Consider the following 72,089-nt stretch of genomic DNA (forward strand, 5'->3'; position numbering starts at 1 on the left):
TCTCTCCCTGTACATTTAATTTGAGACAGCTTCAATTCTGCTTTCCAAAATAGAAGAGCTTAGAAAAATGTTCACTGACCACTGAAGAACAAATAAAATTGATTCGCTCCCCATAGAGCCATAACAGCAAGTTACTGGGCTCTTACTCTTCTGGCCTTCCATAAGTAACCTTATCTAAGACTTGAATCATCCATTTGGGAGGGGGGAACAATAGCTGTTCTACCTGAAAAGCATCAGTCGGATTAAGAAAGCCAACCTGTGACACAAGCTGCAGGTGCAGGAGGCACCTGCTGCACGGCAAATGGAGTGGTTCTTAATTTGAATCAGGCTCCACAACACATGGAAGGGGATGAAGTGCTCTCTCAGGGGCACTCGTCACCAACCGCACTTGCTGTGGCACTTTCCAGATGTTCTTATGGGATGCTAAGTTCTCCTTGCTGTTTCATTTTGAAACAAGGTCTTGCTATCGATCGAGTCTAAGTCAGTCTCAAAGTGTCCTCCAGCCTCATGCTCCCCAGCGGGATTACAGGCGAGCAACCACACTCGGCGAAAGTCCTAAAAGAGTGAACTACTTTGGGCAAGGCAGGGTCGCACACAGTTACGAGGTTTGTTCTTTCGGGAAGAACTCATCCAAGTCTGCTAGCACCCTCTTTCTTCCACAGGGCGCAGAGCAGACACAGTGAATTCCAAAATTCCACCCAAGGTTTCTTAGTTTCAGGCACAGATGGAGCCCATTTCCAGGACATAAGTGAGACCCACATCAAAAAGCTAACAGTAGCACTCCCTAGGGTCCATACATCCTGTACCCAGCGTTGACTGAATGTGGGAATTATAAATTTGCAAAGAATTCTTCTCTGTTTCCAAGAGCAACAAAAGCTATGACAAATTTCTAGCCTCTGCTTCTCACTGCAAACCAATTTACTCCATCACCTAATTTCATAAAGTGTTTTAAAATGTTAAAAGAAACAAAACGACCTTCAGTTCTCCCGAAACTCAACAAGTAACTGTCACCCTGGAATGAATAAGCAAATAATTTTTAGCTCTTCACTAAAATCATAATCATTCATATAATGTAACTTGCCCTGAGCAAGCTCCTAACATCAAATTCACTAGACCAAGATGGCATTCTGGCGCCCTTCCTGCCTTCAAAACTGTCATGGGTGCTGTGAGTGGAAGAAAGGGATCCAGTCAATTCTTTATCTCAAAGTCTTCCACTCATAATTAGGCAAATATTATGAGGTGGTCTCCCCACCCCACAAAAGGATATGTACACATTTGGAGAAGCCAAATTCATGCCACATTCATAAAACACAATAGACAAACCAGGACTAAGCGTGGCAATTAAAATAACTGCTAAAAATTACCATCTATTGCCACAAGATGGCAGTCTTTCAAAGATTAAAACTTTAAGCTAAGTTAAATTGGACACCCACTTTCTCAAATTAGTGAACACAGGTCCTTTTATCTTGATACTGAGGAGTTGGAGTGATAAATATTATTCATCATTTTTTGAAAGAACTACAAAGTTTTCTGATGTGATATGATGCAAATTCCTGACTCAAAAACTATTTAAAGATAGATGAACTTGTTTTCATAATCACATGAAAAATTGGCCCAATAGTCTCATTTACTTCTTGGTAAATAAAAAATATACTATTTTTAGCCAGGCAGTGGTGGCACATACCTTTAATCCCAGCACTCAGGAGGCAGAGGCAGGCAGATTGTTGTGAGTTTGAGGCCAGTCTGGTCTATAAAGTGAGTCCAGGACAGCCAAGGCTACACAGAGAAACCTTGTCTTGAAAAACAAAACAAAAACAAAAACAAAAAACAAACAGAAAATATGCTATTTTTGGTGAAGAGAAACTTGTCAAGGCAATGTTGCTTTTGTTTTCAAGAGCTTAATATTTTCTAGGGTGAATCAGGTCAATGATTTTGTTAATCATTTCATAATACAATAAATGAATAAATAAGTATTAGATAAATTATACATAATTTAAAGTACTTTTACCAAAACAACATATAATCAGTTAACTTTATCTTATCCTACTATATAGTGGGTTATTTTTTTATCTTAAATTTAAAAAAACTTGCACAAAAAATTTCTGGTTTTTGTTTTTGTTTTTTGATTAAAAGCACTGGTATGTCAGTATAAGTGTGTATATATGTAAACAACACATATGCTTGTTCCAGGAGAATATACTTTTAAATATTTAAGGCTTCCCTGTCCAATCAGGTGTAACAGTAAAGGTCACAACAAATCAAGCTTCGGAAGTACACCAAGGCCTTATGGCCAGAAGAGGGTTTTAAACGAAAACCAGAGGAGATTGAAAAGCAATACACAAAGACAATGGCTACTGAGGCAGACAGAGGACAGAGGTGGCACCAATCACAGGTGAATCAACAAAGATGCCAGAGGGACATAACTCCTGGCCCTCCCCAACCTACCCAGTCCCATAAACACAAAGCAGAAGGTGAAAGAGTACTGTTGGCATTTTGTTTGTTTCGTTTAACTGGGTGTTATTTTTGCACGTTTTTGTATTGCTTGGTGGTGGTGGGATTTAACTAGGGGCTTTGCTCAAATGTCAAGAAGCTGGGAGACTGGGCACCTGTTATCAGAAATGCAGACTGTGTGGCTAATTCCAGGCAGTATTTGTAGAAACCATTAAAAAGAATTTGAAGCTGGGAGTGGTGGCACACGCCTTTAATCCCAGCACTCGGAAGGCAGAGGCAGGTGGATCACCGTGAGTTCGAGGCCAACCTGGTCGACAAAGTGAGTCCAGGACAGCCAAAGCTACACAGAGAAACCCTGTCTCGAAAAGCAAAACAAACCAAACAAATAATTTGGTTTCTGATATTTAGGGAGACAGGATTTTCAGATTTCTTCATTTAAATAATATTTTACTAACAGTTATTCTATTTCTTAATCTTCTCGTGCAAGAAGTTTCTAGAAAGCCTGACACCTGCTGAGATCTAGGAGGCAGACTGGATTTACATGCACTAAATATGAAGCAAGGAGGCACCACCAAACCGCCCCTACATTAGCTGGTTATCAGTGAGGTGTGCTTGTCCTGTGTAGTAAACTCACAAGTGTAAATTAACACACTTCATCAACACTTATCCATTAAACATACTACCTATTCAAATTTATCATAGGCACAATAGAATTAATAGAGTTCTAAAAGTAAACAAAATGCCAGACTTTTGTGTTTTCAGTAATCCCAATAACACCGCATGTCACCCAGGAAGATTCACATCAATTTATATTGCAGAGTATGTAATACCCAAAAGTGAGACAATAATTTAAAGAGTATACATGTGATTTTCACAGTGCAGTAACGGAAAGACAGAAACCAGTGGGAGATTATCAACGAGCCAACGTAGTGATCAGACTGGCACACATTTCAAAAAAATCCATGGTGTGACTGCCCAGGCGGGGAGGAGCTGAAGATAAAGAGCTTCCAGTCAAAGAGCCGGTGAGAGAACCCGAAAGTGAATGGTTCTCGGCTGTGGTAGAATCAAAACTTGACCTTGGTCTGTGCAGGCCAGCAGCAGAGCAGGATCGCTGAGGTGTTGAAGAACCAGACCTCTGTTCCACCACCTCATCTGAAACGACCAAAGAACAGTGACTGTGGCGAGTGTCCCAGCGTGTGTCATCCCAGGGAAGCTGCTGCGTGGGCACTGTGAGGGAAACTCGCTCTGAGCGAGGAGCTGGCTAAGAACTGTGACGTTGGTGGTTTAGGAGCAGCGGGGCTGTCTCACCCTTTCCAGTCATAGCATGGCACCGATCACTCATGACATTTCCACCGCTAATGGGCACTGAGCCCTCCTCAACAGAGCGTTTATACTGAAATGAAAGAGCTGAAAATACTTTACATTCTTGGACACTTATTTTTTGCTAAAACTCCATATTTAATTTCACTTACATTTTGGTTAGAGCTACCTTAAAGAGTAGACACACCCACACCCACACACATACACACACACACACACACACACACACACATACACACACACACATACACACATACACACATACACACACACATACACACATACACACACACATACACACATACACACACACACACACACACACACACATACACACACACACACACACACATACACACATACACACACACATACACACATACACACACACATACACACATACACACACACACACATACACACATACACACACACATACACACACACACACACACACATACACACACACATCCGTCTTTGAGATGAGTTTAACACTAGGTCACATGGTGCCAGGCAAGCTTTTTCCCAGAACTCACCCCTGCTAGCCTGCTTACCATCGATGCTTTTAAAGTCTAAGAGATAGCTCCGACTGTCAACCAAATAAAGCTGTAAGCTCATTTTCACATAATTGCCAGTGACCGGATTCTTTCTTCTTACTCGAAGATGGTATGCATTCACTACCTAAAACCGGAAATAAGTAAAAATTTAAAACTACACAATGTCTCCAATCTTAGCAAAACAAAACAAAAAACAAAAAACAACAACAACATCAAAAGCAAATACGGGTTAGGAGGAGAAGACTTTATAGCTGACTTCATCTGTGTTACAAGCAGTCTGCTCTGTCCAACCCCACTTAACGCCACCATTCATAAAACCTCACATCCCACAGTCTACCCTTTAAGCCCAACATGGACCCCTCCTAGAGTATTAATAATAATCCCAGCTGCCTTTGCCTCAATCGTTTTGATAAACAGGGAGCAGACGGAAGAGCAGAGAACTAAACGCGAGTGGCTTACATCAGGTAGAGCCATACACCCAAACAGCACAATGCCAGCGGATGGTGCCACTCACCGCCCTTACAGAGACAGCTGCGGCTCAGATAAAGAGGATTCTGGGTTTTCAGTTTCTAAATTCTCTCAATTGGATTTTTTTTAAATGTTGGCATCTCCTTTTATTTACATACTTAGTGAGACAAGGTCTCACACTGTAAATTTATAGAAAGTCAGGCATGGTGGCACACGCCTTTAATCCCAGCACTTGGGAGGCAGAGGCAGGTGGATCACTGTGAGTTCTAGGCCAGCCTGGTCTACAAAGTGAGTCCAGGACAGCCAAGGCTACGCAGAGAAACCCTGTCTCGAAAAAAAAAAAAACAAAAAGAAAGTCTCCTGCCTCAGGTTTCAGGAAAAGGAGATAGGCTTAACTCTAAGGAAATGTGACTTTATTTAATCATGTAAAATAATAAAATGAAAGCAGGTTAAAACTGATTTATTAAAATATGCTGAATATTTATGTGATAAATTTTCTTTTCTTTTTTTTTTTTCTCCTTAATGGCTCACACAACAAAACCACAAATCATGCATCTGGAAAGGGACAAGCAGGGAAGAGCTGGGGGAAACGGGCTGGGAGAACAACAAACAGTCATTTTATACATGGATAAAACTGTTAAAGAACTATGTTAATTTTTAAAAGTAAAATCAGGCCAGTTGTAGTGGCACATGCCTTTAATCCCAGCACTTCGAGACAGAGGCAGAAGGATTTCTATGAGTTCAAGGCCAGCCTGATCTATATAGCGAGTTCTAGGACAGCCACAGCTACATAGTGAGACCCTGTCCTATCTTGAATGCAAACAAACAAACAAACAAATAAGTAAAAATATTAAAATAAATATTCATCACCCTCAAGAAAAGAACAACAGTAAAAGGGGTATCTTATTTTTTAAATGCCCCCATATATATTCAAATAGCACTAAACTGCAACAAAATGCTAAATTGAAAAAAAAGTGAAAGTGTGTGCTGACAGTAAGAAAGTGTGCCATACTCAAGTGTGATGGTTAATACTGCACAGTGTTGGCCTTGAGGCCTTTATATAGATCATGTCATGCTCACGATTCTACGGGGACAAGAGATGGAACGTTTCAGCTTTGAAATGTTATCTTTAGAGATCAAGTTGACAGAGGTAAACCTCTGAAGGTTAACACTGCCCACATCACAAGATCTGCGATGCCTGCAAGAGATTTTCTAGATGAGGTAGCCTGAAGTGGCGAGCTCTACACTAAATGTGGGTGATGGAGTCCTGGACCAAAGAAGAAAGGCAGAAAGCTAGCTGAGTGCCAGCAATGCTTGCCCTCTGCTTTCTGACTGAGCACTCTGCCCCCACGACTTCCTGCTGTGATGGTCTGCACCTTCCAGCTGTGCATCTGCACACACCCTTCCTTCTTTCTGTCCTTCTTGTCACCACAGTGAGGAAAGTAATTAACTCGCCAAGGACTTAAAGCCCGGATCATAGAATCTCTCAACCTGGAGGAAAGTTAAATGAACATGTCTTGTCAGCACAGTATATACTAAACACTAGCTGTCACAGCCATTGACCATCCATGCCCCTCCCAAAATGCACAAAGACAGAAAACTTCCTGAAAAGAGAAAAAAAAAATTAGGAGAAATTGCCCTTTAAGACTTAGACATTTGTTGCTATGAACCATGATGAAGCAGGTGGGCTGTTTTCTCAGATGATTTCAATTACTTGATCAAGAATGTTAATCCTGTAGCTGAAAATACATTCCCAGCACCAACAGCCCTTTATCCTTTATTATGTTTTGATTATGTTTGTTATATAATTTAAAAGAATAAACCACGTCAACCAAAAGCATGAAGCCAACTACAAAAACTTCTGAATCAAAAACAACTTTGTGTAGACCTCAATACGCAACTGCTTAGACAACTTACTTTCTTATGAGAAAAAAAAAATCTCTTCTACAAACAGCGTTAGTGCATTGTGACTTCCTACCTTCCATTCAAAGTCCAGCTGTTTCATAGCTCGGTACACTTCAGCCATAATGTCATACGGTTTGCTCTGGCTTCGGATCCCAAGATGCCACTTGGCTTTCTTCACAGCTAAAGATTTGGGCTTAGTGGTGTTCAGCGCATCCAGCGGACACCGTGCTTTGGGGCTGTCTGCTATAAGAGGCGGCATCCTCTCGGGGTGTGGTTTCAGGCCCGGGGGAATATGCATGGCACTATCATCCATAAAGGAGCCCGTCGGAGGGCTCGAGGCGAGGTAGAACTCACTGGCTTGGTTCATGATTCTCCGGTTGTCGATGATCAGATGATAAGCCACCGCAAGCTGGTCTTGAGGGTCACCGCTGTACAAGCTGTTCATTACCTCTGATTCTGTGCACTCAAATTTGTCACATACTTCTCTCACAGCCTCGTCATCAATGACGTTGGCATCATAGGAGGGGTCTTCAGGAAACAGGTAGCTGGGCAAATCCTGCTTAAACCATTCGTGCTCTCTAGGAAAAACACCACACGCACTATTGTAAGAACATGCTTTGCTAAGTCCCAATAATTTAGACATGGGGCAATACAATATAAAGACCCTAAAAATACTGGTCTCTAGTCCCAGCTCTGCCACTATTGGCTACGTGACCCTATGCCATTTAATTAATCTCTATGCTTGAATAAATACAGATATTTAGGTTTGAGATATTTCCTTGAAAATTAACAAAGTGGGTCTGTCACTTCAAGAAAATCAGGTAGCGATATCTGAGGTCAATGACGGAATCTAAGTTTCCAAACAAAATCCAGACGATACATAGTAATCTGCCTCTGCTTCCTGGACTTTGATGCTTTCTCAAGTCCTAAAGATGTTCTGGTGAAGTTCGAATTGATAATAAGGAGCCTGATCTTTGATAGGATGAAATGCAATGTTGGAAATCTATGTATTTCAAAACACAAGATCTCCCAGTGGCGTGACAGAATTATACATGCATAAGAGAGTCACTTACATTTAAAGCATATTACATAAGTATAATATGGTAAACACAAAAGCTAATTGATTGCTTCCACATAAGATATTGCAAGCTCTTAGCTACTATGTTAAGTCTGTTTTAGGATCACAGAGTGTCACTGTTATCCAGACAGCTATGGAAACACTCCTTTATTTCCCATCCACTTACCTGAGCCCATATTCTCCTCAGGAACTTCAACTAATATAAAATAATCACAGGATTAAATGGAAAAGTAGATTGAGAATCTAGAAGCTTTGGATTAAACTAGACATTAAGATTTATAAAAATGTAAGGTAATGGTTCCCCCCCCCCCCCTGCAAAATGGTTTTGAACAATCTTCCTAACAGAGAGATTATTGTTAGGCTTGGTGGGGGAGGCTATTATCCTAGCTGTTGAAAAGCTGGTACAGAAGAAGTTCAAGTTCAAGGCTCGGTTCAGCTACAAAAGAAACTAGAGGCCACTCTGAGTGACTTAGTGAGTCCTTCTCTCAAACAAACTGTAAAAGGAGACAGGGGAAGGGAACAGAAATGTCGCTCAATAGAAGAGTTTGCCTAGGAAGTGCAGGGCTCTAGGTCAATAGTTAGTTCTTCGTTTCTAAAAAGACATTTAAATGAATAGATTTTAAGTAAATTTAATTCTAATTTTAATTATAATATGCTGACTGCTGGTGTATTATTCATTTAAAAAGTCTTTGAGGTTCTCAATAGTTTTTAAGAGCATAAAAGAGATATCAAAAAACTGCTCTCCTAGTCTTATCTTCCCACTTCTGGACCTTTATGTCTGATATTGTGACTACTATCAAACAGATGGATATAAACAGATACTGAAAAATAAATGGTTACAAATACACAAATATTCTGATTTAAAAAAAAAAAGCAGCAGAAAAACAATAAATGAGAGCCTAAGTCAGACCGAGAGACTGCTCAGGGAAGCCACTCAAATGAACACTTAAGCAGACACCTGAGTGATCAGCAGTCACCTAGACAATATGGAGAAAACTGTTACTGCATCAAAAGAAACAGTATCTGCATATATCTTGAGATAACAAAGGGTTTTGTCATGTTACAAGAACTGCAAGGGTCCAATATCATATCATGTATTGTGTCAATTAACTTTTTATCACTATAAAAATTTCCCAAAGGAGTCTAATAATCTTGGGTGTTTTATTTAAACACTGGCTGAACTTCAATTAAAAAGAAAATGAGCTGTCGGAATTTTTGTTTCGTTGCTTTTTCGTTTTGTTTTGCTTTTTCATTTTTTTGAGACAGGGTTTCTCTTGTAGTCCTGGCTGGCCTGGACTCACAGAAAGCCGCCTGCCTCTGCCACCCATGCGCCTCCACCCGCTGAGCTGTGGCTTTTTAAGCGGCCCTTTGTAAGAATCTCCATGTTTTTCAGATCCACAGAAGCCTTAAAATCCAACAGCCTCACACTCACATGGCTGAGAAAAATCATGGGAGTAGCAAGGACGGAGAAGTGGAAATCAGAGCCTACTAGTTTTATCCCTTAAGAACCACCGCTCTTTGACATACCCAGTGTACTGGTTGGTTTTTATCAAGTTGATACAATCTAACCATATCTAAGAGGAGGGAATGTCATTGAGAAAATGTTTGGATAAGACTGGCCTATCAGGAAGTCTGTTGGGCACTTCTTTGATTAATGATCCACATAGGAGGGCACAGTCAGTTGTGGGTGGTACCACCTCTGGGCTGGCGGTCCTCAATTGTATAAGAAAGCAGGTTGAGTAAGTCGCGAGGAACAAGCCAATAAGCAACGCTCCTTCATAGCCTGACTTCAGTTCCTGCCTTGACTTCAGTTCCTGCCTTGACTTCCCTTAGTGATGTAAACGTAAGATGAGATGAACCCTTTGCTCCCCAATTTGCTTTTGGTCACGCTGTTTTACTGCAGCAACAGAAAGCCTAACACACCTAGCAATTCCCTGAATTCTCCCACATACAGTTTTGTCTTTGATGTGACTTGGAACTCACTTACTGAAAGCCATCAGAGTATTTGGGTTTTTTTTTTTTTGGAAGAAAAAAAAATCACTTCTCTGAGGAACGAGGAGAGATGAGGGTAGGCCTTGGAGGAGAGGAGGGAGGGGGCTGCGAACAGGCTGTAAAGTGAATAAACAAATAAATTTTTAGAAAGCAGTGGCTATTGTTTAATATTTTAGCTATCTAAAACAGCAATGGAAGTTGGGATAACAAAAAATTCACCTATAAGTTTAGGCTAGGAAATAATAGCGCAAAAGGGTCTGAGAAGTCTTTCCATAGTCCTTGGACTCACAAAAGCCAGATGTGTGCCCAGGAAAAAAACTGGCAAGACCCTAATTTCTCATCAATGGCTAGCTTCGAGGCTCTGCACAAGCAGGAAACGAAAGCAAGGGCCGAGTGAGTTATCAACTGCCTATTGGAGGACTAGAGGCACATAACGCAAATACCACTTTCAAAGGCTGGATGCCTGCATCATGGCATTTTAAAACATTTCTGCAGTTCACCATTTAACTAACCAAGGAGAACCTTTAGCTGCAATATATAACAAGAATATAGACTCTAATGAATTAGTTCAAACAAATCACTAAGCACATAGGAGTATCAACAACCAACAATATATGCTATATAAACCCTGTACAAGAAGTATACCAGCTGAGCCATACCCACTGCCCTTGGCTGGATAATGTTGAACAAACAGGATAATTCACCATTAAATATATGTCACACACATGCACATGACATATTTTAGTATGCAAATGTGGTCCTTAATTAAAAGTAACTTACACTTAGAGGCAAGCAGATATATAAACAAATCATGACATAACCTAAGTTTCAGTTTTCTTGCTGTAAAGTGAAAATAATAACAGCTACCTAGGAAAAAGTCAACGCAACAAAACAGGTTAAATGTATAGCAAAATGCTTGCTGTATATCAACTGTCAAAATTTGTAACTTTTATGCTTTTTGAAGTATACCCTATCAAATTAAGAACTGTCATATTAAAATATTGAACATAAACATAAAATAGTGAGAACTATAAATCCAAGTTACTACTTACATAGAGATGTCATTATTTTGTCCTTTGCATGTGAGCCTTACCCTGCAATGGTTAAGCCATCTCCCCAGGCCAGAATAGCACTATTAGATAGCACTTCTATGAGTCAGTTGATTCATCTTAGTGGATTTATTTACATTTTTCTTCTAAAGTCTATAAATATGTGAACAATTATTTGGAAATAATTAATTCTTTGCTGTTCTAAATTTACAAGTGCTTATATAAGCAAGTACAAGTAAATTAGCATGTCTAATTTTTCTGAGGAAAACCCAATTAGAAGAACTGTTTATTCCAAAGAATTGTGAACAGGGTATTTTTTTCCCCTGTCGGCTCATTTCCATAACTAAATCTGGCAGCAATTTTACAGCTGTACATCCTTACGCATGAGGCCTGGAACACTGGCACAGGACAGGAAAGAGGACAATACTGTGGTGTGAACGTGGATGTCCCTGTCTCCAGCAGGTCACGTGGCTCCCAGGTGGTGATGCTGCTTATGATGGCTGTATTGTCTGTCGGGAGGCAGAGCTTCACATGACAAAGCAGGATGCTGGGGGTGGACCGCCAGCCCAGCACCATTTCTATGCAGTTGGCTTCCTAGCTGCAGACGCAGTGTGAGCAGCCACCTCAGGCCCCTGCAGCCTGTGCCTTCCCCACCACCATCCACTGCATCTCCTCAACCTTCCCATCAAAATAAACCCTTTCTCCTTTAAGTTGCTTCTTGCCAGACATTTAGTTACGAGAGACCTGCAGCGGCCAGCGGAAACCACCTCAGCCATCCTGAGGGTTCCACAAGGTACATGTGTCACAACATCTATTCTGGCTTTAGGAGAAAGGGGTAATGGTTCTGAAAGATGTCAAAAGACTGTCTTTCTAAACACTTTGAAACCTTAGCTAAGACAAAAGCCCTCTAAAAACATATATAACACGTAGAAAGTATTACATCCTTGCTGCCACTGTGCTACTTAAGTCTTCAACACCCAAGGGACTCTCCACAGTTAATCTGCTAGTGGCTGCTGGATCAAACTTGACAAAACTTATTTCCTTAAATATACTAACTAAGGTAACCATAAGTGAGGCTCAGAAAGACAGATGTGCCAGGTTCTGTCCAACTAGGATTCTAGCGTCTACACGATAGTGTGGATAATGGCCAGGAAACTAGAAAGGGGCCGCGAGACAGGAAATACGAGGCATTAATGGAGAAAGGTAGGCATGGAAACCAAACATATGGGACATGAGAGGTGCGAGGGAAACACAGGGAGCAGAAGGATGGAGTGGGAAAGCGGGGAGAGGGGGTGGAAAAGTGGGGGTGGGCGGGAATGCTTGCATCTGAATTGAACATGTACACACGTTTCATGTTATTTCCTTAGTGCTGTGTTTACATAGCATTTTCACTCTAATAGATACTATAAATAAAAACGGCAAGCCAGCTATAATGTGGTGCTAAGGAATCAAGATCCCTATCTAAAACGCACGCTCCGCTTTTCACATCTGAAGCATCTTCAGATTCCTTCTAAATTTCCACTTCCAAGAGCAGCAATAAAGCGGCCGTAAAATGAATAGAAAGAAAGGCTCTTGAGAGACGATTTGTACCCTGACAGTTATAATGTAAGAGAGGCGAAGCATACTGAGAAAGAGCAAACGCAGTATGAGAGCAAAGTAGCACGGCATGTGCTGAAGACAGACGCTCCCTCACACCGTGTGGGAACCAGAAGCGGTTTCACAAAGCTGGTGCATGCGCGCGGAGTGTGAAGGGATGACTGGCATGCTCTCTGGTCAGAAGGTGCAGAACATAACCAGGGTACAGAATAATTTAGCCGAGGGCACAGGGCCTAAAATCTGATGTGGAGGATGTGCTGAGGGAAGGCAAGATGAGACTCAGGGAGACTGGACCCGTCTCACACAGGCCTCAGGCGCTTTGCTACTTACACTAATAAGCACACAAGCTGTGTGAGACACTTGGAAGACAAGTGACATAACCAGATCGGCACAAGTCTAAATCATAAAAATTCTTTCTCTTTGAGACAGGCTCTCACACTGTAGCCCACGGCTGGCCTCGCTCTCCTGGGTGAGCACAAGAGGTCCCACACACTTGGCCTGAAAATTCTCATAAAAGAAAGTGTTATAAAGAGTAGGTGAAGCAAGTGTTCTCGTACCACAACTACTACACTGAGAAAATGTACAAAATAACAAAAGAGATCATCACCGGATGTCTTTGATAGTTGCTCGCTTCAAGGGGTCCACCTGCAGCATGTGCATCAGCAGGGTGGCGACAGAGCGGTTGAGGTACTCCGGGATATAAAACACACCGCCTCGGATCTTCTTAAAGAGGGTAGGCACGTGCTCATCATCAAAGGGGAGGGTACCACAGAGAAGAGCATAGAGGATAACGCCACAGCTCCAGATGTCAACCTCGGGGCCCGCGTACAGCCTGAGAAAGGATGACACAGCCTAAGTGTAGGCACCGCTTCCCCCCTCGTTGCTAGTACGCTGCTGCTTCTATGCAGGATAAACGGAAAACCAGCTTGGTATATATTGCTATTTAAGGTCTTCGATGAAACACATAGCAAATTCCAAACCTCAATTAATTACTACTCTTCATGGAAAATAGGCAGCCTAACTAGTTGTACAAATTTGTCAAAAGGCTTGTCTTTATTTGCTAAACAACAATTATAAGTGTTCATTAAAATTTATTATACTTTCTGTCCAGGTAATATGGCACACACTTTTAATATGGCATTTAATATGGCATTCAGAAGGTGGAGGCAGGCACAGGTCTTTGAGTTTAAGGGGCGCCTGATACAGAGAGTCCCAAGCCATCCAGGGTGACATAATAAGACCCTGTCTCAAAAACAAACCAACTACAAACAAAACAACAACAATAATGTACATTTTCTTTCTTATTTAAGGAAACATCAAAGTAGTTAACCACAAACTAGAAAAAAAAAATTACAACAATATATAGTGCTTTTTTTCCTCTTAGAATTACAAGAAAGAAAATGCCTATGTAACAAAATTTTTTCCCTATAGCACACACTTTAAACAAAATTTGAAGTACTTAACCAGTACATATAGACGGTGTTTGCCTTTTGTAACATCTTTTCTAAAAACTTACTTATTTTAAAATTCTATATATACGTGTGCATGTGCGTGTATGTGTGCGTATGTGTGTGTGTGTGTGTTAGTGTTTTGACTGCATGTTTGCCCATATACTATTTGTGTGGGTGATACCTAGAGAGGCCAGAAGAGGGTGCTAGATTCCCCAGAATGGGGGCTACAGGCAGTTGTAAGCCCTCATGTGGCTACTGGGAATCAACCCTGGGTCCTGTGAAGAGTAGCAAGTGCTCTTAACCATGGAGCCATCTCTCCAGCCCCTAATATGACAGAATTCCTACAACTTTCTTTCAAAATGATTGGCTAGCTCATTGGCCTGAAAGACAGCTCAGCTCTAGATCACCCATCTCTGTCCCACACATCTCCTTCTACTGTGCTGACATTCCCCAACAGCACACTATGAAAAGCAAACTTTGGGCTGAGGTACCAGATCCCTGCAGTTCCAGCGGACAGAACACGTCTGCTTCAGTGGAGTGCTGCCCATAACTTACACCACTTGCTGTGTAGCCCAAGCTCCTTCCTAAATAAGTGTGTTCCCTAAAACTCATCAGCTGAAAGGCTAACCTCAAGCTGACGGCATAAAGGAGGGATTATTTTGGGGAGTTTGGCCCTGAGGTGGGATTCTCATAAAGGTTAGTGCCCTTATAAAAGACTACCCCAGAGGGATCCCGGTCCGTGTGACCACACACACTCACAGTGAGACGGTGGGCTGTGGAAAAACAGGCCCTACACACACTGAATCCCTGTGGAGCTGCAGAGCTATGGGAGACAGATGGCTGTCGGTTCTAAGGCATGGCGCGTGTGCTCTGTAGCGGTCCATATGAACTAATACTCTGGCAGTCTGCTCGCTCTGTGTAAGTACTTTTCTCCAAGCACTCTGTTGACTCGGAAAGCCAGACAAGAGCCACTGTGAAATGACTACTTCGCCTCTGCAGCCTCCGTAAATATTGCATAATGCACCATCGAGCTAATAACAATGAGGGACCTCACAGTCTCCACTCTGTCTAGTTTAATTGCTTGAAATCATATCGTCACCCGAATTTCAGTCTTACAAAGACAGAATATAAAACAACTGCCTGCAGATTATGAAATGTGTAAACCGCTATTAAAAAGCTATGTCTGATAAGTGAAGACACTGGCTTAAATGTTTCTACAGCAGAAAACAGACAGTGCACAAAATCTGTCTCAGTCACCACTAATGAACAAAATATATGAGCGTATTCATTACAATGCCTACGTGGAGTGTTTTTTTTTAAATAAACTATTCTGCCTAAAATAAAAAATAGATGAGTGATTTGTTTTTATTAAATTAGAAAATCTTCTTCCAAAGGAAATATAATTAAATGTTATTAGACTGGATGCAAGATCACAAAAAGCCTACTTATTGCTATAACTGTTACCTTCCTGAGATGACTTCAGGTGCCGCGTAATTCGGCGATCCACAGCTAGTTCGTAGAAATTCACCGTCTGACATCATATTAGACAGTCCTGAAAATAAAAGAAATTTATCAGATGCTGGATACTAAAGAAATAGGTAAAACTATGGTTAAAAACTCTCAATTATTTCATGCTTCCTAATCATATTCTTCTTTATTTTAAAAAGTAATGGTGAGTGGCCAAAATGCTTGGGCAAAGGTGACAACCTGAATTTAACTCCTGGATCACACAAGGTAGATCCCTGTGAGTTCGAGGCCAGCCTGCTCTACATAGCGTGAGTTCGAGGCCAGCCTGCACTACATAGCAAGTTTCAAACCAGCCAGGGCTACACGGTGAAAGCCTGGTTTTTTGTTTTGTTTGTTTGTTTGTTTGGGTTTTTTCTTTGTCTTGTTTGTTTGTTTGTTTGTAATTAAACAGCAGGCCAGCTCCAGCTGATCAGCAGGCTGGCTTTCCTGGAGATGGGCATCTCGCTCCTGTTCAGGTGGGGCTGAGCACAGGCACTCAGTGGGGCCTCCTGCTTCGGCTTCCTGGGAAAGGCTTAGAATTAGAGAGCTTCGATTTAACAGAGTAAAAATAAGCTACTGAACCAAAGCTCTAGCTGAACTACTTAGTGGAAGAGTTTAAAAGGAAATAATAAAGCTAGCTTAAAGACAGGTACAAGAAAAAGCAAATAAGCAAAAACCTGTACTATGCAACACAGAACTCTGTAGCTCCCACTGATCCCTCTTCTTAGGGTTCACATCCTATTGTTTCCTCAGGCATCCACTGGGGCGTCCTTTCTGGGTCTGCTCAGCCAGAAGTGTATGGAGTATAAACATGCATATTTTTACCTTGTCTCTTAGGGGGGACCGAAGTCCCATTCTCTCATAAGTTATTAGATACTACCCTAAGACTTACAGGCCTTTCCACAATCTGTTCAGAAGGAGACAAAGCTTTTGAAGCCAAGTACAAATCTTCACACACATGTACATTTATCAGGGAAAGCACCCACTGCATCAACAAATTTTTCAAAGGCATTTAGGGCTCTTCCTCTTCTTACCACGCCCCCAAACAAACAAACAAACAAAACAAAACAAAAAAATCAGGTGCCAGTTCCTTAGGAGGAAAGGCATTATTGTGTGGGTCTGCCTTGATGTAGCCTTTTAACGTGTTTTCTAGAAACCTCAGCACTGTTTAAATGGATTTAACAGAATAAGCCAGTGTGAAAACTGCCATTAATCTCTTTTTGGGATACAGGACTTGTGAGGGTGAACTGGGGAGTTCTTTAGGAGTAGCGACTGATCCGGTTTGTAGGTCCAGCCCTGGGCAGCCCTGGACTGGCTTACCAAAGTCGGCTATTTTGGCGTTCATCTGGGCATCCAGAAGCACATTCTCTGGCTTCAGGTCTCTGTGGACAACCATATGCCTGTGACAGTAATCCACAGCAGACAGGATCTGCTGGAAGAGCCTCCGGGCTTCCATCTCTTCAACCTGGCATGCAGAAAAAAGGAACTGCATCGAAACTGTCTAGGAAGGACTTCTATTTACTGTGTACCTCGGTTTTGTAACCAGCCTAAATATAACTTCCCAAGCTAATTAAAATCGACTAGTCAGAAACTCAACAAGCCAGGCAAAGCAAAGCAGCCAGAACCTTGTCAAAGCTCAAAATATGATTTGATAGATATTTGCTTGGCTGCGTGGCAGTCATGTTCAATTTTCAACTAATATTACATATGCACAATGTTTTGGGGGGACTCAGTTAAAAACCAACTAAAAAAAGAATTTACATGAAAATGCTAAGAAAATAAAATGATTGACGCTTCCGCATGATTTCATACAGAACAGATTGTGAAAAACGCAAGGAGCATATGGTAATTAAGTGGGATACAGTTTCCAAACCCGCATCTCTAAAGGCATGCTTCTCACGGAAGAAAATACGTCCCGCAGGTATAGTTGACCTTGCCACAGAAGTAGCTCTGTGGCTAGCTACTACCAATTCTTTGTACGTTCTTAGCTTGGGGAAAGGGGACACACTAGAAAATACCTCACTCACCCGCCCGTGTTTACAGATGTAGTCGAATAATTCACCTCCAGACACATACTCCATCACCATAAAAAAGTCAGTTGGGGTGCTGATCACCTGGTATCTTTTTCAGAAATAAAAAAGGGGGTTAACACAAGATGGCGCTTCTACAATAAGCAGTCTCATCTACTATTCTTGACAGAACTCCATGTTCCCATATTATACAATACTGTAGGATGACAACAGATTTTACAACATTATCACACTAATTCCAGAGCCGCAAGCACGGAAGAAATTTACAAAAGCACCCACTTCCAGAGGCTCACAGACTTCCCTTCAGACCTCGGCTGTTCAGATTGGTGTTAATTTTCAAATCATCAGAAACCAAGTTAAACATTCATTGTTGATATCAATAAATATTTGTTTAGTCAATGGAGATGAGGTAGTATATGCTTAAATAGGAAAAAAATAGTCTTAGACATATAAAAATATAACACAAAGCTATATAATCAGCAAAATCAAGTAGGTAGACAAATCATCCTCTCTTGCGGGGAGGGGCTTTATGCTGAAGCAACCCAAGAGACACACTGACAGAAAACTACACCACACAGACGTCCTTTGCCTCTGACTCAAACCAACTTTAAAAAACATTAACAAAGCTGGGTGTGTGGCACAACCCTGTATTCCTATAGTCAGAAGTCTGTGGTGGAAGAATCAGTGACTTAGAAGCTAGCCTGGGCTACATAGTAAAAGCTTGTCTCAAACACACAGACTATTAATAATACACGGAGATGAGGCAACACACTGCTGACCTTAAAGCTGAATGCCACATACGCACAGTTTAGTGCGTATTTTAACAGTTTTTCAATATGTGTGTGTGCATGTGTGTGTACACGCATGTGCATGTGTGTAGAAGTGTGTGTGTTTCTAGACACCTAAAGCTGGTCTTATTAAAAAATAAATAGCAAGGAATCTTAGCTTAATTTTGCAAAATAAGATTTTTCTCTGAAATTTGTGACTTACACACATACAATTTTACAAAACCAGGTTTTGGAAATGACTTAAAAATATTACTAATGTTTTAATGAAGATTGCTTCTAACATTTATACAAATGGGCACTGTTCTACTTTTAAAACTACATTATTTTCTTTATAAATGATTGTCAATAGTCTCTTATGAGTAAGTTATTATTTATTATTTATTTATTTATTATTTATTATTTATTTATTATTTATTATTATTATTTATTGTTTATTTATTTATTATTATTTATTATTTATTATTATTTATTATTTATGGCTGATAAGTACAGCAATAAAGACATCACTGACTACAACTTACTCAGGAGAAGGCACCAGGAGGAGTTAATGCCACTCTCCACGCATGCACCTCAGTTGAGAAATGTCAAAGAACCTTTTGCTGTTTCATCTACCGTTGAGACCCCTTTGTACTAACGAGCGATAAAGCTCGTGGCGCTAGCTGGTGGGGGGCTGGGTTGCTAATCTTCACTGAAGAGCAGGGGACCTAGCCATCCAGCAGACGGTTACATTCTATCTATACCAAGAGAAAACATGCCATGTGTAAATCAAAGACTGTCTGCAGAATACTTCTTAGTTTTGCTGTTGTTGTTTTGGTCTTTTGGATTGCTATTGTTTTTGTTGTTTGCCCTTGAGCTAGATGCTCAGCATATGTAGAGTCAAGGCTTGCCTCAGACTCATCAACTTCCCTCCTTGGCTGCCAGGTTCTGAAACTACAGCTGTATTCCACCATACCTAGCCTGGGAAATAGTCCTAATGGTGAAGACACAAATGGCGGGCTACCTCATTTTATGTAAAAGAAATGACCATAACAGAAATAAAGTCACGCCTATTTCACATGAACTGGAAAGGTAATTTTATTTAAAAACTCTGACAGAAATGGTTTGATGAAGGCCATTTTGACAGGACAAATTGAATAGAGTAGGCAGAAGCATCTACAGCTATCAACTCCTCTTTCTGACCTGATCTATTAATTATTACCAACCACATTTGTGCTTATCCCTCCTGGATAAAGCATGGGCGAAAACTTAGGCTGTGATCCGTCAGAATATCCTACCCATCTTCACAGGATACTGCTGGGTTGAACTACCTCTGGTAGCCTCGAACTCCACAACACAAGCTATCACATGCCACAGGCCAATTTATAGCAATGAAAGCAGTAGCTACCCTGCGTGAGCACTCCCACGCATCTTACTGAATGCCTCCTTGTAGAAGACAAGTTGGATCCACTATGGAGGAACATGCAGTCTAGCTGTAGTTATGCACTGAACAAGGTTTCTTATCTGAGCTACAGGGCGAGAAGTTTCCTATCACTCATAAAGTTTCCAATTAATCAGGTCCTGTTAGCGCTGTTATTTCTCAAAATGCAGTGCCCACAGTTACAGTCCCGCTACTTTTTATTAATCGTGCACTGCTTTCCTCTGCTGCAGCATCTTTATACAGGCTCTGTCCACTGACCTGTGTGCCTCCCTTTGACTGGGCATGAGTCATCCTTTAGAATTCAGCTTACGAGCCACCTCCCGAGTGTAAAAGAGGCAGTTTGCATGCATGAGCGCGTTTACCTTGCCTTTACAGCATGTATCGCTCGGTTTGTAATTACAGGTTTCATAATGATGATAATTTGATTAATGAATTTGCATCTGGAAAAGTACTTACAATAAACTATTTAAATTAATGTATAAATTACCAATTTAAAATGTAAATATGTTGGATCAATATCAGAATAATCTGGAAATGAAACACATGGCAAAATTTCAACCAATAAAATTTCAATTAACAAAGAGAAACTTTTTTTTGGAAAAAGGAGAGTCCTAGGAAAACAGCTTCATATTGGAGACTTGAGAGGAAAGGGCAAATTCCTGGATAGTTAAAAGGTAACTTCTAGTAACTACAGTGATTACAGGGTCTATTATAAAGTATAATGATGAATAATCATTCATATAACAGCATTCTTTTTTTAAGATTTATTTATTTTATTTATTGTATATAAGTGCTTTCTCTGCAGAATAGGGCACCAGATCTTAGTATAGATCTGTTGTGAGCCAGCATGTGGTTGCTGGGAATTGAACTCAGGACCTCTGAAAGAGCAGGCAGTGCTCTTAACCTCTGAGCCATCTCTCCAGCTCCTTTTAATGTGACAGGAATGGAAAATAATGTGTTTTAGAAAGTGTATCAGAAACATTTTTAGTTAAGGGGGGAAAAAGGCAATTATCCAGACAATGCAGCTGGGAAGGTAGTGTGCGTATTTATGTAATAAGCACACAAGCTAACACACACAACTCAGGGAAAAAACAATCTTTTTATTATTTGTTTGTTTTTGAAACAGGGTTCCTCTGTGTATAGCCCTGGTTGTCCTGGAACTCGCTTTGTAGACCAGGCTGGCCTCGAACTCACAGAGATCCACGTGCCTCTGCTTCCTAAGTGCTGGGATTAAAGACGTGCTCCACCACGCCCAGCTTAAAAATAATCTTTCTTAAGTAAGCCAAAATCAACTTTTATGCACATTTCTGTCTGGTGGTCATAAGATTTTGAAATATTATTTACATTGTCAAGCATAGAGAGTAAGATTTTTCTTTAACTATAGCTCAGTTGTATAACAATGTAGTAATCATTATCCTGGACTGCTGACACACATGTTCTTTGGCCTATGAATGGTCTTTTCTTCAGCTGATTACTATTTTTAATAATATCCTAATATAAGTAAACATGAAACTATCTCTCAGATAGGAAGGGAGGGCCTTGCTGATCCCTACCACAGAAGCACGCAGACAGCTGCCCTCCCCTTACCCTTACCCACCCTCACCCAAGAAAGCCACTGTCCTGAAGCCTTCTTCGGCTTTCTTTTTAGTTTTATTTTGAGAATGAAAATATATACATGTATATTTATATGTTTATATTTAAGTTATCCATATTCATATGCATATCTCAATGGTTTTAGATTTACAAATGGTATATATCATATGTAATGTTGGGAAACTTTTTAAAAACCAGTCGATACTGCTGTGTGCTACAGTCCCGGTGTATTTATTTCCTTATCCCACAGCCTATTCGCTCACCTCTCTGTCCCTGAAGAGTGCTGGACTTATCTCCACAGCTCTGCTACTATGTGCTACTTGAACATTTTCATACATGGTAAGTTTCCTCTCCTACTATATTTTGATGAGCTGAATTGCCACGTTACAGTACATGTGAATGCACTATTTCAGGTGCCAAGCGTTTTCTGAAGAGTTTAGTGACGCCAAAATCAGAAAGCTTGTCAAATTATACAGTATCTACGACTTGCAAAATCTTATACATATTTCTTCATCAAGAAATGCTTGTGTCTTTTGGCAAATTTTATTGGGTTAGTCATGTTTTTCTTATTTACATGTGGATATAAACAATCAATTACTTCCATAAGAGTCTAGAAAGTAGGATAAACATGTCCTGATTACTAACTCTGTAAAGCACCACTTTTGACTACTAAGTCACACTGAATTTGCTTTCATTTTTCTCTATCAACAGATTAAATATACTCTAATGGATATCTTCTTAAAATGCAATTGTACATGAATATATGCATGTTTATGCACAGAATACAAAATTATTAACAGACACACATTTAGAAAACCACGAGTATTATCAAATATCCAATCAGAAATTTTCTTATTTATAATGATTCTCTTTTTATTTTCTTTTTTAGAATCAGATCCAAATACCACCCACACATTTTAATTGGTTGATCTATCTGTTTTAATTTATAGGTTGCTCCTTCATATGGAAAAACAAAAAAACCAAGGATAGCTAAAACAATTCTGTACAATAAAAGATCCTCTGGAGGAATCACCATACCTGATCTCAAGCTGTACAATAGAGCAACAGTAATTAAAACAGCAATGGTACTGGCATGGCAATAGGCTGGTAGACCAATGGGATTGAATCAAAGACCCAGAAATAAATCCACACACATATGGACACTTGATTTTTGACAAAGAAGCCAAATCTGTTCAATGGAAAAAGGGTAGCATCTTCAATAAATGGTGCTGGTCCAACTGTATGTCTACATGTAGAAAAATGCAAGTAGACTCATATTTGTCACCATGCACAAAATTCAGGTCCAAGTGGAATAAAGACCTTAACATAAAACCAGAGACACTAAATATGTTAGAAGAAAAAGTGGGGAAGAGCCTGGAACTCAATGGCACAGGAGTCAACTTCCTGAACAGAACGCCAACAGCCTAGGCTCTAAGGTCAACAATTAATAAATGGGACCTCATGAAGTTGAGAAGTTTCTGTAAGGCAGAAGACACTGTCAACAGTACAAAGCAACCCTTCATCTGACAAAAGTCTAATATCCAAAATATATAAAGAGTTCAAGAAATTAAACAACACAAAACCAAATAACTCAATTAAGAAATGGGGCTCAGAATTAAACAAAGAATTCTCAACCAGAGGAATATCAAATGGCTGAGAAACACCTAAAGAAATGCTCAACATCCTTAGTCATCAGAGAAATGCAAATCAAAACGACTCTGAGATTTCATCTTACACCCATCAGAATGGCTAAGATCAAAAACTCAAGTGACAGCACATGCTGGCGAGGATGTGGAGAAAGGGGTACACTCCTTCATTGCTGGTAGGAGTGAAAACATGTACAACCACTTTGGAAATCAATCTGGCACTTTCTCAAAAAACTGGGAATAGGGCTACCTCAAGAACCAGCTGTTCCACTCCTTGGAATATACCCAAAAAATGGTCCACCACACAGCAAAGACATTTGCTCAACTATGTTCATAGCAGCCTTATTCGTAACAGCCAGAACCTGGAAACAACCTAGATGTCGTAGAATGGATAAAGAAACTGTGGTACATTTACGCTATGGAATACAACTCAGCTATTAAAAACAAGGAAATCTTGAAATTTGCAGGCAAATGGATGGAACTAGAAATGATCAGCCTGAGTGAGTTAACCCAGACTCAAAAAGATACACATGGTATATACTCACTTATAACTGGACACTAGCTCAACAGTGATATCCTCTGCGCGTTCTCGTTTAGCAGGGGATTGGCATAGTAGCTAGGACATCCTATTGTGACTCCTATAAGAGAGGTATGGGAGAATGGGGAAATGGAAGGACCAGAGGGTCCTGGAACCCACAAGAAGACCATCAAGGCTGGTGGATCTGGCCGCAGGGAGGTCTGCTCAAACTACTGTACCAACCAAGGACAATGCGTGCAGTAAACCTAAACCCCTTATTCAGATCTAGCCAACGGACACCACATTCTCCACAGTTGTGTGAAGAGCAAAGACTGACTCTGACATGAAACCTGCTCTCTCCTATTTGATCACTCCCCCTTGGTGGGGAGGCCTGGTGGCACCCAGAGGAAGTGTAAGCAGGCTACCAGGATGAGACCTGACAGGCTGTGACCATATGGTGGTGGAGGAGGTCCCCTTCTGTCACAGACCTAGGGGAGGGGAATAGGGTGAAGGAGGGAGGGAGGGGCAACAGGAAGATACAAGTGAGGGGATAATAATAGAGATGTAATCTGAATAAACTACTTAAATAGTAAAATTTTAAAAATTTATAGGTTGTTCATAGTTAGGTTTTTCCAGAGGACATCAGGTGGTTTGTCCTCGAAAGGATACCTCAATTTCGCCCACCCATCCTTGATAGCATCATGATGAGCAATGGCTACCTTTTCTTAGAGTTGGTGAACTGCTCAGAGTTCCATCTCATTTGTTTATTTTAAAGACTACATGGTACTGTGCACCTCTAGCCAAAGAAACCATGTCTCTCTTTCTGAAATGCAAGCAGCCACTGCTACTTGGAGCCTAGATGCGTCAATTCATTAACTACATATCGTATCTTTTTTGTGTGTATATGGGCATTTGTCTGCATATATATTTGCACCCCAGATGAGGGCATCAGAGCCCATACCACTACAGTTATAGACAATTGCTAGCTGACATTTGGGTGCTAGGAATTTAACCCAGAACCTCTGGAAAAACAGCCAGGACTCTTGACTGGTGAGCCATCTCTCCAGAAGCATTAATTAAATATTAAATGCTGGAATATTTGAACAATCTAGGAATAAATTGTAAATGTTTTTATTTCCTCTGAAGAGGGGAAGAGGAATCATGACTTGGGTTGAGGCCTCATGTTTCTATCTAACTATCCGTAGGCCTAGAAGCTTCCAGCCTCTGTACAATCTAATCTTCAAGACTGGACCTTGAAGGCTTCTGCTTCCAGCCTCTGTCTGCTAACCTGGGCCTACAATGTTCTCAGCCTCTGAGACTTACTGCTGAATAAGCTCACCCTTTCTAGCTCTTCTGAACTCTTGCTGGCTGGTTCAACTCAGCTGTTCTGGCCTAAATACCTCTCCAAGTTGACTGATTCAAACTGGCTCTTCTTGACTTCTGGCTGAATTGCTCTGCCCGGCCTCAAACTAATTCTGGCAATATCCTTTAATCTTCTGGTTCCTCATTCTCCGGCTTGCTCTGTCTTCACCTGTGTCTAGCTTGTTCTCTCTTCAACCTGTCTATAAAACTGCCCCAGGATAAACTCTCCATAAAAAACTCTCCCTCTTTTCTCCCTATGCTGCTCTTAAGTAGCTTCTCTTTCCTGTCCTGTTCTCATGAGAGTTAGATGTATGCTGTCTCTGACTCATTCTGTCAAATCTGTCTCTGATGCATCACTGTGTCTGCCCCTCAATTAGACCTCATTGTTTGGGATTAAAGATGTGCACTAAATTCCAGCCAGAGGGACTAAAGGCGCGCGCGCACACGCGCGCGCGCGCGCGCGCGCGCGTGTGTGTGTGTGTGTGTGTGTGTGTGTGTGTGTGTGTGTGTGTACTTACTAAGGGTGTGTCTGTACTCCAGCTGGATCACACAGACCTGGGTCTTTTGATGCGATCAGTTGCCAGAGAAGCCATGTTGTTGGATTAAAACTCCTCTAAAATGAACTGTGATGCAAAGAAAATTTTTGCTCCAATCTTCCTCAGAATAATAAATTCAAGATCACTATCTAGCAAATTCAAGGCCATCTCTAGCTGTACATAGTAAGACCCTGTCTCAAAACAAACAAGCCAAGAAAATCAAACAAAATCCTACTGTTTCTGTAGCATACACCATTGTAACAAAGCACCACACTGGTCTTGCTATCTCTCTCTCTCTCTCTCTCTCTCTCTCTCTCTCATTCTAAACTGTCTTTTCCCTCACTGCTATTGTTTTTATTTGGAGCATACATGCTGCCTATTTATGATACCTGTCTAGCAGAGAACCAGGGCTCCTAGACCTCCTCACTTCTAATTATCTTTCCTTCTACTACACACAGCAAAGTTCCATTGTCACGGGTTTCCTAAGATTAATTCTCCCAACTATGTACTGAATTCTGTCCCTATACCTGCCAAGGAACTTATCTCCTACAATTAGCACCCCCGCACCCCCTTTCTCCTCCAGCCCTTGCTCCTTCTTGACCTAACCATTCTCAACTGTGGAACACAAACATCTATAACATTGCCCACCTTAGAAGACAGCCCCTCAGCCTGTGCATCCCTTCTAATAATCACTGCTCTTTTTCCTAGTCTGTCTACAGCTACTGTTTCTCTTCCTCATGTATTCGTTCTTCAGATAAGATTTGTACCTTTCACATTCTAATAAAAAGCTTTTAAAAACAAACAAGCAACAACGACAGCAAACAGTAACCTCCACTTTGCCAAATCTAGTAAGTCAATTCTCAGTTTTCATCTTAATATTAGCAGTAAGAACAGCTGAGATCAAGCTGTTTCTTAAGTTACTCCACATTGTATTTTTTAAAAATGGTTTGGGAGATGGAGGGATGGCTCAGCTGTTGAGGGCATGTACTGCTCAGTGGCCCTGAGCTCATTTCCCAGCACCACATATGGTAGCTCACAACTGCTGGCACCTCCAGCTGTAGGAGATCCAACACCTTTTTCTGGACTCCAGGAGCACCTACAATCACATGTATACACACACTCACACATGTGTAAGCACATATAAAATTAAAAATTAAAAAAACCCTCAAAAGGAAAAAAAGAGGAAGAGGAGGAGCAGGAGCAGGAGGAGGAATTTAGGGAACACACTAGACCCAAGTGCATGACTCCCTCACCTGGATTCCATAAAGTGGCAGGTTCCTGGCACTGTTATGCCACTGGCCCCAAAAATCAGTCATATGATAACCAATACACGCACCAAGAAAGACTTTCTACCACTTCGGTTCAGCCTGGTCCCCTGCTATGCATAAGGTCTACTCAACTGCTCTTATTCACTGGTCCCCCTGCTAGCCAATTTGAACCTAGATTTGCTGGTCTGGCCTCAGCCTAGGTATTAGATCCGATTAAATCTTCAATTAAACACTGACCCTCCTATGGCCTCGGCAACATCTTCATCTGGGCAGCTGGTTTGGGTTACTTTACCTTTATTAATAGACTCTATTTGCATTTCTATCAGCCCACTTATGAAACTCGAGAATGCTACACAGCCTCTTAAATTTGTATTTATTCTGTAAACCATGTGCATGGATATGTGCATATGTATAACATACACATAACACACACATATATATATAATATTTATACATACATACATATATATATATATATATATATATATATATATATATGGAGGAGACTTACTGTGTGCTGATATGAGATTTAATATAAATGATTAAGACTGGAATAAAAGAACATACATTAACCTCAGCCAGACTACCAATATAGGTAGGGTTATCTAGCAGTCAACTCCCATTAAAAAGGTTGTACCTTGTGAATGTATTGTTATTAAATAATTTTGACAAGTGGGAAGGCATAAAACGTGTTTGGCTAGATTTCTAGCACAGCAAGATCAGAGCATCATCTCTTTTGTGAAATGCGTTCCTTGTTCGGCATTAAGATAGCAGATTCTTCTGCCCTCCGCCTTCACTGGCTCTTCATTTTCATCTCCCTTTTCTGGTTCCTGCTTATGTCCGTCCAGACACGGTGCCCTGGAGCTCCGTCTGAGGACACTTGTTTATCTATATGTAGGTTCTTGGTGTTCTTATCCAATCTTAGGGCATCTTATCTCTGTATAACTTTCCCCTGAACTCAAGGCTCAGCTAAGCTATTCAAGAATACCACTTGTGGCCCAGTGTGGTGGCACACGCCTTTAATCCCAGCACTCCAGGAGGAAGAGGCAGGTGGATCTCTGTGAGTTTGAGGCCAGCCTGGCCTACAAAGAGAGTTCCAGGATAGCCAGGGTTATTACACAGAGAGACCCTGTCTCAAAAAACCAAAAAAAAAAAAAAAAAAAAAAAAAAAAAACCAAAACCCAAAAAAACAAAGACTACCACTTGCTAAGTAATGGACTAGCAATCCACCTTCCTGTCCTCAGCTTGCTCCCCCTTTTCCGTGAGCTGTGTACCAGGCACACTGAGACTGCTCAGGTGTACACTCACATTCATTCTCTGGTTCTTGATTATCCGCCTAGAAATGCTGGGGTTCTGCTCAAACATTTTCTCTTTATGTACACTACAAGCAATTACCGAGCACTTATTATGGGCTGGATAGAAAACGATTCTATATGACCTCTCCATGCAGATGCATAGCGGGACACAGTATTTAACATAGCCAAACCAGTCTTTAATGATCACCAGAGCTCCACTGTTTCTTTTTCATTCCTCTCAGAAAGTGGTACCACTATTGTTATTTAGTGGTTGAAGCCAAAAATACGGACCTCTTATTTCCCTTCTTTACTCCCCTTTCCAACCTCTCAGGAATTCATTAGTTCTGGCTCTGAAATACACAACATGTCATTTGGCTAAACAGACATGGTATCAAATCATCTTGTAAATATTTATGTTTGTACTGATTAATGCTGCTCAGTCTTGGTCACAGCCACTTCTGTTTACAGTGGGTTTTAACGCAGAGACTAGACTAGTCAGAATGCTGGAAATAAGGGATTGTGTAAGATCAGCCTTAAGTGGGACCCTTCCACGGCTCGAGGAACATCACAGAAGGACAGAAAGAATCTATGAGGTAGATGATAGGAAAGAATACCACAGAATACGGACTCCTGGACATGACAGAGCCGTTGCATCCTGGGCTCACAGCACTTCCGTCCACCTATCATGGGCAGGCAGGGGGTCCTGAGGCCCCACCCTCCTCTGAGAAGCTCTAGACAAGTGGTTGAACGGCAAGGGTCCTCACACTCCTTGTGATGTGGCCACTGCTAAGTTGCCCTGGCTCAAGTAAATACCCCCAGGTTCATGCAAGCAATCACAATGAAATAGAATGGGGTACCTCCCTGCAAAAAAAAAAAAGGAAAATCATAAATAGCTGTTTGTTCTAGCTTGATTTTCTACTGCTGTGATAATAAAACGCTGGCCAAAAGCCGCTTGGAGAGGGAAAGATTTGTTTCATCGTATAGATTCTAGTCCAGCAGGACTGAAACACAGGTGGTAAAGACCCCTGATCACTGGATCACTCTCTGAGGCTTGTTCAGCTTGCTTTTTTTATACGACCCAGAACTGTCTGTCCAGGCTTGGCACTGCCCACAGTGGGCTAGACACTCTAACACTAGTCACTAAGCAAGAAAATGTCCCAGCCAGGCACGGTGGTACGCGCCTATAATTTCCTAACCCTTGGGGAGGCAGAGGCAGGTAGATCTCTGTGAGTTCGAGGCCAGCCTGGTCTACAGAGCTAGTCCAGGACAGGCAAGAAACAGGGTAGGGGTAGGGGAGGAGAGGGGGGAGGGGAATGGGGGTAAGGGGAGGGGAGAAGAGGGGAGGGAAGGGGAGGGAAAAGAGAAGAAAAAAGGTCCCACAGACATACCTATAAGCCAAATTGAGGAAGTAATTCCTTAATTGAGGGTCCCTCTTGCCAGATTACTCTAGTTTGTGTCACGTTGACAAAAACTAAGCAGCACAGCGTCACTGGTCTCTATTGCCGGCTTCAAACCTGAGAGGCTGAAAAGAGCCCACAGGCCTTATCTTACAGTTCTGTACATTAGAAGCCTGAGACATGAACTGAGGTGCTAGGAAGGGTTGGGTGTCCTCTGGAGACTCTCAGAGCAAAGTCCACTCTTTGCATTTTGCTTTTGGAGGCTCCCTGTGTTGCCTCGCAGTCCCTTCCTCCATCCCGTAAGCCCCCACTGGCCAGCAGCGCCCTGCTCACATCTGCTCACGACCTTGCTCAGGAGACTTCTACCCTTGTCTGCTACTTCTGAGGACCACTGTGTTTCCATGGACTCTCAAGCCATCCAGAACCTACTCTCACTTTTAGAGTGAGATGACTTGTAACGCTACTTTGTCTTTGCCGTGTAACAGACAACATTCACCGGTTCCTGAGGGGAGGACACAGACATTGGGAGACCTCATCAAATAAACAGCAGAACTCCACAGGCTACCAAGCTGCTCCCCCATAACACGGATACTCAGAGTTCGCTCACTGAGGGTTTAAAAAAGAGCTTGGAAGTGGAAAGTGGGGGAGGGTCCAGGAGGGGAAGGAATAGGGTAGATTTGACCAAAACACATAGGAAAGTCTTAAACAATAATTTTTAAAAAGATTGCTCACTAGCCCAGCAATGGTAATGCATCATGCCTTTAATCCCAGCACTTGGGAGGCAGAGGCAAGTGGATCTCTGAGTTCGAAGCCAGCCTGGTCTACAGAGCAAGTTCTAGGGCATCTGGGGCTACACTAGCAAACAAAATCTTTAAAAATACTAATATCTTTATACTAATGTTACTTAAGTAGGCTTTCTTTTGCCGGGGAGGAAGGGTTTCAAGACAGGGTTTCTCTGTGTAGCCTTGGCTGTCCTAGACTCACATTTATCCTCCTGCCTCTGCCTCCCAAGTGCTGGGATTAAAGGCGTGCGCCACCACACCCAGCTAAGTAGGCTTTCGTATGCAGAAATCTTATTTGAATCAAGACATAGATCGACACTCTACTATTTCTACTACAATATTCATTCACTAATTTGACATTTACGAAACAGCATATTGGGGCTAGGGAGATGGCTCAGAGGTTAAGAGCACTGCCTACTCTTCCAAAGGTCCTGAGTTCAATTCCCAGCAACCACGTGGTGCCTTACAACCATCTATAATGAGATCTAGTGCCCTCTTCTGGTGTACATGCAGGCAAAATACTGTGTATCTATGATAAATAAATAATTTTTTAAAAAACAGCATATTGTTCTTTGTCTTACATACTTGAGTAACAACATATAAACATAACTGAATCAAAACCATGGATGCACAAATTAACTTTCCTAGCTACTTGTCCCTGTTAGGTGTGCCATCTGCATATCCATATGTCAGCTGACCGTACAGGCTTGTCATGATGATAATATGGAATTATAAACCTAGAACGCTCAGCACAGTTCCTGACTACCATCAGGTACTCCTTGAGTAAGTAAAATTAACATTTATTTTATAAAGACTGCATCCAAGCTTTAAAGTACAAAAAAGATAACTTTCTATGTCTAGAATGTTACACTATTCTCTATAAAACTAGAACTTAAACAACATAACAGAATATTACTGCATCCTTACTGTCTAGATTTCCTGTGTCTAATTAAATCAGTTATATTATCTTCCAATTTAACTAGCTTGTAGCTCTCTCGATATTTACCTTTTTCTCGTTCTTTTTTTTTTTTTGCTTTTGCTTTTTTTTGTTGTTGTTGTTGTTTTGTTTTTTGTTTTATTTTTGTTTTTGTTTTTTTTAAGATAGGGTTTCTCTGTGTATCCTGGGCTGTCCTGGACTCACTTTGTAGACCAGGCTGGCCTTGAACTCACAGTGATCTGCCTGCCTCTATCTCCCGAGTACTGGGATTAAATGTGTGCACCACCCACACCTAGCACTTTTTTCTTTTTTCAGACCAATTTTACTACATAGCCCAGGTTGACCTCAAACTCAACTGCCCTGGTCTCCAAATGGCATTACAGTAATGTGCTATCACACCTGGCCTGACATTGCTTCTAAATTAAAAATAGAAAGGAGGTGGGGAAGAACCAACCTAGGAACAGCAAACAGCCCAGTGATCAGTGATCTTCAGAGTGAATACTAAAGAATCAACTTCCAAGGCCAAGCTCATCACTTGAATAGAACCAATTCTGAAGCAATGGCTTTAGTTTTAAACCAAAGCATTGTGCACTGAAGAACTGACAGGTGGAATGAATCAAAATTAAGACTGAATATGAACATGAAAACTGCAACTTTCTAAAGTTAACTCGAGACATCTATAAAATTTTGTTTCAAGTATCTCAGGAAAGTTCTTGTATATTTTGCAGGGACAGAAATACTTACAGTTTGATAATATGAGGGTGACGAAAGAGTTTAAGATTTTGGATTTCTCGCTTTATTTTTCCAACAACATCTAAACTGCGAATCTTCTGTCTATTTAAGATCTTAACTGCCACTTTATGGCCTGTCAATTGATGTTCTCCAACTAAAGAAAAGAGAAAGAGAAATATTGGCTGTCATAAGAACAAGTCAGCGCCCCGTGCATCTTCCCACTGTGCTCCCGGCTCTACCTCAGCATCCTGAGGTGCACAGGCCTCAAGTGCTTTTCTTTCACCTCAGCCTCTTCCCCTTGAGAAAGCGTTCCTTCAGCACGGAAGTGTGCCCCTGTCACCTTAGCATCCTTAGTAAAGCAAGGAAACAATGCCTCCATCTCTGCAGAATGGGTTACTAAATTGTGTCTTCCTTCATAAAAATACCACCGAACATCTTTTAGACATTCATTATATTTTCCCTTATTTTTCATCTTCTATTTAACATCACTCTATTTGTTACAGAAGAATAATTTCTTTAACAAAGATAAAATAGCTTAATTATTGTTAAAAGTTCAAGTTACTGCGATCTTTGCTGCCTCAAGTACCACTCGTTCCTCCCTTTTGTTCAGGGGCCATGCTAGTCTTCTCTGGATTGGTCCAGTTATAATGGCTCTGCTAAGGCAGCACTCTTACCCTCTGTTGGTCAGCCCCACTCTCCTGTAGCTCCCAGGTGGTCTCCGTTCCGTCCCCTACTGGCTCTTTAAAGATTAATGTCTGCAGGTTTCTAGCCAAGACCCCTTGAGTCATCTCACTCATCTCCCAAGCTTTATAATTACACTATGACCCTATTCCTTCTTCATATTCATATGGAAAATTTTGAGACTGGTACCCCATAAGAACCGCAAAGTCAACAAATTCAAAATTAGATGCAGCATTCTTGTCTTCTTCCTCTGCCAAACTCGTGTCCTTTTCTAGAGAGTGCTCTGCTGTATGCCTTTGATCCAGCTAGTGATAGCTACTGAATATTTCCTTAAGAACCATCACTTAAACTCAGTATAATAACAGTGGTAGCAACAGAAGCGACAATGATATTTATTATTGTGTACTAAGCAGTATTCTTTTGCTAGCTGGCCTGCTCACCCACCCTTACAACAACTCTATGAAGTATTACTATTTTCCAGGGCTATATGCAACCTAACTCACAGAGAAGCTAAACATCTTGTCTAAGGTCACACGCTTAAGCGGAGGCGCCACATGTGACACAGAGTTGTCTGACTTCAGAACCAAAATGCGTAACCACCCAATTCAACAGTGCCATGTCTTTGTGCCTGAGTGATGCAAACATAAAATGGACTAATTGAGGAACTGCGTTTCCTGTTGAGAAAGATTATTTTATATTCATAACTTCATAGTCATTTTAATCACTCTTTTAAAGTTTGAACGTTACTTTCCTCACATAGAAAGCCAACTAATTGGTAAAAACGTTGTTCAAGCAACATCAGTTTGCTAACACATTCCAAAACGCGTCCAGGTCTTGAGGAAACTGTGATTCTGGGACTGACTATCCCGAAAACAGCCTAAATGGCTTCCTGATGCCTGAGGCGTGCACCACATACCCTGGAAACATAACACCCAAGCACCAGCCCACAAGGCCCAACAAATCCTTTATCTTCAAATCCATATGGCCTCATGGAAAGTGAAGACTGCTATCACTTTTCACTACCACAGGGCTAGAATCAAGTCCTCCTCCCCCACAGGGGGACTAAAAGTACTGTCTAAGAAGAAAGCAGGTAACTTCTGCAAAGCAAAGAAGATCATGGAGTCTGTCTGTGATGGTCAATCCTGTCACGTTGACTGAATAAACGCTTGAGAGGTTAGTAAAATACAGCTCTGGCCATGTCTGTCAAGACACGTTCCAAAGATAACTAAAACCAGAAGATGTAACCAACAGACAAATGCCTGGATGGATCCAGACCACCGGGGTAGGAGGTGAGCCTCTGGAAGGAGGCAGTCACTGGGGGAATGTCTGTAAGGCTGCAAGCGGCTCTTGTCTATGTTTTTCCTTTCCAGCTAATACAATGCAAACTGCTCTGCTCCAACCTGCCCTTCCAGTCATGATGGGCTGGCGCCTCTGAAACTGGGAGCCAAGATAAATAATTCCTCCCTACATGTTGTTCCCAGGAATTTGGTCACATGATACAGAAGGGTGTAACACAAAGTGTACCAGCCAAACAGGTGGACCATTTGTTTTCATATCACAGGGCTAATCTGCAAATAAAAATGTGAGTGAGCTGACTCAGAAAAGAACGTAACAATAAAGTATTACTTTGCCTCTATCTGAGGAAAATCGACTTGTTTATCTTTATATATGGAAAAAATTCATATGAAACACTAAAAAGAAGTGGTATTTTCCCTAAAAATGGTTACAATACTGATACATTAAGTAAATGTCTGAAGTTAAAACAGTCAAAATCCCAGCACTCGGGAGGCAGAGGCAGGCAGATGGCTGTGAGTTCAAGGCCAGCCTGGTCTACAAAGTGGGTCCAAGACAGTCAAGGATACACAGAGGAACCCTGTCTCAAAAAAAAACAAAACAAAAAAAACCCCACAGTCATCTGCATTGAGAATCCCCCCCACACTTTTAATTAATTACGGTAGTTTTTAGGCTAATAATTCCTTCAGCAACTTTGTGCTAAACTACAAATAACTACATAAAATAATTTGTCACACTTTCCCCCTGAAAGCCAAATGAAAGTCCTCTAAAAGTCTTTCAATAGTCGGGCAATGGTGGCGCACACCTTTAATCCCAGCACTTGGGAGGCAGAGGCAGGTGGATTTCTGAGTTCAAGGCCAGCCTGGTCTACAGAGTAGTTCCAAGACAGCCAGGGCTACACCAAGAAACCCTGATTCAAGAAAGAAAATAAAATTTTTTAATAAATACACATACAAAACCAAAAAAATATCTTCTATGTGGCAGACAACTTTTTCTTAATAGAAACCAAATGTTTGCATTCTTCAGTTTTATTTCCACTTACTTAATCCATTTAAAAATTGAATAAATGTAAAGCACTTGCTAAGTATCAACATGTGAAGAAAGACTTATATTACGTCTCAAATTATCACTGGGGAAACAACTACAAGCAAATTAAAATAACTGAAGTAAATTTTATATGGGATTTAATATACCTTGTTTGTAAAGGGTTGGTGAAAACAGGATGGACAAACCAGGTAAAACAGCAAATATTCAGATCACTATCTGCTTGTTGGGTACAATACGAACACCTACCCACTGAACAGGTTTGCAGTGAGTGCCTGCTATGACAGCCCCCAAGCTAATCACACCAGCACTCCATTTGGGGTAGAGGCAGTTTGAAGGCAGCTCTGCTGTAGGGCTCGCTGCCCAGCAACCCCTACAGTACTTTTATTTCTAGGCAGCAGTCCCGAGATACACCCATACACATGACTACCAAGACTGCAACCTACACCCCTGTGTCTAGGTGTAGCCATGTAAACACCTCAAGCAGCTTCTCCATCTCAAAGTCTGGAGTTAAAAGCTGCTGTTCTGAACCCGAGGGTCAGAGGTATGCAGCCGGGAGCAACGAGGAAGAGAAGACGACCAGACATGACAACAGTTTGAACCATCTGCCAGAATTTTACAAGAACGTTAAATACCACTATCTTGTTTTAAGTCCCTCTAATTTTTTTTATTTTATTTTATTGTTTGAGAATTTTATACATGTACACAACACTGACGTTATAGGCAGTTGTGACCCACCTGACATGGGTGCTGGGAACTCCACTGAGGTTCTCTGCAAGAACACTCTCCATTGCTAACCACTGAGCCATCTTTCCAGCAACATATACTATGTATTCTGGGCAAACCACCCCAACCCATCTGCCATTTCTCCATCTTAAATTCCTGCGCTGTCTTTTTTTTTTTTTTTTTTAATTCATTTGTCCATTTAGTATTGTCAGTGTTGTAGACCCCTCTCCTATTCATGCTGGAATAGGTACTGGATTAACCTTGTGTGGATCTTAGGCATACAGAAACAGCCACTGTGTGTTTTTAGAACAGCTCTGCTGTGTCTGGAAAATACTGTTTGGCAGCTATCCTTCACAGCCTCTGCTTTTACCTTCCTGTGCCCTACTCCATGATGATCTCTGGCCTTGTAGGGAGGGAACATGATATGGATATTCTTTTTTTTTTTTTTTTTTTCCCAAGACAGGGTTTCTCTGTGTAGCTTTAGCAGGTCTGGACTTGTTTTATAGACCAGGCTGGCCTCGAACTCACAGCGATCGCCTGCCTCTGCCCCCCCCCTTACAGGTGTGTGCCACCACGCCCAGCTGAGCACTCCAGTTTCTTATTGTCGATACTGTGACTAGTTTTGAGTTCTGTTTTAGTTGTCATCCAGTTAACAGAAGCTTTTATGATAGTTGAGAGCTTCAATAATCTATGCGTACAATGGTAAGTCTTCAGAGGGCAGTTTGATACTATGTCCATTTAGCAAAATTGTAGTGTAAGTTCTCAGCAGTGTGTCTCTGGCCCAGCTAATAGTTCCAGGCATGAGTTCTATCTTGCAGGTCAGGCCTTAGATCCAACTAGAAAGTTGTAGGTTACTCTCATGACATGCATGCCACTAGGCAGCAGGGGGCATACTTGCCAGGCTTGTCATTGTAGCTCCCAGAGTTCACAGCGACTGCTGGTGGCTTTTCTTTTTTTTTTTCCTCCTGCATAGCACCTTCTGGCAATATGAAAACTAGCCAGTTCAGATGAAGTTTCCAGGTCAGTGCCAGACTGATTTCTCTATCTTAGGACTCAAGTATGTAGTGACTGGCTTCAGCAATCAAGAACCGCCCCTCAGTTCCTGGTGGGCAGCTAAGAGCAACTACAACAGCCTGCATTGTTTGGGTAAATCTGAGGACTCCCCCCCCCACACACACACACACACACGCACACGCGCACACAAACCCAACAAGTTGAAGAGAGGTAGGCCCTTTTATCAAGTTGAAAAGGAATAGGCCCTTTGAACAAGTTGGAAAGGGGCAGCCCTTTCATTATCTTCAGATTTCTCCACAGATGAATTTAAATACTACTTATTCAGGACACTGTAAAACCCCCTTTGGGAGCTATCAGGATGGCTCAGTGGGTAAAGTGCCTAGTGGCTTAAGTCTGATCTCTGGAGCCCACATAAAGGTGGGAGATAAGCTAACTACACAAGGCTGTTCTCTGATGTCCACACGCATGCGGGAACATGTACACGCATCATATAACCATCAACACACACATACACACACACACACACACACACACACACACACACACATATTAACTTTACACTTTCAATTCTGCTGCAATATTCATTAATGGTTCCTTCTGGTTTTCTTGAATTCTATCCAAAATAAATAAAATACTTTCTAAAAACAACACTGGGGAGAGAAGCCCACACTCACCCAAACTATACCTGGACTATGCCTTTTATGATTTCTTCATCTTTATCCTTCTTGTCTGTTTTGAGCTGGGGAAGAGGGTTGACAGAAGTCTCACTCTGTAGCTCTGGCTAGCCCAGAACTCATTAGTTATACAGACCAGGCTGGCCTCAAACTTGCAGCCTGGAACTTGCTATGTTTATATAGAACAGGTTTGCCTCAAACTTTCAGTAATCCACCCACCTCTGCCTTCCCCAGCCCTCACAGTTTTCCTCTAAGGGCCTGACCACCAGCCCTTCCCACACCCCACCCCCCCCCCCCCCCCCCCCCCCCCGTCTTGGTTACTGCAAGTCTGAGAAGCCTGCACCATCACGTCTGACTTACAGCTCTGTGTTTTACAAGGTGAAGAGTGCCACACAGAAGAAGGAATGGAAATAACTTTACACCGCTCTAGAAAACAGAATTAGGAATGTTTATTAGAAATTCAAGTGCCTATAAAGGCTCTCCTATACTACACTATACTGGCCAACATTAAAAAGATGTTTTTGGGAGGCTGGAGAGATGGCTCAGTGGTTAAAAGCAGTAGCTGCTCTTCCAAAGGTCCTGAGTTCAATTCCCACCAAACACATGGTGGCTCACAACCATCTAAATGAGATCTGGTGCCCTCTTCTGGCATGTAGGTGTACATGCAGGCAGAACACGGTATACATAATAAACGTTGTTGTTTTTCTTTAATGTTTTTCTAAGTAACTACTTTTCTTAAATACACTTTTTCCACAGGTTATATGTTATTTAACATTTACTTGATCCTTGGTCATTGTTCCATATTAGACGGGAGGGATTCAAGTCAGGTGTCTTACAGTCTTTGTCTAATAGCAAGGCCACAGCTGCTGGAAATGGGCATAGAATGGATACAGACTTGCTTACATCATTCAAGTAGTGAGTAGTGGGGACAGAAACCTTGGCACTCTCCAGTGCATCATCCAGGATACAAATGGGAAGCTCAGCCATTTGTCAGGATTACCATACGACAAATCCTATACTAAGCACAGGGCTCCACTAAGTCAAGCCTAATTCTCCTTCCATCTCTCATCTCTCAGATCGCTTTAATCGCATGCCCAGGGATCATGCCATACTGGAGGATATAACCCTTTTAAGCCTCTCTGCGCCTCCTGATAACTTTGTCTGCCATTTTCTGAATGCTTTCCAGTTCAAGCCGCTTTGTTAATGCACAAAGTACAGAGCTTTACTGGGATGCATTATGAAGGCATAACTATACAATGGTTTTACATAAAGATAAAGGCAATATTATAGTTTTTCTAATTTTCAATATCACTTCTAGATTAAAATCAGGAATATTTTAAAATCTCAAGTACATACTCTAAGTAATTTAATAAAGTATAGTTTGGAACACTTCAGTATGAATTCATTTAATTTTAACATGATTTTAAATATTATATCTAACAAACAAAATGAATGGTTAAAAAATATTCATTTTTAGTACTCAGTTACACCCCATTTCTCTGGAAAATTAAGAAAAAGTAAGAAATTTCCCAAACATTTTTCTACTATAATGGATACAAAAATATTACATAACTTGAAAGCCTTAGTACACAGAAAGCCTATTTAATTTCATGTGTTCCACTTCATCAATAAGAATTACAGAATCGCTGTGTATATGTATAAGTATCATACATATTAAAATAACAATTTGAAATCAGGAGAAAAGACAATCAGAATTTCAAGTTTAGAAGGTCAAGACATGATCTCCTGCCTTGAAGAAGCCATAACGAAAACCAAAATCCTGTCTTTCACAGGAAGATGAAAGGAATTGGGTGATGTAAAATAAACCATGCTCTCCCTCATGTGTGGAAGCTGAAATAGCATGGTCTAAATGAAGGAGAGTAATTACGAGACTGGGAGGGATGGGGACAGGAAACCGAATTTGACTCACATACATCAGAGTATCAAACTAAACCCTGGAAGATGGTCTTCATGACAAAATCTGAAATAGGCTAAAAAAATAAATAAATAAAAACCTTTCAAAATGACATGGGTGAATTTTAAATTTATGTCTTTCTAACATGGCAAAATGACATAAATGGAAAATGCAGAATGCTTAAAGCAGCATTGTTCATAGTAATCAAAATACATAAACTTTCCAAATGTCTATTAACAGAACAACAGATAAGTGGTACAGACTTAATGTAATACTGTGTATCTGTGAGACTGAACAAATTATAATTATATGCAACTACAGACCAAAAAAAAAAAAAAAAAAGCTCACAAATAGAATCCTAGGTAAAAGAAACAAGAAGTAAATGATTCTGTTACTAAGAAGTTCAAAAGTGGACGCAATTATCCACAGATGCCGGGGCGGGGTGGGTGGTGACCTTCACTGGGAATAAAGAATAGAGACAGCAACCAAAGGGGGCTCCTGGGACAGCAGCCATGGCCGCGTCTCTGTGGAAGCAGCCTTCACGGTGTTTAGCTTATGACTGTCACGATCAGCACGACTGGATTCTTTCCAGGATAGGGGGTGCTGTGGTTCGAATGTAAAATGGCCCCCACAGACTCACATGGTTGAACACTTGGCGCCCAGAGGGTGGTACTATTTCGGAAGGTTGTAGAATCTTTAGGTGTTGGGATTTTTCTGGAGGAAGTGAGTCACTGGGCGTGGGCCTTGATGTTTTACGGCACTGCCTCATTTCCCGGATGCGGAAGCAATGTGGCTAATCAGACTTCCGCTTCTGACACCCAACCTTTCCTGCCTGCTGCCACGCCTTCACCAAACGGAATGCACTGTACTCCTCTGGAACTGGGTCAAAATAAACTTTTCTTTCTTAAGTTGATTTTTGTCAAGGTATTTTTTCACAGGAACAAGAAAGTAACTAAGGCAGCTTGTATAATTTTCAAAGTTGACTGAGAACTATGGTATATGCCTGCCTTCCTAGAGGCAGAATTCTACACAGTGAGTTCTAGGCCAACCAGGGCTATGTAATGAGATTCTGTCTAAAAAGAACCAGAACACTTAATCAGCACCTAAACTATAGCAAGCCAAGGGCTACTAAATCCATCACCACGTTTGAACTTGGTGTAGAAGCTGGCCCAGTGTGCTGGCCTTTACTCAAGCATATTCAGACCTTTAGCTCTGGGAGTCAGGAATGGCCTGATGGACATATGTTCCAACTCCTACCAGCACCAGACTCCTGCCAAAATAACACAAGGCTCCTTTCTTCTTTGCCCATGAGGAGACAAAACCGCCTCGCCAATTTTCCCCAAAGTTCCTTCAGGAAGTCCTTAAATTCTCTGAGGTTAGCTCTACCACGGACGCAGAAGCCTTTTTCCCTTTGACCTGTGACTAAGAAGCAAATGGGCAAATTTAACTCTCCGAACTCTATATGGTAGGTAGCACCATGCCTGGGCTACAAGCTGAGGACACTAGGAATGAAGAGACCATCTGAGGGTGGCAGCACATTAATCACTGTCACCTCTGCTGTGACAAACTACCTCACAGCTCACACAGTTCAAGAATACAGCCCAATATGGCAGACGAGCCGCAGCTGCAGGACCTTGAGGTGGCTGGTCCCGCTGCATGCGCAGTGACAAAGCAGAGAAAAGGATGCCACAGCCCCAGGATATTTCTCCTTCTTATTCCGCCCAGGACCCTAGGCTGTGAAATAGCGCTGTCCACACTTAGTGTTGCTTTTCTGAATACAATTAACCTAGTCTAGAAAACCCAGCACTGATATACTCAGAAACTTGTTTTCATGGTGACTCTAAATGCTGCTAAGCTGACTCTCTGCCAACCAGACACACAAGGGGAACAGTTTAAGCCATACTGTTCCACCCCTTTTCCTCATAGACTCATGGACATCTGACAATGTGAAATCTATTGGATCTAGTTTCAAAAGCCCCTATAATCTTTACCAATTGCCACATTGTTTAAGGGTCCAAAGTCCCAGCCTCTGTTGAGAGTCAAGGTAATCACTTCACTTAAAAAAAGAAAAAAAAGAAAAAGAAAGAAAAAAGTTACATTTATACAGAGTACAAAGGTGAGGAATAAACACTCCCGTTCCAAAACAGAGCTCTGGGGCCCAGCAAGAAATGACTGAAATTCACCAAGAAAAACACTAAGTCCTACCGCTCCCACTTGGCTTTTGGAGATCATGGTGAAATTGAAATCAGAGTTTGGATGACTCCATCCCTCAGCTGGGCTGCCTAAAGTACACATAGGCCCTCTTTTGAGCCAACTCGCCAACTCTCCGTCACGCCTACAGCTTTCTTCAGCAGAAATCCCATCTGTAGCCCTAGCACTGCCAGCACACCTGGATTATACCAATGAGCAGCAACCAAAACACAGACTGAACGCTACTCCATCCTGAAACGTCCCCTGCCAAAAAAACAACTGCCCGACTACATCCAGCCTCACTCAGGCTCTCAGGAAAAAGAATACAGCCAGTTCCAGATACAGTCCTTGGTCACCTCTGACCTCTCGTGAGCTAGGCCTCCTTTCTCCACAGGTCTCTCAACATTCTTGTGTTTCAAGATCCCAGCAGAACATCCCAGGGACTTTGTAGCCCACTGGTGCCAGCTCTCTATAGTCCTGCAAACCAGTTCCAATGGCCTAAAACCTACCCACATCTAGGTAGCAGACGTGTCTCTGTTAGTTAGCTTTCCTCCTTGCTATGACCAGATTGCCAACAAAAACAGTGTAAAGAACAGGGGGGCTTATTTTGGTTTATAGTTCACTGTGATGGGGAGGTCATGGCAGCGGGAGCTTACAGCAGCTGGTCACAGTGCATTCACACAGCATCCTTGACTCACTAATGTCTAACACGAATTTGGTTAAAACTTTTGTCAGATAATGCAAGTGCTTTAGAATATGTTGGTCTACTCTCATATTTTGCTTCATATTTAATTCTGACACATTTTAAATCTTACAGGATGGACATTTATTATCTATTTAATTACTATTTAGTGTCTATTTAATTACTGCTCTGCCAGTCCTTTCCAGGGCCTTTCATTTCCTTTTGGGCTTCATGGCAGTGGTTTGAATGAAAACGGCTCCCATAGGGTCATGTGGGGTGGCACTATTCCGAGGTGTGGCCTTATTGGAGGAAGTGCTGGAATTAAAGGCATGCGCTACCACGCCTGGGATTAATTTCTTGGTCACCGAATTCCCTTTGGTGTTTCCTTTACTGTGGTTATGCTGGTAACAAACTCAATTCATCTTTCAGGGGGAGGAAAGTGTGTAGCTTTACTTTTAAGCTTTTTTTTTTTTTTTCTCCCTTCAAATGGCAAGAGCTGAGAGTTTACTTCTTTCGTCTCTTATGTTCAAAAATTGCTCCTGCCCACTTTCTCTTTCCCTTTGAGAACGTGAAATGCCCACTCTGTGACCATCAATGCTTGCCACTACATGCAATATTACAACACAGTAAACGTTCTAGCTTCAGTTGACTGAGTTTAGTTTACTTAGTTTTCAAAGATGCATTCCAGACACAGATGACACAAAATATCAAGATAGCATAATCACACGGGAGTCCTTAAAGCAAAGAACTGTTACTTCCACAGCGCATACTAAATAATGAGATCACGGGAGCGGCTCCTGCCAACTCTCGGAAAAAGACTCAAGCAGGAGGAGCCGTGTGTGCGCATTTGAACAGACGCTTTAAGTGGAATCTGGAAGTCTATTTCTGTTTCCCTATGATTATGCTGGTAAAAATAGTGACCTTATACTTCCTCCATAGACCCTCCAGCCCAAAGTGAATTAACCAATTACACATCATTTTTATAAAAATGATGTTGAGGGGCTGGTGGCCTAATGGCCTGAATCCAAAATTCCCCATACCTCACAAGGCGGCAAGCTGGAACTGACACTCAAGAGCTGTCCTCTGACCTCCGCTCATCATGGCATATAGGCACTTACACACACACACACACACACACACACACACACACACACACACACAAAACTATAATAATGTTTTTAATGTTTCGTAGACAAACTGAATAATCTTATTGATCTTGGTGTACATTCAGAAAAGGTTAATTTAAAGAAAGGAAACCCCAGAAATGGCGAGACATCTCAGCAGCAAGACCATGTACTGCTCTGGCAGAGGACCTGAATTCAGCTCCCAGCACTCACGTTGTATGGTTCACATTGCCCATAACTGTAGGCCTAGGGAACCTCACACCGTCTTGTAGCCTCTGTAGATGATGCATACATACGCCACAAATATAAAATTAAAATGTTTTTAAAATGCCACTTTGAAAAGGAAGACCTAAGGTTATCTTTCCATTCACTTATACCCACAATTAACGAATAATAAGTGTATTGGACTTCCACTGTGTCCCAGTCTCTGACTTAGGCACTCTTTCCACCCTCCATCTCTCCATGGTTCAGACTGGACATTCAATTTTGACTTATACCACTCCCTGCCCTGACCTTCTCAGTGGAATCTAATCTGTTATGTCATCTAGGAAGTTCGATTTTGATTGCTACATTTTTCAGTTCTACAAATGTCCTTTACTTATTTGTATAGATTCCCAGCCGACTAATAAACAGACTCCATCTTGAACATATTAGTAAGTTAAAGTTCATATCTGATAACTTTAAAATCTCAATCACTTCTATGCATTTTTCTATTATCACAGACCTCTCCTAGAATGCAAATTGTTATATGTGAACATCTATCTATAGAGACCCCACCTGGCTTTCTTTTCCTTTAGAGAAGAGAGAGAGTCGCCATTCTTAGTCCGGGATTAAGCCAATCATAAACGGAATATTTAGACTTCCAAGCGTTGCAGTCATAAACTCACATGTTTACCAAGAACTGTAGTAGATGTAAATATGTTTTGATCCCAAGTGTAGGATGTGAAACAGATTTATGTGTGGGTGTGTGGTGCTTTTCCGCTGGAAACAGACATGTGAGAGGACAGGTGATGCTTGTCCACTAGAAGAGGAACTGCCTCTTGCAGGGGCATGACCTTTGCCAGCTGATAAACATCCTAGCATGGACTCTGAGAGGAGATGTACATATATATATGGGCCCAAAACAAGAGGCTGGGTTTTTTGGTCTTTGCATCGTTTCAATTGCTTGGCTGTTCATCGCTCCCCTTCGAGACGCTCCTGGAGAGAACCATTCCAGCTGCTGCTCCAGGTTCCAGCTGCTGCTCCAGGTTCCGGCTGCTGCTCCAGGTTCCAGCTGCTCCAGGCTCCGGCTGTTGCTCCAGGCTCCGGCTGCTGCTTCCAGGCTCCGGCTGCTGCTCCAGGCTCCGGCTGCTGCTTCCAGTTCCAATGGCTGCAGTTGCAGTCCCCTTTGCTGAATTGCTGGTTTACTGTTTAAGGTGCCCGCGGGAATCCTGCCAACTACGCCAGTGGAATTGCTCCCAGGAACTGAGTCTGAAAAGGTCTACTTCTCCTGTTCCTATCTAGGGTAGGTGGACTGGAAGGGACGTATGGGCATTAAAGAACCCCAAATAAAGTAGGTTAGGAAAAATTCAAAGCCTACAAAGGACTGACTCTGAAAAACTTAATTCTATTTTCTCCTCCGAAATCATACTGCTTCATCCTCCTCACAAATCAACAACCCACTAAAAACGTCAGGCTCACTCCAGTAGACTTTCCTTCCCAGGAGATTTCCTTTAAATAGTATCGGCTGCCTTCAAACAGACGGCTGTGGGGCTTCTTAGGGTTCTCCCTCCAGTTTTCCTCGTTGTTCTTAACTAGAAAGTTAATTTCATACACGTAGCCAGGGTAGACATATATGCAATAGCAGAATGGTAAAGTGGGCAAGAGCATCACCACATGGTAGCTATCCCACCTTCCCTGTAAAGTAGGTAGCCTGCAGTAAGGATCCTGCTGGACAACCACCTACACCTGAGTGAACGGTCAATAACAGAAACCTCACTGGTGCACACGGTGGGTACAGGAGTCTCAAGGCATCACCAGTTATGACAACTTTTCTCCAGATGATGGCGCTTTGGGTGGTTCAAACATAGTCACACTGTTTTCTGATGGTGTGAAAAGCATCACATGTCCACTCTGAGGTCACACAGCACCCTTCTGGAGTTCTCCTAAGTATAAAGCTCGTTGTCAGAATGAATCACAGTTGGCTATCTTTTTCCAAGCTATTCTACCAAGAACTGAACCCATTATTACAAATTTGACTTAAAGTATAATAAAACAAAACTACTTCTGCAACGGCCAACCAATGTTGTCTCTGCACACCTATGTCCCACCTGGCAACAATTTTGTCTTTTTTTTAAAATATATTTTATTAATTTATTCATATTACATCTCAATTGTTATCCCATCCCTTGTATCCAACTATTTTATCATTTAAGCATTCATAATACATAGTTCTAAAGCTTAAGTTTGTGGTCACCTAAAACACAGTCTTTGGAACTGCTATCAATTGTTCCATTCGTTACACACCACCTGTGTTTTGGATTGGGTTTTAACCTAAGTCCTAGATTTGACACATGTCCTTATTGAATTCCACTTTTCTGGCTTTTATACAGCGATCCAAACACTCTATTCGGATGAGATTCTGATTCTGTGGTTTGTCTACTAGTTATCTCATCCAGTTTTGTGCCATTCTAAACAGTAACTCATATTGGATCTGAGTCTACATCAAAAATAATTTATATATATAAAAAAACCAAACAAACAGGCAAACTCAATGGTATGGGCTGGAGGGATGGCTCAGTGGTCAAGAACACCTACTGCTCCTCAAGAAGACCTGAACTCAATTCCCAGCACCTATGTCAGGCAGGTCACAACTGCCTGTCACTCCAGATCCAGTGGAGGTCCAACACCTTTGACCTCTGAAGGCACCTGCACTCACATACACACACCTAGTCACAGAGACACACATACACATAATTAAAAATAAATCTTTTTAATTCATTCATTTACATCCCGATTGTAGCGCCCTCCCTCGTCTCCTCCTAGTCCCACCCTCCCTTTCTCATCCCCCGACCCCCACCCCTAGTCCTCAGAAAGGGGGAACCCTCCTCCTGTATCACCTGACCTCAGCCTATCAAGTCTCATCTGGACTGCCTGCATCCTCTTCCTCTGTGGCCTAGCGAGGCCACTCCGCCAGGGGGAAGTGATCTACAAGTGGGGACCAGAGTCCATGTCAGAGGTAAACCCTACTCCCCATATTGTGGGACCCACAAGGAGACTGTGCTGCTTATTGACTACATCTGAGCAAGGGGACTAGGTCCTCACCACGCATGATCCTTGATTTGTGCCTTAGTCTCTGCAGCTCCCCTTCCCAGACCATCACCCCTGCAGCCCAGATTTGTTGGCTCCATTGGTCTCCTTGTGGAGCTTCTGTCCCCTCCTGGTCCTCCTATCCCCTAACTCTTCCATAAGACTCCCCGCACCCCACCCCAAAGTTTAGCTGTGAGTCTCAGCATCTGCTTACCTCCCCCGCTGGGTGGAGTCTTCCAGAGGACCTCTATGGTAGGCTCCTGTCCTGTTTCTCCTCTTCTACCACTTCCGGTGTCTGTTCTATTTGCCCTTCTGAATGAGAATTAAGCATCCTCCCTAGGGTCCTCCTTGTTAGCTATACCACTCCCGGGCAGATACGCAAAAGATGCTCCACCATACAACAAGGACATTTACTCAACTGTGTTCATAGCAGCTTTAATAGCCAGAATCTGGAAACAACCTAGATGTCCCTCAACCAAAGGATGGATAAAGAAACTGTGGTGCATTTAGACAATGGAATTAAAACCAAGAAAATCTTGAAGTTTGACAGCAAATGAAACTAGAAAAGATCATCCTAAATAAGGTAGCCCAGCCCCAGAAAGACGCCCACGGTATGTGCTCACTTTTAAGCAGATATTAGCCACATGACACAGGATAACCACACTACAATACAGAGACTGAAGAAGCTAAAAATAAAACTTTAAGACAATTCAAGTATAGACAGAGCACCCCTTTCTGATGCTACCTAACTTCTTCAAGAATAGTTGTTCAGCAGCGATAAACCATCCATAGCACATTTTATCCTTATCACAAAGCTACTGTGAGAAACAAAGTCAAATTTTTAGCTGAAATCAACTGATAGTGTGCAGCATAGCTATGAGATCATCTAAGAGTTCACGGGGCTCTGACACGGGCTATGAAGGGAGGACCTGGTATGAATCTGAAAGAAGATAAGCTTCTTGTATCGCAGTAACTTAAAACATTAAATATGAAATCAGGCCAGGCGTGGTGGCACACACCTTTAATCCCAGTACTCAGGAGGCAGAGGCAGGCAAATCACTGTGAGTTCAAGGCCAGCCTGGTCTACAAAGTGAGTCCAGGACAGCCAAAGCTACGCAGAGAAACCCCGTCTCAAAAACTAATAATAATAATAATAATAATAATAATAATAAGAAGAAGAAGAAGAAGAAGAAGAAGAAGAAGAAGAAGAAGAAGAAATAAGAATCATTTAAGCAAGTTCTGTAACATTCTCACTTCAACTAAATTAGTAAGTCAGCTGTTTGTCGTAGTGTCTGTAGCCACATTAATAATACTAGCAATATTATGTGTTTAATTATTTGTGCTTAAAATAATACTATGTAATATGTACTGCTGGCAATACTGCATTAATTGGGTTGGGAGAACTGGAATCAGTTCTGGAATCCCACACAGCACCAATTCAAGCACAGTAAAACAGAGAAAAGAAGGACAATGCATACTAATAGAATTATACAAGTAAAGTAAGAATTTAGAAAAAATGAATTGAGAGTATATGTAAACATTTAATGTCATTATTTTCAGTTATGACAACCATATTTTATTGGTTTGTAGCTAATTTATAATTTAGAAAGAGTCAGCAGTACTGAGTGAAAACATATTTCACACTGGGTTTTAATAATACATAAAATGACAAAAAGAAAAAAAACACAAGGAGGAAAATATTTTAATAACTAAGCACATTAACATTTGCAATAAAAGGTTTGATTTTTGTTAGAGTTTTTAATTATGTAAAAGGCTGATTTTTAAAATCTAAGAACAGATTCATTGAAAGAAAAATTAACACTTCAGAAACAAAGCCACCACCAAAAGAAAGAAAGTGAAAACCCATCAAAGGCGAGCACCACCAAACGAATCCCTACTCAAGCAAGGAGACTGCTCCCTGGAAGGAGCAAAGAAAGGTTCTATTATTAGCAGAGATAAGAACAGCCTGAAATTCCTTCCCCACTAGCTAGCACCGTGCTAAAAATAAGATGGTTTACCACTCATCAGGATAAACACTGCTCTGAGTATTCATCTCATTTGCCTAAACAGAAAAAGTACAAGCCTGTCTCAAAACTTTCTCTTATATTTGAATCTAAATACACTCAGATTTGCTCTCCCTGTTACAGAACACTCAACAGCGGCCCCCACTTCCTAATCATCTCAAAGGATTTGAGATTGGATCTTTCTGTTAGATCAAATGAAACTGCCTACTTGACTTCAACAACTGACTAATTTTTCCTGAAAAATGTTTTCCCTATCATTAAGGAAACCAGAGGAATCTCGGGATGACTGAAGTGGTATTGCTACCACAGAGCGCCACCAAAGCTGGCATGAGCCACAAGACAAGCGAACATTTTGAGCTGTTATCATAGAAGCAGTGAGAGCAGCACAAATGAGGGAAAGCAGGGAAGTGCCGGCACGAGGGCATGATGAAGTCCATGGGATGGGAGGTCTGATCTCTTCCAGGGGATCTGGGACACAACTCCAGTACATGTGATGTACAAAATATGCCTGCACGCCTGCCTTCTGGGTAGTGAATGGGAGAGGGTGAAAACTGAGCAGTGCCTACATAGTTAGAAATTTCTCAACACTCTTCTTCACAAATTCCTCTCACCCAATAAGGTTTCATTCTCAGAACTAGATCACAGGGAATGCTCACAGTGTACTGAACTGCATGTGTAAGTATAAGAGGCCTTTTGAGCTGCATATTTTCATGTAATGAGTTTGGCATATGCCACGTACAGCAGGCTTATGACAGTCCCACGCTAGGTCATCCCACTCGAGTGTTCTGTACGCTGAAAAGAGTATGACAGAGTCATGTCCCTGTGGACGTGTTCAGAATGTACCTGTCTACGACTTGCAAAACAAGGCTCCTCTAGACAACAATAATAAATTCAAGTGTACACAGTGTAGTAATTAGAATTTTTTTTTTTTAATCTTAGGGCTGGAGAGATGGCTCAGAGGTTAAGAGCACTAGCTGCTCTTCCAAAGGTCCTGAGTTCAATTCCCAGCAACCACATGGTGGCTCACAACCATCTATAATGTGATCTGATGCCCTCTTCTGACCTGCAGGTGTGCATGCAGGCAGAGCACTGTATACATAATAATAAATAAATCTTTTTTTAAATAAAAAGAGAGAGATTAAAAACATACTACCTTTCCAGCTTTGTCAACCCATATTATCTGTTTTCAGGACACTGTCTAGAAACAGCAATACTACAGCCCAATGAAGGAGAAAATTCAATTTAGTTCACTTTAAATAAGTTTTTAAGTACTTATTAGCAAATGATTTTATATGCTTTCTTAAAGTAATTTGAAACTGTCTTATTTTATGAAAGCTATACTATTTATATTTTTGCTTATGAAGCTCAACTTGGATCAATAAATTTATGTACCAACAATTGAAATTAAACTTAAATAGCATAACAGTTAAGAGAGAAAGTACATAAAATGTTCCTCACCACCTCTATTCACATCTTTATTGCCACATAAAATTAAACCATCCGCTATTAAAGTTTTATAGTAGGAATTAATGTGATAAAATCTAAATCTATAACAATGAAAAAATGTATGAGCTTTCAACAAAACATGCTGAAACAAGTGGATAATCACGTGGAAAAGAGCGACCTTTAGTTTCATTTCATACCGCACTCAGGAATGAACTCAGAATGGATCTCGGCTACAGGTAAAGAGCAGAACAAACCAAATATCCATAAGGAAAGACAGGAAGCCAAATCTTCCAGACTTCTGAGGCAACGATTTTTTAACTATAATATCAAATACTTGATCCCTTTTTCCCTGTGGAGCTCACCAAGCTGTCCTTGAACTCAGAGATATGATCCTTTTTTTTTTTTTTTTAACTAATTTTTTTTAATGACAAATTTAAGCTCAAAACTAGAAAACTTTTATACTTCTTTTTTTTTTTCCTTGTTTTGGTTTGGTTTTTTGTTGTTGTTGTTGTTTGTTTTTGTTTTTGTTGTTTGTTTTTTATTTTTGTCTTTTGGGGGCATGGTTTCTCTGTGTAGCCTTCACTGTCCGGACTTATTTGTAGACCAGGCTAGTCTTGAACTCACAGAGATCTGCCTGCCTCTGCCTCCCTGACTGAGTACTGGGATTAAAGGTGTGTGCCACCACACCCAGCTAAAACTTTTATGTCTCAAAGATACGACTAGGAAAATGAAAAATCAACCTGAAGATGTAGTTCAGTCGGTAGAGTGCTTGCCTAGCATGCCTGAGAATTTATAAACAGGGCATGGTGGTGCATGCCTTTAATGCTGTCATCTGGGAAATAGACACAGGAGGATCAGAAACTCTAAGCCAGGCGCAACAACTTAGTGAGTTTGATGCTAATCTGGGATAGAGAAGATCCTTTCAAATGAAAGAAAGGGAAGGAGGGAAGGATGGAGGGAGGAAAAGAGGGAGGGAAAGAGGGAGGGAGGAAGGGAAGGAAGGATAGGGGAGGGGAAGTCCAACAAAGCAAATTTTATTTAACATACATATTCAGCAGGAGACTTTTACTGAAAATTTATTTCAAAAACTTCTGTTAGCTCAGCTTAAAAGCGGATGAGCAACTTCTCTTAGCCTGTCTTCTACTGGGATACGGCATGCTTGAGAGCAGGTAATTTAGAAAGGCAGTTTATTTTGGCTAGTGGTGACCGAGTTTGGGACGTCTACAAGCACAGTGCCAGCATCTACTCAGCTTCTGGGAACAACTTGACGGTGCTTGACCCCACAGCGAAAAAGCAGGACAAGCAAGTGCATGGGAAAGCCACAAACCACAAAGGGCAAAGCCGCTTTACAACCACACGCTATCCCATCATTACTTACCCACTAAGGGAAGGCACATGCAATTACCTCACAAAGGTCCCATCACCTTTCAGTGCAGTGTGGGGATCAAGTTCCAATATAAGTTGTTATACAGGACAAAACTTATTCAAGCCATGTTTAGTACACCCCAACCCAAACGCAAGGAAATAGTCAGGGGTAGGGTGTGTGTGTGTGTGTGTGTGTGTGTGTGTATAGGGTGTGTGTGTGTGTGTGTGTGTGTGTGTGTGTGTGTGTAGGGTGTGTGTGTGTGTGTGTGTGTGTGTGTGTGTGTGTGTGAGTGTGTGAGGGGTAGGAGGGAAGGGAGGTCTGCATGCCTTTAATCCCAGTACCCAGGAGGCAGAGACAGGCAGATCTCTGGGAGTTCTAGGAGTTTGAAGCCAGCCTGGTCTACATATCAAGTTCCAAGACATAGTGAGACACTGTCTCAAAAACAAAACCAAACCTAAAGGCAAGAACAAGTAATATTTCATTTAAGAAAATATGTGTATGATAGAATAAATGAAAGCATGGCCAATACCACCAGGTGTGGTGGCACACGCCTTTAATCCCAGCATTCGGGAGGCAGAGGCAGGCGGATCTCTGTGAGTTTGAGGCCAGCCTGGTCTACAAAGGCAGTCCAGGACAGCCAAGGCTAACACAGAAGAGGCCCTGTCTAGAAAAAAAAAAAAAAGAAAGAAAGAAAGAAAATATGTGCATGATACAATAAATGAAAGCATGGTCAATACCACTGTCATTAGTAAAATGCAAAGTTAAAATGGCAACTGTTTCAGGTCCTATGCAGTAACTGTAACAAGGTAACAATGACAGCTGTTGAGAGAGAGAGAGAGAGAGAGAGAGAGAGAGAGAGAGAGAGAGAGAGAGAGAGAGATTGGTGAGATACAACATAGCACAGCCCTTTTGGAAAACAGTTTGCCTGTTTCTGGAATAGTTAAAAAATAAAACTATTGAAGGAACCAGCAATTCTACTCCTAAGTACCTAGCCAACTAAAGATATGTGTACCCATGACTAAGGTCTGAACATGAATTGCTCCCCAAAAGGCTCAGTGTGTTGAAGAATTAGGCTCTAGGTAGTGTACCCCTGAAGAGGACTAGACCACGAGGGTTCTACCTTCAAGCACGGACTAATCTCTGCTGTGTTCAGGACTCAATGGCCTTACTGGGTGGTAGTAGGAAGTAGGAGGCGAGCCAGTCTTTCACGGGGTAAGCTTCTCTGCTTCATATGTTCCCTGCCACGGTGCCTTGTCTCATTACAACACAGGATGCATGGATCCAGTAAGCCTGGACTGAAACCTCTCAAACATGGCCGAACCACACCTCTCTTCCCTTTAAGTCGTTCTCCTAAGTATTCTCTCAGGAAAGCCACCCACATTCACTTCACGGAGTCACTCTTAGTAATAACCCACAACTCCACACAACATGCAGCTGATAACGTGTGGGGCGGGGAAGTGTCCTGTATATACCAAGGAACAAACCAGTGACTCTTACACTAGGTATGAACCCCAAAACACCGTTCAAAAAGCTAGACATAAGAGACTCCATACTCCTTGTTCCCAATGCTTTTTTTCTAGGAAAGACATTTTTTTTTCACACATATTAGGCATAGATAGTGGTATCACAGGTTTATAGGCAGAAATGGGGTTCACTGTAAATGAGGAAAATAGATGTTTTACAGCTAAGCTACAATGACGGTCATGGCACTTGGTAAAATTACTAAAAAATGAACTGTACACTTACAATCAGTGGCTTTTATAATATGTAAAAGACGCCTCCGTGATGATTGTAAAAATCCATACGCCTTGGATGGGAGGAGCTCAAGAAGGCCCACTCTTAGCTGAGCAGCTCTGGCAGTTCACAGCTGACTCAGGCTGGGGCGTGGAGAGCTAGTTTTCTTCAGAGAGGTGACCCCTGGTAGTCTGCCCTTATTCCGGTGGTTCCCCCCCCCCCAACCCACCCCCAACCCCCACCATGCACATGGCAGCACCAAGTGAACTCAATGGATTAAAACAAAAAAGCTGGGTGTGGTGGTACTCTCCTGTATCCCAGCACTTGGGAGGCAGAGGCAGGTGGATCGCCGTGAGTTCGAGGCCAGCCTGGTTGACAAAGCGAGTCCACGACAGCCAGGGCTACACAGAGAGACCCTGTCTCGAAAAACAAACAAACAAAAAAGGGTAAGAACCCAGATTGGAGAAGTAGAGTTGGGGGAATGAAAGGAGTTGGAGGGAGAGAGAGTAGGATGAATTGGTTAAGGCACATCGTGTGACACTGTCAAATGTTAAGTCAAAGTGTATCCTTTAAATACACGCGCTTTGTTTCACCAGTCCCTTGGCTTAAACAACTGTAGTTGTACTGATTACAAACCTCATGCTCTAGTTTAATTTCTGTCATAAAACACCCTGACTGAAAACAAGTCAGTGAAGAAAGGGTTTATTTTAACTCAGAATTCTGGGCTACACAGTCCATTTCGCGGAAGTCAAGACAGGAACGTGAAGCAGTTACATGCTCAGCGGAGAGCGGAGGAAGACCGCATGCATGGTGCCTGCTCATGCTCCGCCCTTTCTCGACACGTACACGGTCCAGGCCCCAAGCTCAGGGAATGGTGCTGCCCAAATTAGTGAGTCTTCCCACTTCAGTTAACACAATCAGGGCAATTCCCCACAGACGTGCGCACGAGCTAAGTTGATCTACAAAATCCTTCATTAAGATTCCTGTCCTGGGTAACTCTTCCTTGTATGCATTTGACCATTAAAAGGAACTATCTCAGCATGGTGTCTTTTTAGGGCCGATCAAACAGTGTCAAGAAAACTCCGAACAGTTGCTCATTCCACCAGGGTTCTCCAGGAAAAGGATTTTTCTCGTAAATCAAAGGTTCCTTCTGCTTACATTTATATTTTAGGAAGCTGTGCTTAGAAACAGATAGAGAATATAATCTAAATAGATTTAAATTATCTTTGACAGTGGGCTGAGGGATCAGATTAGGTATTCCACTCGACATCGAGAGTACAATTAAAAAAAAAATTCGTGAGCAAACAAAAGCACTTTACAGCATATGAAAGCATATAGGGCTAAGTCGTATAACTTACCCTAAATGGCAAAGCAGCTGTTTGCTTAACTATATAAAGCCATAACAATGCAGTTCTCAGCAAAGATGTTGTTAGCATGGTCCATCTAATCGCTGGACCATCTCCCGACCACCCACTTTTCTTACAGGATCCAAGCTTATTTTAATCTCGACCTCACAAGACTTCAAAGAAGTTTACAAACGTTTTAGACCTTCACAAAAATACCTACTCTGTGAGGCCACGTGTGACAGACGACCTTCTCATAATCTGCCAACCTCCCAAAACTCTTCCCCCCTACCCCCCCAATCCCCCCACCCCCCCGCCCCATCCTTCCTTGTCCTAGTCTCTTTCCTCAAAAGTAGGGAGTGTATACTTGACGCATGCATTCTCACTGGCTTTCCTCGCTGGAGAGGAAGCCAAGGAAAGCTCTGGTTCTGCCCTTTCCTAGAACTCTGTCGCCTGGAACAGCGCCTCGCTTATGGTAAGAGTTCAGTGCGTGTTTTCTCATTGTACAAACGGGTATTAAATAGACCAAGAGAAGAGGACTTCATCCTGACAGCCTCAAGTCTTCACTTGAGGTTAAAAGGTTAAAAAAAAAAAAAAAAAAAAAAGCCTCAGCATAAAATTTCCAGACTGCCTACCCAACGTTTACTCAGCAACAAAACAAAGCTAATGTTTCACTTTTAATTCTCAACTTGCTACCAAGTATTTTTAGCAAGAGCTGTAGTTCTGTTAAGAGGGCAGGTAATCAAACCCCATGTGACTCTTATTAACTAATAAGAACGCGAAGCAAAGTTTAATACTTAACTAGTAACTGCAGTGTGAAATTTCAAAAGCAACTTGGTTTTTCTAAAACCCCCAAAGCAATCCCTTCGCCAACAAACAAACCTCAACTGTTCTGACCTCTTCGGCCCCAATTCCATCACCAAGGGACGTTTTGCCCCGACCCTGACCGCAGAAGCCTTCCTTGAACCAGGTTCCACACACACCAAGCAACCTACAGAGCTGAAGGTTCCCCCTAAAGCGCTCGCTGCCCAACCGGCTGCATTCCAGCGTTTCACACACCCAGCAGCGAGACTCGCCACCTCCTGGCTCTAGGCATGCCCCTAGTCACCTCCACCATCAAAGGCCTGGGACAGGGGAGAGTCGGGGGGGGGGGGGGGGGGGGGGGGGGGGAAGCAGGGGCCTCTCAGCAAGGCCAAAATTGGAGGACATCTTAGTCTTCACCCGATTCTGCCAAATCTCTGTGACCTTGGGCGTGTCGCTGAAGCCTTGGGGATCGCATTCTCTCACCTTTAAGGTGAGGACCGCACCCTGATCGCTCCACATAAGGATTCACTCAGACCTAAATAACGCTCAATGCAGGGTATCTGGCCCCAGTAAGGACACGCGATTCCCCCATCCTTCCCACGCTTCAGGGCCCTTCGGACTGGGCCACTCGCCCAATTCTGCAGACAAGCGAGCTGAGGGGTAGAGAAAAGACAGGGTGCTCTCAGGGACCCCCGCCAAGGCACACACCCCGCCCCGACCCACGCCCCGGCTGCTGCACGAGGTGCAGCCCCCCTCCCCCAGGCTCGCCTGCCGGCGCTCCACCTGCCACCGGCCTCCCGCCCACCGAAGCCGCTGCACTCACTCTTGACTTTGCCGAAGGTGCCGACGCCCAGGGTGTCCCCCAGCACGTAGTGTCCGATCTTCACCCGCCCGTCGTGCTTCTGCTTCTCAGCCATGTTCCGCGCGCAGGCTCCCTTGGCCGCGGGCTCGCAGCGCCGCCGCCGCCGCCGCCGCCGCCGCCGCCGCTGCCGCCACCGCCTACCCACAGTGCAGCGGGCCCGGGAGGCGGGACGGGGACGCCGGGGGCGCGGGGCGCGGAGGAGTTGGTGAAGCTTGGGGCGTGTGGACGTAGGCCTGGGGCGCAGGAAAGCCTACAGGAGTGAAGATGGGAGGGATGGATGTGAGCGTGACAGAGATGGAAAGAGAATCTGAAGAGAAGTGGAGCCTAGGGCTTGTAAGCAGTGAGCGTGCCTCTGGGGAGGCAGGGGTGAGCGCTGGGGAAGGTCTCCTACCCCGTGTGGGACCCTCTTCCAGCCAAGGGGACGTTCTAATCCGTACCCTCTTCAGATGGAGTCCCATTATTTTATAGCTCACGCTTATTTGTAGTTCCTTTTCGTGTTATTGTTAGGTCCCAAACCTGAGACCTTTAGCTAACCTAGGTGCCTATTAACATATCAAAGGTGATCTAACCACCAGATTCTCCCAGCATCCCTCAGTTCTCACCTGTTGCAGGATCCTCCTGGCTGGCGTACCCCAACCCATACCCCAAACTCTTCAGCACATAGCTCAGCCATTTTGGCTATGCCAATCTCTTGGCCAGGCCGACCCTCTCGGTCCAAGCTCCTCTCTTGCTCTCTTTCCTCCCTACATGGCTTGGCTCCGTCTGGCCAAGTGCACTCTGGAGTCTCCCAGATGTCTCTGCCTCTGTTTCTGCCTGTGTTGTTCATTTTTCTACAAGAAGCCTTCTCCACTGTCTTAGTTAGGGTTTGTGTTGTTGTTGTTGTTGTGATAAAACGTCATAACTAAAAAGCAAGTTGGCAAGGAAAGGGTTTAGTCTGTTTACACTTACTTCCACAGCACTGGTCATCATTGAAAGAAGTCAGGGCAGGTACCAGGACGCAGGAACTGATGCAGAGGCCATGGAGAGGTGCTGCTCACTGGCTTGCTCGGCATAGGTGGTTCAGCCTGGTTCCTTTTTTTTTTCCCCCAGTGATTTTTTTCAAGACAGGATTTTTCTTGTAGTGCTAGCTGTCCTCCACTTGCTTTGCAGACCAGGCTGGCCTCGAATTCACAGACATCCCCCTCCCTCTGCCTCCCAAGTGCCTCCCAGCTCCTCAGCCTATTTTCTTACGGAACCCAGGACCCCCAGCCCCGAGAGGGCACCACCTACAATGGGTTGAGCCTTCCCCCATCAATCACTAATTAAGAAAATGCCTTATAGCTGGATCTTATGGAGGCATTTTCTCAATTGAGGTTCCCTCCTTTCAGTTAATTCTAGTCTATGTATCAAGTTGACATAAGACAAGACAGCACATTCACCATATCCGGAAGCAGCCATGCCCTCCCTTTTATTTATTTTCTTCCCTTGGTTATATAAACAATCATGTCATATAGATAAAAGACACCCACTCTAGGTGTCTCGATTTTAACTAATGTAAACAAAATTCCCCAATAAATCACAGGCATGATATAGATATAGATATTGGTTTTTCAAAACAGGGTTTCTCTGTGTAACAGCCCTGCTGTCCTGGACTTAACTTTGTAGACCAGGCTGGCCTCGAACTCACAGAGATCCACCTGCCTCTGCTTCCCAAGTGCTGGGATTAAAGGCGTGTGCCACCAGGCCCAGCAGCCCTAAGTATATTTCAGCACCTATGATTTATATGTATACATGCACATACATACATACATACATATCACATATATATAACATATATGCAATGTGTGCGGGTAAGTGCAAAACACAGCGGGATAAAAGAATTGTGGCAAACAAAAATGAGGTAAAAGCACAAATTAAAGAAATAAGTGTACTGAAGATGGAAGTGAAAAAATAGTGAAAGGACACCCAAAGCATAATGACCAAGGCATCTCTTCCTTCCTGCTTCTGCCTCCTCCTTCTCTCCTTGCTCTGACACCCCCTTCCCCCCATTATTTAGTGTTGGCTTGTCTTTCCATACCTGAAGATTACTTGCTCCCTGTTGTAGAAATCTGAAGCTCCACCCTTACATTGGCACCATCTAGCCATTCCCCAAACACACACGTGTGTGTTTCAAACCACTATGAATATTTGCAGGTTTTCCCATGAAAAAATAATTTGAAAACACACAGGAGGGAAAAAAGGGGGTTATTTGCTATTTGGCAAGTCAAGCATCTTTGACATTGTACATGCCAAGAGAGTTTCATAGTCACATTCTTCAAAACATGAAGTCCCGAATCACACTGCTTAGATGTGAAGAGTGAATCAAGAAATGGGAAAAACCAAAAAATAAAAAATTAAAAATAAAAATAAAAAAAGAAAGAAAGAAAGAAAGAAAAAGAAATGGGAAAAACAAAACGTCCATCTTCTGGAAACTACTAAACATACAGTTGGCAGACTCTGCCTTGCGGGTACACCACGGCAGTCTGATGAGACACGATCTCAACTTATAAATTATAGACACCACAGCTGTTGAACAGGGGCTATTTTTGTTCATTCTTCAGATCGCCTTTCTTGCTGACAAGAAGTCTCACTTACAAATCTCAACCTGGCTGGCAAAATTTGAGAAAACTTCCCTGCTATTTTTAAGGTTGAACTTTCATTTGGTTAAAGGCCATCCCTTTGCTGGTCATTCAAGTGAGGAAGGACACGGTACAGCTGTCCTGCTTGAGAGTCACACGGGTATGTCTATGTCATCCTAATAACCCAGCAAGTGGTGGCGAAGGGTCTCTAAGGTGTGATGCTACAGGAAGGAAAGCTATAAGCCGAGCTCTTAAAGTATGGTAAATTGTCTAGTCAGTTAAAGTTTCACTGTTATTACGCTAACCTTGGAGTTTTATGCTAAACATAAGTAAGACTTTCTTGATTAAGAAGTTCATAAAAAACACAATTATTTGCCATCAAGGAAGGTTATTGTCCCCATTTTATAGATGATAAAGCTCAGTTTTCCCTCTCTTATTTTTCCAAGGCTATAAAGCTAGTGGCAGAGCCAGCGAGACTCAGACCCAGCTCCAGCCTCTCCCTGTCCTTCCTTTTCATCACAGCTGGAATCATGTGGTACTTAAAGAGTCCCGGTCTGTTCAGAGCCAGCGGCCTGTTCTCACATTCTTATTCTGGTTGGTTGGTTGGTTGGTTGGTTTTGGTTTTTTGAGACAGGGTCTCTCTGTGTAGCCTTGGCTGTCCTGGGACTCATTTTGTAGACCAGGCTGGCCTTGTACTCACAGCAATCCACCTGCCTCTGCCTCCTGAGTGCTGGGATTAAAGGTGTGCGCCACCACACCTGGCCACATTTTTATATGTCACATTTTTATTCTTAAAGCAGATGTATTTTCAATCCTGCTGATGCGTTATTTAGTGGAAAAATGGAAAGATCTTTATTAGCAATACAGTCTTCTGTTGCCCTGTATATTTCACATATGATTCTAGGTTTGCTTCACCCTGTTCAGCAATACAACACTGTATAGCTAAACGGCCATATCTTTCTTGTACCCCTAGAATATCTCTCCGAAGACTATTGCAAATATTTAGTGTCAATAGCTAAGATCCAAATCCCAGGAAACTGTTCAGTTCTGACCATTGGTCCAGTTGTTACTCCTCTAACTCTCTACAGTCGAACACTGGCCAGTATTTCCTTCAAAGACTTTAAAGCAGGACCTGAATGGATGGCTGGAATACTAGACCCGTGGTTCTTTTTTTGGTTTGGTTTGGTTTGGTTTGGTTTGGTTTGGGGTTTTTTTTCGAGATAGGGTTCCTCTGTGTAGCCTTGGCTGTCCTGGACTCGCTTTGTAGACCAGGCTGGCCTCGAACTCATATCAATCTGCCTGTCTTTGCCTCCGGAGTGTTGGGATTAAAGGTGTGCACCACCACGCCCAGCTCGACCAGTGGTACTTAACCTTCCTAATGCTGAGCCCCTTTAAAACAGTTCCTAGGGGTGGAGAGATGGCTCAGAAGTTAAGAGCACTGTCTATTCTTCCAAAGATCCTGAGTTCTGTTCCCAGCAAGCACATGGTGACTCACAATCATCTATAGTGAGATCTGGTGCCCTCTTCTGGCATGCAGGCACACATGCAGATAGAATACTGTATACATGATAAATAAATCGTGTGTGTGTGTGTGTGTGTGTGTGTGTGTGTGTGTGTGTGCGCGCGCGCGCGCGCGCTCATGCTGTGGTGACTCCAACCATAAAATCATTTTCATTGCTACCTCAAAACTATAATTTTGCTGTTATGAATCATAATGTAAATTTCTATGTTCCCCAATAGTCTTATATGACCCCTGTAAAAGTGTCATTTCACACACCTCCAACACACACACACAATGGGGCGTGACCCACAGGTTGAGAAACACTGTACTAGACTCTATTATTACACCAGATTGTAATGGTGTCATCAAATACAGCAAGCTATCTCTAAGTACAGGAAATTTTTAAAAATTAACTATCTAACATACATCTACAATAATCATACTCTGCATTTTGTCTGTGTTTTCTTTGCTTCTTCATGTTTTATAATTTGTAGAGAGACTAGATAATTCTACCCTTTAACATGAGTCAAGTTGGGGTGTGTGCAGATATGTGTGCTGCTGCCTGTGTGTGTTTCAGCATTCGAAGCCAGCGGTCAAAGTTAGCAGTCTTCCTTAGTCACTCTGCACCATAGTTTTGGAGATAGAGTCTCTCAGTGAACCTGGAGACCACTCATTCATCCAGATTGGCTGGCCAGAAAACTCAGGGATCTTTCCTGTCCCCACCTCCACAGTGGTAGAACTACAGGTGCTGCACCCGGGTTTTTACTTGCCTGTTGGCTTGCTGTGCCCCAAGCTTACAAACATTCTCTCCAACTTTGATCAAGCTTTGTATTCTGTTTCTCTTTCTGGGCCTCACTGCTCATTTTTCATATTGCTACTCCAGTAATTGTCAAGCCTATTAGAGCATAAATGTACAGTAATGTGTTACTGTACGTAGCCTATTTGCTATGTCTATGGTCTAACAGAATTTAATATATCTGCCTAGAAATTTCCACTCAAAATTAGAGGGAAAGGCACAGTTTCACTTTATGTCAATGTGTGATAGTTATTTTTGATTATCAATGTGCATGGATTGAAAAAAAAGTTCCTCAGTGCATGTGCATGTGTAAAGGTGTTAGCAGGAGTATTTCTTTTTCTTTCTTTCTTTTTTTCTTTCCTTTTCTTTCCTTCTTTCTTTCTTGTTGTGTTTGTTTGTTTGTTTTTTGAGACAGAGTTTTTCATGTGTAGGCCTGGCTGTCCTGCACCAGTCTGGCTTCAACTTCAGAGATGTGCTTGCCTCTGCCTCCCAAGTACTGGAAGTAAAGGCCTACACCACCACCACCCAGGTGTCAATATGAGAATCAAACAAGAGGACGATGACCTATCCTGAATGTGGTAGCACCATCCCACAGGCTGAAGCCCAGGTGGAATAAAACAGGCGATAAAAGGAAAAGCCAATGGGTAGATGTATTCTCTTTGCCTCCTGACAGACAAGACATGAGCTGCTGTGCCCCACTGTGGCCACCTCACCATGACAGACTATGATCTCTGAACCTAAACTTCTGTTCAGTCATTCTGTCAGGCATCTTGTAACAGCTTTGCAAAGTAGTAAGGTTCTCAGGTTAAATATAAGGCATAATTTTACATAAAATCTCAGCATCCCAATCATTTGGGGGTTGGAGAGAAGCGTAAGCCAGAAAGTACCAAGTTTTATAGATTTGTGATAAGGCATTTTTATTATTCTTCAATTTAAAAATTAGAAAAATAGGCACTTGATGATCATGCTGTTAGTATCTTCTCTGTAATATAGGCTCAATAATTACACTCAAAACCCTATCTATGAAAACTAAATTTAAAGATGGGCATTATGGTACTTGCCTATACTACCAGCATGGATGAGGCCAGAGCGGGGAAGATCATGAGTCCAGGAAAGCATGCACTACATAGCAAGAAACCATAAAAAAAAAGTTTCAAGCCGGGTGCAGTGGCAGACACCTGTAATTCCAGCACCCAGGAGGCAGAGACAGGCAGGTCTCAGAGAGTTCAAGGCCAGCCTGATCTACAAAGCAACTATAGCACAGCCAAGGCTACACAGACAAACCTTGTCTTAAAAAGCCAAAAAAGAAAGACAGAAAGAAGGAAAAAAAAAAAAAGAAAGACAGAAAGAAAATTACAACATCACAGAAGTAGAGTATTACCCTAGACTGCCTGATTGCTAACATTGGTCACACTAACCAGCCTATTTCTCTGTTTTAATTTGTTTTATTTTCTGGGATATTTTTTTAAAATACATTTATGCTTTTTTTTTTAATTAAGGTTTATTATGTATACAGTATCCTGCCTGCATGTATACCTGCACACCAGAAGAGGGCAGCAGATCTCATTATAGATGGCTGTGAGCCACCATGTGGTTGCTGGGAATTGAACTGAAGACCTTTGGAAGAGCAGATGGTGCTCTTAACCTCTGAGCCATCCCTCCAGTCTTCTGAGATATTTAATAACAAATAACCAGATAGATTATCTCATTAGTAACTACTTCATTACATGGCTTTAGCAGATTAGGAATTTAATTTAGAATAATTATACTGTGGTATCTGACAAAATTGACAATGATTTCTTAATTTTATAGAATGCTTTATATTCAATCTCTCTTAATTGTCTTCAGAATGTATTTTTACATTTTGTTTATTCTGAGCAGACCCAAAAAAGGTCATGCTAAGTATTTTGTTGAAATATCTCTTAAGTTTCTTGTCTATAATGTCACTTTTTTTTTTTAGATGAAATTCATTTTTTTTAATTACAGTTATTTTACCTGTTTCACATGCTAAAACTACATTAGATTTAGCCCAATAATTATTTGTGCTTATAAGATGTAGTAGAGAAACTGGGCATGATGGTGTGCACCCTTAATCCCAGCACTTGGGAGGCAGAGACAGGGGTATCTCTGTGAGTTCAAGGCCAGCCTGGTCTACAAAGTGAGTCCAAGGCTACAGAGAAACCTTGTCTTGAAGAGGGGAGGGGTAGTAGAGAAAGTTTTGTGTATGTTTGAGCTTAGCCACTTGACAATATGTTTTTTTTTAATATTTATTTATTATGTATACAGTGGTATACATGTACATCTACAGGCCAGAAGAGGGCATCAGATCACATTATAGATGGTTGTAAGGCACCATGTAGTTGCTGGGAATTAAACTCAGGACCTCTGGAAGAACAGTCAGTGCTCTTAACCTCTGAGCCATCTCTCCAGCCCCAACAGTGTGCTCTTAATTTGATTGTCTCTCTTTCCATTGGTAAAACTAATGTTGGTCTAGAGTTCGCATACAGTTCATTTTCACTGTCAAGGAATTTCGCCCCAAAAATCTCACTTTCATTTTCAGAATGGAATTATTAAAAGAAAAAGATCCAGGCATGAAAGTACCAGATCTGTACCTCTAGCTACTTTGGAGGCTGAGGCAGGAATATTATCAATGCCTGCTTGGATTACAGAGTGAGTTTGGGACTAGCCTGAGCTACAAGTACATTCAGAAGTAAACTGAGAAAAGTTAGCAAGACTGCCCAGAAAATAAAAAGGGCAAGGAAGACTGGATATCTAGCTCAGTGGTAAGTCACTTTCCTAGTACATGGAAAGTCCTAGACTCAGTCCCCAGTAATGCGAAAATGAATAGATGGTAGACAGACAGACAGACAGACAGGCAGACAGGAGGATGATAGGTAAAATAGGATTACTATAAAATATAGCAAGCCGCAGCTCATGGTTTCTCAACAAATGCCTTAACCCTGACATATTATTTAAAATTTCTCTCTTTGACCTTTATTATCACTGATTTTTAAGGTGGAAGAATAATACTTCCTAGGCCTAAACCCTTATGAGAAGCAGATACATGTAATAATACCTAAAACTCTTTGAAGTATAATAACTTTGAGATGTTATTTTTAGCAAGAGCCGTAGTAACAAATGCCATGCTTAACATACTCTATTTTCATTTTGTAGCTGCATACACTTCTAAATTGCCTCAATATGAGTCAACATTATAATACCAAACATAGCTGAGGAAAAATGAGCAGTTTGAATCAGGCTTTCTTTACAAGCAGATGTATTAATTGGAATAACAAAGATTGTTTGCTTTGCTGTGTAAACATTATGGACCTTGGCAGTATTTGGGGGATCTTGCTTTCATGTGTGTGTTGACAGCTCATGTGAAAAAAAGGCTCCAACGCCCTGTTGAGATCAGTTAAGTCATGACCCCCTCCATGGATTCCCGACTATCTCTGTGAACGCCTTCAAACTGCTGAGGCTGAAGAAAGTGGACACCGCTGGTGAGTGCCGTCTCTGTTACAGCTGTCCTTCAGAATTAAAACAGCCCCTCACAAAACTAACAGTGTATGTATTATTTGAAGGTTTTTTCGAACACACTTTTAATGACCTCAAATGGGTATTAATTCTTCGGCTATTAGCTCAGTCCTGTTAGCCTTAAGCACAAAGCTTCGACATGATTAATTAGTGCAAACAAGATAAATTAGGTGATCCCAAATGTTTTTATAAATAACAAAATATTTCTCCATCAAAGAAAAAAGACTTTAAAGCCTTGCCAGAGAACTCAGATTTTAAAATTGAACTATGGTGTTTGAAGGTTCTTAATTCTCAAGATTCAGGTTTCTCAAAACCAAACTATTTTAATAGTTGTCTTAATGCTTTCACTAATGTATGCTGAATGCCCATTTAAAAAAATAGTTTTATATTTAAAGTGATATGAAACTGTCAAACCCATTTAAAGTTCCCAGGTGACCTGGGTGCGCCGTTTCTTTGTTCTACGTGCATTCATTGTTTAATGGGCGATGCTGAGCGGACATCTTCTGAGCATATCCACCAGAACGAGTGGCAGAGTAAGGAAGGAGAAAGCCAGGTGCAGCGCTTGAGCTCATTATCACTGAAAATGATAGCATCTGCTGAAGAAAGCCCAGGCCTTTACCAGGGCAGTAAGGAACCTCTTACTTTGTACTTTCCTAGTAGGTACAGGGAAGGTTTCAGTGAGGGGGAGTGGCAGATAATAGAGGTAGAGGGGACTCAACTCCAAACTTATACAAGAAAAAAAAAAAAAAAAAAAAAAAAGAGGGGATCTATCTAAACAGGTGGATGGCCTGTACTGTTGGATGGAATACTGCTAAGAGAGAAGAGAAACGTCTTGTTAAACTGATTTACGAGTTTGTGCCGAAGGTCATGTGACCAGCCGTTCGTTACCTGGAAGAGAGGAATTTGATTAGATGCCAGGGTTGAGAATCCTTGTTACAATACACTCAAAGCTGAGGCCCAGCTAGACTCTGATAAACTGTACTCCAGTTACATAAAGAAAGTCTTTGTCACATCCTAGCAGAAGAATCGGGTGAACACGGAAGACGACGTAGTGCTAGTAGTGGGTGCTGCACGGAAACCCGAAGCTGAGTCAGGGAACACAGAGAGAAGACGAAGAGACTGAACAGGCCTTTGTACTTCGGTTGTCAGAGAAAGCCAGGGAATGGAGCACGTGAGAGGCATATAAAGGAAGACACATGTGAATGGAGGCACCTCTGAAATGTCACCCATAAATCCATCCCGGACAGATGGGACAGCAAGTGCTCAGTACACATGTTATACCAGAAGACTGACGAGAAGGCACATCCAGAGTAGCTTCTACAAGAAAAAGGATGGGGGAGTTCACAGTTAGAAGTGATGCTTCGAGCCGGGCGTGGTGGCGCACGCCTTTAATCCAAGCACTCAGGAAGCAGAGGCAGATAGATCACTGTGAGTTCGAGGCCAGTCTGGTCAACAAAGCAAGTCCAGGACAGCGAAGGCTACACACAGAAACCCCGTCTCGAAAAAAGAAAGGAAGGAAGGAGGAGAAGAAGAAGAGATGCGTCTACACCAACCAAGGACCATGGATGGATGCTCTAGTAAAGGGAGCGTGGGCTGTCTCTGACACGGACTCTGTTGCCTGCTTTTTGATCACTTCCCCCTGGCGGGGCTGCCTTGCCAGGCCACCTTGGAAGAGGATGCACTTGGTACTAATGCAACCTGGGTTGGTTGGAGGTGGGTAAGGGGAAGAGAGAAGGAGGAGAAGGGGCGGGGGCTACGATTGGGATATAAAGTGAATAAATACTATTTTAAAAAATAAATAAAAGAAGCAATGCTTCTGGAGAGTTTTCAAACAGGAGCGTGACGTGATGAGAAGCGCCAGTGTAAAGGGTCTTTGGAAATGTTTATGGGGAAAGGAATCAAAGCAGGTGGGCAACAGTAGACCAATCAATGCAAGCCTATTTTAATGCAAATGGAGAAAGGCATTAAAGTACAGACTTTGACGTTAGTACCAAAAGGCTGCTGGTGGTTGGATGAAAAGTATAAAGGACATAAAGAGGGGAACCAAAACTTAGGTCTCAGGGGCTTGAACCTAAGGCCCTGTGCATACTAAGCACAAATTTTTAAATTTTTAAATATATATATATATATATAAAATAAGAAGGGGGTGGAAATTGTTGGATGAGAGACAAACTTCTGCTTTGACGGTGCTAAGTGTACAGTGCCTGATAGGAATCCAGCACGCCTTGCCAACTGGGCGATTGACCACAAAGGGGCGAACTTGGGGCAAAGGTCTAGTCTCAAAGTGTAAGCGTATGAGTTACTTTTCTCATTGCTCTGACAAGATACCAGACAACAGAAAGTTGAGGAAGGAGAGGTTTGTGTTGGCTCACAGTAGAGGATGTGGTCCCTTATTCTGTGGAAACATGAGGCAGCTCAGCACACTGCATCCACAGTCAGGAGGCAGAAGAGGGGGAATGCTAGCCCCACGTTTTCCTTTACGTGGTCCAGGACACCCGTCCTTGGATGGTGCTACCCACAATTAGGGTGTGTCTTCACGCTTCCGTCAAGTTGATCTAAAAATTCCCTCACAAATAGCCCAGATGTTTGTCTCCTTGGGGATTCTAGATGCTATCAAATGGACACTATTTTTTTTAAAGATTTATTTATTTATTATTATGTTTACAGTGCTCTGCTTGCAAGTACATCTGCACGCCAGAAGAGGGCACCAGATCTCATTATAGATGGTTGTGAGCCACCATGTGGTTACTGGGAGTTGAACTTAGGACCTCCAGACCAGTGTGCTTAACCTCTGAGCCATCTCTCCAGCCCCAAATGGACAGTATTAACCATCACAGTGTCTCAGAATCATTCAGGTCCATGTGCAGGGCCAGAGATCAGTCGTGGATTTACTCAGGAAGTGATGCTAGAGAGCAAAGAGGAGACAGCAGGGTTGTTTGGTCCAGATTTAGAGATACGTAAAAGAAGAGGCACCATCAAAGGTCTCTAAGAAAGGGATACCCATTGTGTTAGGTAGAAACTTAAGATGAATTGCCAGTTATTTCAAGACACTGTGAAGTATTGCATGGAACACAGCCAAGAGGTCACGGTGACAATGGAGAGCTGCTAATGGATTTGATAACTTTGATAAATGACTTTGAGTAGAGGGAGGAAGATAAAAATGTGTTTGGAAAAAAAAGAGTGTAGAAGTGTGTAAGTTTGCTATGAAAGGGAGCAGAAACGTATTTGAGGTATGTGTATTTGTGGGGGGGGTGTATTTGTGTGTGTATTGTGTGTGTGTGTTGTGTGTGTATTTGTGTGTGTGTTTGTGTATGTATTTGTGTGTGTGTGTGTGTGTGTGTGTGTGTGTGTGTGTGTGTATACTCTGCAGTCATTTGTGCATGTCATGATACATAAGTGGAGATCAGAGGAATGTTAGGCCTTGCCCTCCATCTTGTTGGAAGCAAAGTGTCTTTGTTATTTTCCCACTACACATGCCAGGCTAACAGGTGGGTGAGCTTCTGTGGCTTCTCTTGCCTCTGCCTCTCATGTCCCAGTGGGAGTGCTGGGATTACAGATCTTTATACTTTGCATCTGGCTTAGTTGTTGTTGTTGTTAAGGTAGAGTCGGACGGTTTGGACATAGTCTTCAGGCTTATGCAGCAAGTACTGTTACCCAGCGAACCATCTCCCCAGCGCCACATATTTAAATTTAGCTATGGAGATAGTAGCAGTAGCAAATGGATAAATGTAGTCAAAGGTAGTTTTTGTTTGGCTTTGTTTTTCAGGAAGAAGAAAACATGAAGAAAAAAAAAGCACATTGGAATGCTGATGGAAATGCCCAAGCAGGAAAGGGAAGCCTGATTTTACACACACACACACACACATATATATACATATATATATGTGTATATATATATATTTAACTGAAGACATTAGCAGCCATCTCTATCTGTCAGCCCCCCAGCACTTTGCCTATGTGCTTGCCAGAAAACGACAGTCCAGTAAAAACCATGTGTGTTTAATACATTTAAAAGCTGTGTACTGAGTGATATGAGGAGTCCGTGGGTAGGACTGAGCACACAGTGCAGAACAGGAAGGTGCAGCTCATGCTTTTGATCAGGGATCAAATGATAAAGACCCATTACTGATGGAAGCCACGATAAGGAAGGAGGGGAAAAGGATGGAATTGAGAAATAGAAAGAACAGACAGAATCCGATGACTACTCCTGAGGTAAGAGAAAGATGACTCTCTGCCACAACAGTGCAGACGGGTCCCATGAAGCACGTTTTGTGGCTCATCACTCTCTTCCCCAACAGTGTTCCAAGACTTTACATTACCTAAAGCTTAAGGTGTAAAGAGAGGTAGCTTAGCCTAGGCATCTCTAAAAATTAGTGCTTTGAATGTGCTCTTAACTTTCTTGACACACTTTCTTAGAACTCAAAACCATAGTGGAGTCCAACTTGACAAAATAATCTCTACAAAATAATTTTCAGTCTTAAGTCTGAGTTTGTGGTTTCTCATGGTATGTGGTCCCTGCCAACCTAGACTCTTGCCTTCTTTTTCCTACTCAGCAATTCTAATGTTCTAACAACATGCTGTTCAATAATTAATAACTGTGTCAAACTTCCTTCAGTTCTGTGTATGTGTCATTTGAAGTCCGCCCTTCCATGCTCTTGCTATCAGTGTGGAATTCCCTTTGCCTTTGGTGCTCATTACAATCTATCCCATAAATATCTCTATCTCTTTCAAAACTCACCTCCCTCTTGAGTCCTTTCCTCACCCTCCCACATACAACCAATCAGCCTGTCTTAAGCAGCACCATCTGCCTTGGGTATTTTTAATTAAACCCACCATTGAGTCTGCCTGTTCCATGTCCAGTCGCCATCTGTGCACCCCGTGAGAGCAAGCATGACAACCATAGTTAGTCCTTAATCCTCAGGAGTTGAGTAAATGAAATCTCATCTCAAGTATAACTTTACCTTCAATTCCCTGCCCCTTTCTTCCCTTTAATCTAGTGTCCCAGCAATAAATAGTGCTATAACATTACGCTTATTCTCTCACATTCTTCTCTTCTTACTCCGTCCCCTTCCCCTTCTCTCCCTCCTCTGCCTTCTTCTTGTGAATGTGTTGTCTGCCCAAAATATTCAAGGTGACTTGCATCTTGGTTATTAATGTTCTAACAATGTGTTGTTTAATAATTAATGGGTGACTTTACCGTGTCAGGCTATACATCATGCAGTCATGTCCGTCCATCTCTCGCTGTTACAGAAGGGCTGATATTAACCTTGATCCTGTGGAGAAACATCCATATTACTTTTGTTATGATCCTTTTCTAGAACAGTTTTTGATTACGATTGATTATAAAAGCCTAAACACACACGCACACACATGCATATGCATGCATACACACACACACACACACACACACACACACACACACACACACACACACACACACGCACGCACACACTGCCTTTTTTTCATCATATCCCTATGCATTTGGCACAATTCTACCTTCCTCCACTGACAGCTTTCTATTTCTCAATTCAATATAATTTATTTTATTAAACCATGAATAAGCTATTGCATTTACATGACTGTTAGTATTTATATACCACCCTCTTGCCCTGCTGAGAATGATTATATTATAGTCATTCTTTAAATATTTGATAAATAAATAAAAGAATGTTATTTTCACTGTCAAGAGAAAGGCTGTGCCTCTTATGCAAAATTAGTTCACTTATATTTATCACTGTTTATCGTAGAGGAATGTTAATTCAGAGCATGGCTGCTCTGGCGAGAGATCATATCCAAAGACCTTCTAGGTCTATGTGATCCAGCTGGCAAGAGATCACATCCAAAGACCTTCTAGGTCTGTGTGATCTGGCTGGAATACAAACACGCCTTTAACCCAGGAGACAGAGGCAAACAGATCTGAGTTCAAGGCCAGCCTGGAATAGAACAAGTATCAGGTAAAGAAAAGCTTAGGTGCAGAGGTGGTGGCACTGCCTTTAATCCCAAACAAAGGTAAAGTTAGTTCATTGAGGGAAGCACCTATGTTTGAAAGGGATGTCTAACTGAGTGACAGAAAAGGTGACAAATCAGAGAAGATTTGACAGAATAGGATATATCCAACTCTCATGAGAAAAGTGAAAAGGCAAGCCACTTAAGAGGCAGTTTTACAGAGAGAACAGTGTTCCACTAGGACAGTAATAGAGAGATGGGTTGCAGAGAGAGAGGGGGGGGGGAGAACTCAGGTGAAGACAGAATGAGCCAGAGATTAGAGCATATTGTTGAGTTAGTTTGAGGCCAAGCAGAGCAATTCCAGACCAAGAGAGAAGCCAGATTAAATAAATCAGCTGGGAGAAGAGTTTAAGCCAGAACAGCTGAGTTGAACCAGCCAGCCCAGAGCTCAGAAAGAACAAGTAAGGGTGAGCTTACTCAGCAGTCTTAGAGGCTAAAACCATTCTAGGCCTAGGTTAGATTGTACAGAGACTAGCAGCTTCCAGGACTAGGCCTAGGTTAGCAGAAGGAGGCAATAAGCCTCCCAGACAAGACTTGAGGCAGGAGAATAAAAACTACTTTTACATATGGCGCCCAACATGGTTGGTGAGAAAACCCAACATGAATGAAGAGGAAAGCCCATCAATATTGCAGAAGCAGAGGACATCAGACAGACAGTTGCAGAGGAGAAATTCTCCTGGGATCATCTCCAGAGGAGGATTCCATTCTTTGAGTTTGGCTCGATGCCCAGAGGGACCCAGCAGACCTCAGAGCAGTGGGAGCCTCAAGCCCAGAGCAAGGAATGATGCAAGAGCCTCTCAGACAGTGAATCATAGTAAGCCACCCCAAAAGACAAATTTAATTATATAGATAGCCTTTCCCTGCATTAAAAATGGGAAACACCATTTCAGATCCCTTGAAAACAAGGGGAGGAGTTGAGGATTTAGAAACATTGCTTTAAAAAGCCATTGCTACCGTCAAGTGCAAAATCTTTATATTTTTCCCTCTCATAATAGATTGAAAAAAAATAGCTGTGCAACAAGAAAAATCAGCTATGATAATACAAAGGCCCGAGAGACAAGGGACAGAGGAACTAAGAGAACAGAAAATGCTTAGTTATGAATCTATGGTACCTGATGAAATTGATGACAAAGGGAGACAGCCCATTGATAATGGGGAAGAAGCCTAGCTCATTGGCCTGGAGCTGGGCATCTGAGAGTGTCTAAATGTCCAGTTTATGTGTGGATTCATAAGAATCTAATTGTACCTTGAGAAACTGAAAGGGGGAATAAGATTAGCTAAAAGACTAAACTGGGTGTGGTGGTGCACACGTCTTTAGTCTCAGCACTCAGGGAGGCAGAGGCAGGTGAATCTCTGTGAATTAGAGGCCAGTCTGGTCTACAGAAAAACCCTGTCTCCAAAGAGAGCAGAGGCTTCCAAATGAAAGTCACGACTCTGGGGAAGAGAAACAGAAAGACAGCAATGCAGATGAAGAAGAAAGCAGGTTCCCCCTGCATGGAGACAGCTGAGCAAACCAGCTGAAGATGGACAGATGGTCCATCAGGCTGGCTGACTGGAAACCCTTGATGCTGAGATGGACTGTTGCTAAAGAACAGATGACCAGGCCTGTAGTTATGGAGGATCAGTTTTACAGAGAAAGGAGGCAGTTTTTTTTTTTTACCAGGACAGTAATAGAGAGATGGGTTGCAGAGAGAGAACTCGGCTGAAGATGGAATAGGCCAGAAAACGAGAAGAAGCCAGAAGATTAGAACAGATTGCTGAACTAGTCTGAG

The 72,089-nt window shown here is 42.1% G+C and overlaps 1 protein-coding gene across 2 annotated transcripts; it reads right to left on the minus strand.

Moving 5' to 3' along the window:
- Positions 1 to 2,840: 2,840 nt before the first annotated feature.
- On the minus strand, positions 2,841 to 55,993 carry Prkaa2 (protein kinase AMP-activated catalytic subunit alpha 2). Of its 2 annotated transcripts, XM_051171298.1 has the most exons (9): positions 55,845 to 55,993; positions 31,686 to 31,827; positions 17,401 to 17,494; positions 16,694 to 16,838; positions 15,332 to 15,419; positions 13,024 to 13,248; positions 6,775 to 7,279; positions 4,326 to 4,452; positions 2,841 to 3,603 (listed from the first exon to the last, which is right to left on the minus strand). In XM_051171298.1, the coding sequence occupies exons 1-9, from the start codon at positions 55,936 to 55,938 to the stop codon at positions 3,365 to 3,367; spliced, it is 1,659 nt and encodes a 552-aa protein (XP_051027255.1). In that variant the 5' UTR covers positions 55,939 to 55,993; the 3' UTR covers positions 2,841 to 3,364. The 2 variants fall into 2 exon arrangements, with proteins under 2 accessions (XP_051027255.1, XP_051027256.1); XM_051171299.1 differs by lacking the exon at positions 31,686 to 31,827 and having other exon boundaries at positions 55,845 to 55,984.
- Between the last annotated feature and the right edge of the window lie 16,096 nt (positions 55,994 to 72,089).

This window comes from Acomys russatus, chromosome 29 (genome assembly GCF_903995435.1).
Source record: "Acomys russatus chromosome 29, mAcoRus1.1, whole genome shotgun sequence".
Classification (NCBI taxonomy): Eukaryota; Metazoa; Chordata; class Mammalia; order Rodentia; family Muridae; genus Acomys; species Acomys russatus.

What these genes read in the sequence shown, in the direction of transcription:
- Prkaa2 (XM_051171298.1), bottom strand. Translation starts at nt 55,938, where the DNA reads ATGGCTGAGAAGCAGAAGCACGACGGGCGGGTGAAGATCGGACACTAC. An exon ending in ACATCTGTAAACACGGGCGG is followed by an intron (nt 16,839 to 17,400) that starts GTGAGTGAGGTA and finishes TCTGCATGCCAG; the next exon opens with GTTGAAGAGATGGAAGCCCG. An exon ending in CCTGAAGTCATCTCAGGAAG is followed by an intron (nt 13,249 to 15,331) that starts GTAACAGTTATA and finishes ATCCTTTCTCAG; the next exon opens with GCTGTACGCGGGCCCCGAGG.